The 72,089-nt window shown below is 38.7% G+C and overlaps 1 protein-coding gene across 4 annotated transcripts; it reads right to left on the reverse strand.

Moving 5' to 3' along the window:
* Positions 1–9,854: 9,854 nt before the first annotated feature.
* Positions 9,855–56,999, reverse strand: mip40 (Myb-interacting protein 40). Of its 4 annotated transcripts, none has more exons than XM_067153751.2 (7): positions 56,860–56,999; positions 48,853–48,961; positions 44,686–44,809; positions 41,457–41,678; positions 31,229–31,424; positions 14,386–14,534; positions 9,855–10,876 (listed from the first exon to the last, which is right to left on the reverse strand). In XM_067153751.2, the coding sequence occupies exons 2-7, from the start codon at positions 48,935–48,937 to the stop codon at positions 10,825–10,827; spliced, it is 828 nt and encodes a 275-aa protein (XP_067009852.1). In that variant the 5' UTR covers positions 48,938–48,961; positions 56,860–56,999; the 3' UTR covers positions 9,855–10,824. The 4 variants fall into 4 exon arrangements, with proteins under 4 accessions (XP_067009852.1, XP_067009850.1, XP_067009851.1 ...); XM_067153749.2 differs by lacking the exon at positions 56,860–56,999 and adding an exon at positions 56,705–56,800 and having other exon boundaries at positions 9,858–10,876; positions 44,662–44,809; XM_067153750.2 differs by lacking the exon at positions 56,860–56,999 and adding an exon at positions 55,407–55,425 and having other exon boundaries at positions 9,858–10,876; positions 44,662–44,809.
* Positions 57,000–72,089: the final 15,090 nt, after the last annotated feature.

Raw genomic sequence — 72,089 nt, forward strand, 5'->3', positions numbered from 1 at the left:
GCATTTTGTAATCATTTAAATTTAAAAATAAACTTATCTACATCGAGCTGAAATGTTTCTTTACCAGCAGTGAAAAAATTAGGAAAATAATGAATATAAAATAGGAGTTATGACATGATAAGTTCTATGCAATGAAGATTTTGCATTTGGCAAAACTTTCCATTATATTACCATTTTCACATTAAATTATTTTTTTACATTTTTTTTGTTAACGGCATAAAATGCGCCTTGAAAATCTGTACATAACACGACATACACCCATTTTAACCGATAACATTCTGATTTACGGATATTTGGCAAACCCGCTGCATTAGAGTAGGACAGCGCTACCCGCAAAACATGGGAGAAGGAAAGAGACGGAATTATCCCATTACTGCTGTACTGCAATTTAAGGTTGGAACGCTCTATAGAGGTGAGGATTCTGCAGAAATACCAAGGTTATTGGCATTCAGGCCTGGTGTGCCAGAAAAAATGGGCCTGTTCACAGGAGCAATACCTTGTTTCCATCGTGTTCCCGTGCTTCTCACCTCCCTTTGTTTTTTCGTGACAGGTTCTTCTGGTGATTAATCATCAGATTCATCATCCTGAGGGGCTTGTAGATTTTCATTTTCTTCTTCACCATCACTTTCATATAGATCAGAATCCGAATCGTTTACAAGTTCCGTAATAATCTGTTCACTTATCTGTGGGATGTATGCATGCAGAGGATTTCCTTTACCTGTACTTGTACTAGGTTTGGGATACATATCCATACCTGTCAACTTCCCCGATTTAGGCAGGAGACTCCCGATTTTCTACTGTTCTTCCCGCCTCCTGATTATTCTAATATTTCTCCCGATTTTAGCTTATTTTTCGTGAACTTCAAACATTTGTTATCAAATCCCGTCATTACAGCTTTTTGATGCCAGTGGCCGGAAGTCCTTCGCTCATTGGCTGCTTTCAAACGAAATATCTACGTTTATTAATGTGAGAAATGTGCGCAAATGCGATATTTATTGAAACCCATATATCGTGACGCGTATATCGATTGTCAATCTCTCGTACTCACGTGCTATGTTCGTGTTCGTTCACATCAGTCTAGTCGATTCCATTCTCTTTGATCGATTCTAGAGACTAGTTGCTAGGTATGGAGTCTTTCTTAGTAATTTAGTGACAGAATTTCAATGATAACGACTAGTGACTTTTCTAGAGATTTGATAAGCCATCCGGAGACAATTCTAATTTTAATTCATCTCAATATAAATAAAATAATTTGGATTTTTGTTGCTAAGTCCACATCAGTGCCGAGGTACGAGAAAATGGGTGAACAGAATTTTATGTAAAATCGGGTAATAAGGAACTACAGTCTACACTATAAATAATTTTATTCACCCTGTTTGAAATGGTAGTTTAGGGGAAGGTGCCAAAAATTTAATTTTTAATTACCTATCTTACTGGTCATATCAAAAAGGACTACATAACAAAAGTTACAGGGAATACAATTTCCGATTATTTGTGCCTTATTCAATTTTACCGTACCGACTATAATAATATTGGTAGTAATAGTGAATAAATTTTGAAGATGATTATAAGAATGAGAAAATAGTCATGAAGGAACGATCGCTTGAATAATAACACAAGAGGGAGTCATGAAAAAAAGGACGACTCACTTTACATTAGATGCTCTAATATCACAGAGTCGGAAGAAAACTAAATGTGAAGGCCTCCAATATGGAAGGCTCATAAAATTGATCAACAATAACATAACATTGACCATTGTTTGTTGTGATGTGCTTTGAGTATTCTGCTGCCATTTATCTCAGATAGATGGGATTACTGCTGCGTATCGAGTATGACAGCCTGCCTGAATATTGGCGGCAAGTAGATGGGAAGTTAAATCTCTCTCTTTAGCATGCCATTCCTCTGGTTCATAAATTTTCTGATACTACTGGTACGTAACACACTGGATCATCATAGTATTCCAGGTATTCGATCCCTACTCTGAGGCAGTGATTGGAACGAGCAGTGTGCACATTTAAACGGCATAATTACACAGGAGTGTTTGCAGATGTCTGCAGCCTGGTCATTCTAGTTCTGAAACTTTGAACTGTTAGATCGACACCGTAGTGCTTTACATGTAATAATTGATTAGGTGGTCTAATAAATAACTTAATGTTATTATTTCAACCGTAGTGCTTTTCGCTAAAAGTGAAAAAATGTGCTGTTCATACATTTATTGAATATTTCATATGACAGCATTGCTTTTAACCGCGACATTCATAATGACCTATGTTGACTTCAGTTGGGAAAACTGTAAGCACAGTCTTTCTGAGAATTCCGTAGCGAAGTACGGGTTCATCAGCTAGTTATTTGATCCAAAGAGCATTGCGCTTCGCATAATCCGCATAATTGCGCGGGCGCTTGATGCAATGTATTAATCTATGCATTTGCTAAGTAATGGCATCAAAGTGCATGACTGATTCACACATGTGGAGCACGAGTTCATACTATTTTCGGTAGGCTTATCAGAGACCGATCATCTCACTTGCATACTTCCTGACCGAGCTCGATAGCTGCAGTCGCTTAAGTGCGGCCAGTATCCAGTAATCGGGAGATAGTGGGTTCGAGCCCCACTGTCGGCAGCCCTGAAGATGGTTTTCCGTGCTTTCCCATTTTCACACCAAGCAAATGCCGGGGCTGTACCTTAATTAAGGCCACGGCCGCTTCCTTCCAATTCCTAGGCCTTTCCTATCCCATCGTCGCCATAAGACATATCTGTGTCGGTGCGACGTTAGGCAAAAAAAAAAAAATACACACATACTTCCTGTGATGGAATAGAGATGTGTAATTTTTAGCCTTGCAACCTCGTATAGCAAGTCGGCTTTGAGACAATAAGTGTTATAAATATATCATAGTACTATATTGCGCAGGACATGTAGATTAAGCAGTTTTGACCAATTGTATCTCCTGATTTTTGGTTTTGTAAAGTTGGCAGGTATGCATATCTCAATATACAGTACAAATCGAATACCTGCGACGAATTGCACACTGTTGACCTATCTCAATATACAGTACAAATCGAATACCTGCGACGAATTGCACACTGTTGACCACTACACTTTCATTCTAAATCCGTGAAGTCATATCATCCATCATTAGAACACATGCACGTAAATTTGAGCTTATCTAACCGGAGCACACGAAGAGTACGGTCAGCAATTAAGTAAGATTTAGCCGAGGGCAAATGCCTACGAAACTTTGTCCCTAGGTTGCACCACCAATCACCACCTATCGATAGTAAAGGAAATTGACAACATGTTAAAACAAAAACTAATTTGATAACGTGAATAGCTTTCGAGTCATGGAATTTCAAATTTCGTGGTAGGAATATTACTACCACCGGGCGCATAATGTTAACGCAAGAGATGTCTCGCATATGCAAGTTTGCTGACCCATGGTATCTCTAGCTACAAGAATATACCATTTTCTCTCTGAGAAAGAGATTATAACATTTTGTTTTTCTTTCTGAGATTGACATGCGCTGGCCATGTCCTGCGTCACAAACATTGTGTGGTGAATCTCATAGCATATGGCCTGTGTGTGTTGGATGCGAGGTATTGTTTTGATCATAATTTTTTTTATATTATACTGCAAATTTCTGCAGGATAAGATGGCAAAATAATATTATTCAGAACACTTGTGTGATCCAAGACATTCACGCGACGTTGTTAGGGAGTGACAGTGATATTTCTTCTAGTGAATATATATGCTACCGTACAGTGAACCATCTGGTGACGATTGTGAGTACCACAGTAGAGCATTCCTAAATTCTAACCTTTATTTTTGGAGAAATCCTCCTCATGAACAGTCGAGATTTTCTTCTGAAGATGTGGAGCAAAGTTTTCTGAGATACTTTTCACCTTGTTTGTTTTCTTGACATGGCAAAAGCCCACAAGCTTGCTATCATGTCTAAAATTGTGGATGTTATGCGACTCCGTTGTGAACTATTGTCTGGCCTTTTTTGTGTATCAGGGAGTTAAATCGTGAGAGGACAAGGATGATTTTTTTTTTTTTTAATGGACTGGGCTTCATTGATGTCATTGAACTTCTCAAAATGGGAAATTATCTGAACAAGGAGTTCTATATTTTCATGGTTAATTTCTTTTACCACCATTCCTCTAGCTACATATCTATACCAAAGTTGTACATTTTTAACTGGTACAATTAGGAAAAACTGAAAATTCATTCAGAACACTTGTTTGATCCAAGACATTCACACGATGTTGTTAGGGAGTCAAAATTCAAAGTGGATGAGAAGAAATCTTTAGAAGGGGACCTAGCTTAGCTGCAGGCTATACAGAAAAGCAAACTCAAAAACAAGTACTACTTCAGTCAATGAAGTCTAGAGCACTAGGAAAAAAAAAAAAAAGTAACTGTAAAACCTGAAATTGTTTTGGCATTAAATAACTAATAACTGGCGTTCAAGGGAAACCAGCTGGACCAAATTTAGTTAAATTACATGGAATAAAGGAAAAAGTGTGCTGTGTGTGTTCTAGGAGGGATGGCAAGAGGAAAAGATGTAGGTGTGTGTGCAGAACCTGTGAAAAGGGACTCCGTCAAGGCTGTTTTCCTGATCATAAGTGTTCACTGGAATTTGCCGAAAAAGTGTATAAAATAAAATCATTTGGATAGATCTAAACACAGAAATTTAAAACTTTTAGCATTCTGATACTTCAGTGATCTAAATCTTAATTATGTGAAATAATTTTTACTACGCCAAATATTAATTCAAGATTACAAATTTAATTATAGAAACTGGAAATTAATAATTTACTTTTAAACATAGAAACATAAGTGCCAACAAAGCAAATCACAGGACATATACAAGGATATCATTTTAAAAAATCACACCACTTCATAATTGAGGTGACAAAATTATGTTCAGTAAAACATTACACTTTGACTTAATTTAAGTTGGCAGCTTGAGCAGTACTACAGCATTTTACCTTGGCAGTGAAAGGACTGACTAGGTAAACAACTCGCCACCTGGGCGACAGCCAAAAATGCAGACCAGTGACAACTGATCGGCGACTTGATTAGCTAAAATAAGACATGCAACACATCATTGTCTCTCCTTATGTTCTCCTGTGGATTGAGGCAGTAGAATAACATCCATGATATCCCCTGCCTTTCGGAAGAGGCGACTGAAAGAGGCCTCAGGGGCTCTTTAAGTAGGGAGCATGGGTTGGCAACCATGGCCCTTAGATGAGTCCTGGCATTGCTTCCACCTACTTGTTCCAGGCTCCTCACTTTCATCTATCCTATTTGACCTCCCTTGGTTGACTCTTGTTCTTTCATTGACCTTAAGATATGAGCTTTGAAAAGCCTGGGCAGTCTCATTTTCACGCCCTTCGTGGCTCTTGTCCTTCTCTGGCTGGTACATTCATTTTCTGAAGTGTCTGATCCCTTCCTCTTAAAACAATAATCACCACCACCACTCTCCTTGCGAAGCCCTCGATCGACAGTAGTAGCAACTGGCATGAAAAGCGGGATAAATGCTAAATAGAAAAAGAGTTAAGTGACAGTACCTTATAAACACTTCTTCATTCTTAAAATAGCTCCTACCATTCTCGTAAAAAATCAGAATCCCTGAACACAGATCATGAAATCTACAGACTTGACACAACATGTTGAGGTACTGAGAACAGTCAGTTGTTATAAAGTGGCTGTCAGTAATGTTTTGTTTTGGCAGCGTGGTGTCATTGAATTTCTTGTCAACGACGGATATTATTCACCACAGATTTCAGGTGTATACTGAAATGTTTGCATGGGTATTAATAGTATTCAGAGATGAATGAAACATTTCAAAATTGGAAACACCACCATCCAAGATCAGCCTTAACCCTTACGCCTCAAATTAAACTTCTCTGTGTTGTCTCTACTATTCGTATTTTAAATGTAAATTTTTATCTTATATGACCTGTATTCATCTTTCACGATTTTGGAGATAGCACTTGCTTTTAAATGATGTAGTTAGGCTATACACGTTTACCGCAAGCTATACTGGCTGGAATTTAAGACAAATTATTTTGCATTCTTATTATTATCATTATCATCGTTATCGCATACCGATTGTTTTCGTTAATCATTTCAGTGTACAAATTACCGCTAAAAAGCAATCAAAAAACTCTATTCAGTCTCCGGTTTCATACCTCGCGGTAGTTTGTAGGCTGAAACCACTGTAAATGGCGATTTCTTGAAATCTGGATCTGTTGATTTATAATTGTGCCAGCCGTCAGCATCAGATACATGTTGGGTTATGGTACACAAACCGACCATCGTCAGTTCACTTTTAGGCATCGTGAATCGCTATTAGATATATTCATTAGTAGCAGAGGTGCGAAAATACTGTGGTTTCGTGTGTTGCCTGACATATATATGACTAGAAGAGCACATGGTGACCATACCTTTACTATCACTCGAGCTTGCGTGTGCGTGAGTGGACAGCTGACGGCTACACTGCCATCTAAATAATAGATTTTTGACTGACTGTCAAATAGTATCTGGATTCTACGAAGTTCCACGCAGAACCAAAAGATGGCAGTAGAGTATATCATCGTGTATTTTGTCGGCTAAGAGACGGCAGACGAGCGGTGGGCGATAAAATGTCATGTCGGGTCTCCCTCAACATGCAACCGGAATATCGTAATGTCAGGCCTCACCCAACAGACGAGTGGTAAGCGTTAAACTACTACTGTTGAATGCAACATGGGAATAGTTGACAGCATCAATAAAGAGTTTCGTTACTGTGGATGCAATTGTAGCAAAACTCTCAATAAACTACAGTGGAGTTCAGGAAATGATTGCTATTAAAAAGTTTGTAACTGCTGGGTTCTAAATTTACCAACACCACAAAGTTTAGAGAAAACCATTGCTCAAGATCTCCTTCACAATGTTTCTTCTTGTTTTAACCGAGTATTGTGACAGGTGATGAAAGCTGGTTCCAACATTATGAACAGAACATGGAATTCAGAATTCACGAACAGAAAAGGAAGTAAAGGACTCTTTTCTTTTACGATTTGCTTTACGTCGCACCTACACAGATAGGACTTATGACAACGATGGGACAAGAAAGGCCTAAGAGTGGGAAGCGGACGTGGCATTATTTAAGGTACAACCCCGTGGCATTATTTAAGGTACAACCCCAGCATTTGCCTGATGTGAAAATGGGAAACCACGGAAAACAATCTTCAGGGCTGCCGACAGTGGAGCTCAAACCCACTACCTTCTGGATGCGAGCTCACAGCTACACACCCGTACCCGCACAACCAACTTGCCGGGTAAAGGACAGTGTAGTCTACTGAGAAAGTTATCGGCACAATCTTGTCAGAAGCAGAGAAATTGAGGTTGAATTTCTTGAAACTAGGGAAACCATAAACACCGTTCGATCCAAACCCTTGAAGAGTTCTGTTGCACATTAAGCAGTTAACACTCAGGGAGAGAAGATAATGCGCTCACTCACTCTGCTTAGTTCACCAAGAAGAAAATTAGGGAAAAGGGGGTGGGAAATTAGGCCACACCCTGCCTATATCCCTGATATGGCAGCCTCCGACTAACAGCTTTTCAGTATTAAATAGAAGGAAGGATCCACCTTTCAATACTCCTTCCTTCTATTTAATATTGTATATTTCTCTATTCAATACGGAACAATCATGAAATTTTTAACTTTAAATAACAACTTTTCAGTTTTGAAAAGGAACAGATGCAAGACCAACTCTATGCTACAAAACATCAGTGGACATACAGAAAGCAGCGTGTTGGAGTCTGCTGAAATCCAGTTCTATTAAACCCCACGGCACTTAATGCCCTTGAAAGGGCCTTGGCCTGCCCAGCCCGAAGGCCTGTAGATTACGAGGGGTCGTGTGGTCAGCACGACGCATCCTCTCGGCCATTATTCTGGGCTTTCGAGACCAGGGCCGCCATCTCACCGTCAGATAGCTCCTCAAACCAGCCCTCAGATCGAGAGAAAAATCGCTGACCTGGCTGAGAATCGAACCCGGGGCCTCCAGGTGAGAGGCAGGCACGCTACCCCTACATCGCTGGGCTGGCAATCCAGTTCTATTACAACGGAATTTTCAAGCTTACAGAACAGTGGGGGTATATACAGTGAAGCCTCGATTCTCCGTTTTTCGAGGGACCATGAAAATAAAACGTACAATACGGGAAAACGGAAAATCCGGGAATGGATGAAAACCATCAACAGTTTGGCTAAACATCACAAAAATGAAATATGTATAATTATAATCTTACAAAACTCCTAAACCAAACCAAACTACAGCCCCAGTAGGACTTTGCCTGCCAAACGACCGCTGCTCAGCCCGAAGGACTCCAGATTACGAGGTGCGCATGGTCAGTGCGACGAATCCTCTCGGCCGATATTCCTAGCTCTGTAGATCGGGATCGCCATCTCACCATTAGATAGCTCCACAATTAAAGGTAATCATGTAGGCTGAGTGGACCTGGAAACAGACTTATATCCAGGTAAAATTGTCTGACCTGGTCGCAATCGAACCCGGGCCTCTGGATGAGAGGCGGGCATGTTAGACCACGAAACCGCATTAATTACCAGTACGCGAGGTCAAAATCTCGATACTTTATGTTCAGTTTTAGAGGGGAATCTTCATCAGTTTCTCGTGAAAACTTCTTTCAGTTCAGCGACTTTGATTAGGCTAGCCAAACTCTTCGAAAAATCTAATACCAGTAACGCCAAGCCAAACGACAATCGACCACAAGTAGTTTTTAATTCTCTCATCTAATAAAATAAAGCACATTAGATACGAAAGCACCCAAAATGAATGCGAAATCCGTTCATTTCTTAATCTTTCATTGTAATTTGGTCTCCGGTATACTGTTCGTAGTCAGTTTCCGGAAATCTCGTACCGCGCAAATTAGGCCTACGTCGACTTTTAAAGGTTATGTTGAACTCGAAAACATGGTTTCGAATATAAGTATCGATTCTTAAAAGTTCTCGAATGCATTATATTCAATTCTGCGCGTCACAAATCCAATCAAATTGGAAAGATAAAAGAAATATCAAAACTTCAGAAATTACGGTTATTCGTGACCTTGAGGTCATCTGGAAAGCGCGCTCGCTGCACATGTCAGTACGAGTTTGAAATTATACCAACCATTTAAAATGTAACGTGCGCAAATAAAACGACTGCGGTTTTTGGTATTTTAACACGAAAATGTAAAATTCTAGTCTTGCATTAGGACCTAAACAGTAATAGCCAATTCCAAGACCTCCCATGGCTTTCTTTTTTTAAATTACATTTAGGTGCAACGTGTGTTTTGGTCTCGCTAACATAATCATGTACGATAATATCAAAAATACTGAATTTGTGTTAAGAAGCAGTTTCGATTCCTGCCTGAAAGCCCAGTTACTCTGCATTGCCCTGAGCAAAGTGCCAAAAGCCTTTTCGGCAGTACGATCGAAAAAAGTAAAAATATAAACATTTAACCCTGGACGTAATATGGACGTTTTATAAGTGCGAACATTTGACGAAACTCGTTCCGTCTTCAAGCAGAGCTGTCGAAATGCGCCGTGTCTCCTTGCAATTGTTGTCGCCACTCTCTGCTTTATGATTTTCCGAGATTCTCTAAACAATACCACCCGAATGCGATGCTAAGATGGTCCCTTATGCAAGTTCACCGCCGATCGCTTTTCCAGTACCGGTACAGTACTTGATTTAATTATCGCAGTGACGGGGCGTTAACGCCAAGATCCATAAATATGCCATAGCCGTCCTTTTGTGAGATACAGTTTATTGAAAACCGATTGATCGAGGATTTAGCGTTGATGGGACTGGAATTTCTGGACGGTTGATCGGGGAAATCGTTTCTTCGAGGAACGGATAATGCGGGACTTTTACAACGTGATTTAATTACGATGCTCGCGGGACCACGTAATTTGAACGCATATTCCGGGAAAACGTATTTTCCGGGAACGGATAATCGAGGTTCCACTGTATGTAGATTTTATGTTTATAAAGTCTGTCAATTAGGATGATGTATGTGGCCTTTCAGAAACTAACAAATCCTGGTCCATGGAATTATTCTTACTCATTGGTTTTACTGTGAACTACACTTAAAATAGGTGTCCTCTAACGTTGGTCCCTACGGCAAAAACCTACCATTCCTCCTCCAATGCTATTGAAGCAAACGATTTAACACTGCCAGCCAGAGAAAAGCGTAACACCTGCATATTTTCTAAAGCTAAGAGTTTAGTGAACACAAAATTAAGTTATGAATCTTAACAAATTGTCTTCCACCAGTTTTCCCACACCCTGATGAGGTCACAAGTGTGAACTGTGTAGCACAAGGAGCCTTGGCCCTCAGCTGCAATGCCAGTACAGATGGGGAATGATACAAATAGACCTTCACAAATAACATAATTATGATTTGTATCAGTATATTTTAACGTAAAATCATTGTCTAACATTGTGTTCTATTCAGGCTGATATGGTATTATAATAGTACAATTTTCTTTGTATTTTTGCACAAGCCTGAAGTTATGCCAATTAAACCTCACTCCTAAGAAGGGTACATTAATATCTATACAGAAGAAAAGAAATAAAATCAGCTCCTATCTATCAGCCAGTCTATAATACAAGTTTTATATATGCTTATATGAACAGTTTATAAAATCTAAACAATTATATACTGTAATAGGAATCAATAAATTCCTCTATGAAAACATGCATTATAGTGCATCAAGCAGCTGCTTACTGTAGCAAACAATATTCAACAACTAAAAATATGTACATTTTTAAAAATACTAAAAAATTATGTTAATATTTCTTGCTTCATCATATCTTCATTCAAAGCTATCTGTGCCCTGAAAAGAGAAAGGGGAAAATTATAAAATTATTTAACACTAGAAAGTGACACATGATTAGTACTATGTAATGAAAAAGAAAATATCAGCCACCACAAAGACAGGGAAAAAAGGGCAGACCAATAAAAATAAATCTATATTGATGGCCACACTTTTATTCACCAAAAAGATAAAGATTTACAGTAGATTGAATTTAATAGATGTAAATTAAATATCTAAAGGCCAGTCTCCACTGATTAACATTTAACAACAACATGTTAAGTGTTAAAAATGTTAAATGTTAACTGGTGACACTATCAACATGTTCAATGTTAAATGTTGAATACTGTTTCATTTAACATTGTGTCCACACTTAATAAACATGTTAAACTTGACTTTCTTTGTTTATATATAGGCCCTAAGTAGTTCATCATATCGTCGCTTCACCTGTAAAACGTATCCCACAACACTCTTCCTATCCATTATTTTCCTTAAGACTGGTCACGCCTCCCAGCCACATATGGATACGCAGTCCATCAGAACAATGTCCGTTGTGTTCGTTTTCCTATGTCAACGATTAAACGAAAATGAACCTTACATGCATTGTACACTACTTCTTCTTAATTCTCAATCCTAAGATTGGTTGGCAACAATTCGTCTTCTCCACTCTTCTCTGTAATCTGCTAATCTCTTTATTTCCACATATGAGCCTGTTCCTACATCATCTCTGATCTGTCTTGAATATTGCAGTCTAGGTCTTCCTCTTCCTCTTTTACCTTGAATCTTTCCTTCTATGACATTAACTATGAATCCATTGTGCCTATAGAGATGGCCAATTAACTGGTCTCTTCTTTTTCTTATTGTTGCTAAAAAGGATCTCTTTTCACTTATTCATCGAAGAACTTCTTCATAGGAGTGTGTAAATACGTAATGCAAACATAGGCATACATTCCTACAGTACGGTACTGTAAGGTTAATTTTTCTTCACACATGGTCATAGGAAAATATAACACAACAAAATTTGTTCTGATGGACTGCATATCCATACGTGGCTGGGAGGCGTGACCAGTCTTAAGGAGAATAATTGATTGGAAGAGCTTTGTGGAATACAACCTTTTACCGGTCGAGCGACGATATTAATTTGTGGTAATACATTTAGGTGGTGTCTAGTATTTTCAAATAAGGACAATGGACTCAGATGAAGAGGATTTGGCCCTTTGTTATAGCCACTGTTGCTTCTTGTTATGACTTAGAAATGCAGTTTTATTAGGCACAGTTCTTTCCCTCATCCTGCTCATTGCTTCAAAAGCAAACCACTTTGAAGTATAAACCTCGTCCGCTCCCGCACCCGACTTCTGATTCTTTTGCAATATTCGACTGTAATGGGAGCGGAGGGACGCTAGGTTTTTTCAATGCACTCGCGGGAACAATTATAGATAATTTAGAGTTCCTGGAAACTGTCGGCTTTCTTCGCTTTATCTCTGTATTCCTTTGATGAGACATCCCACAAACAAGGCCTTTCTATTATATCATTAATTAAGTCCAAAGTAATCTTGCTCCACTCCATTTCTGACTATAAATTTTAGTATAGTGCAGAGAGAACGACACACGTGCGCGTACCGATACTGTATTTGTAGCTTATAAGTTATAACAAAGAGAATGAGTGTTGCGGAGTCTTGTAACTATAATCCTACTTCACGAGAAGCACGTCGTTTGCGTCGTTTGCCTATCTGTTGACATGGAAACGGCAAGGAAGTTGCCGAAGCAATGCCAACATCTCACGAACAACGAATTGACTTGACATGTTTTCCACTTGAAGCGGAAAACACACCAACATGTTAAAAGTGTTAACCTCAACATTCTGAGTTAACATGCAAAAGTCAATTGGAAGACAATCACAATATACATGTCAATTGTAACATGTTAAATTTAACATGTTGGTGTTAAATGTTAATCAGTGGAGACCGGCCTTAAGACAACAGAAGAAATCGAGGAGTGATATCTAAGAGGTTAAAACTCCAACATCAAACAGACTGAAATCAAACTGCTTTCATACTGTATATACACTAATAATATGCATACCCTAATTTTAGGAGATAATTTTGAAAAAAAAATCTGGCTTTAATATGTGTTTACAAGAGTTTAACCCTACATAATGATGTACTCCAAAAAGGAATCCAGTAAAAGATCAATTTACATGAAACACACAAATCTTCACATGCTGTTGGGTACGCAACCCATGGATCAGAAATGTCATGCAGTTTTCTTACCTTCCCCTGATATTTTTATTTTGCTACTTTTGCTTGTGTTGTCATAATGAGTGTGCTGTGTGGTATTAGCTGTATAGCAATGTGCAAAAACTTAAGTGACTTTTTTTTTAAACCCATGAGTACAACTTTCTCTGACATAGCACATTCTTCCTGTTGTGCAGTTTCCAATGTTCTCTGCATCTCTAATAACCCTAAGCTTATCTTCAACTGTTAATGAGCAATTATGAGATTTTGTAGCCATACTTAATATGTGGTTCACACTTCACTTCTGATGTGCTACTGACCAACGCCAGAAAGCGTGAAGAGTATAACGGGATACATTGTTGAGACAAAGCAGTACCAACCGTATTTCAAATAATGTGCAAATCCGAGTTTTTCTGAACTAAATTTTGAAAAAAAAATGTGCGGAGTATTCACATATATATTATTTTACTAATTATTCGGCACAACAAGAGTGAAAGCTGGGTGGAATCAGGATACTTTATTTGAAAGTTACAAATAACAGACATGAAAGCAGAGAGAATGATTGCTGGTACAATGGCAGTAGGGTACAGAGAACAAGGAGATAAAAGCTAAGTTAGGAATGAACTCGACAGAAGAAGTAGTTTGCGTAAACCGGAGAAGGATAGGATACCTAAGACAGAGGTGCCAACCTTTGAAGTCGGTTTTCAGTAACGGAGGATAATAGAGACAATGCCATGAGGCAACCACGATAAACGACGCGGATATATATGAAACAGACTATCAAACAATTGTCTGTTCAAATTCTAATTAATTACTGAATGAGGTAAACGAGCTATTATTGAATAGCAAAAATCTTAGAGATATAAATTAAATATTAATCATCATCTATTGGTAGGATGATGAGATATATTTAAGTGGGAATACTGAAAAATCATACGATCAGAGTTCATTCCTACATCTGTAAAATACACCAAAAAGTTGTATGTTTTACAGAAAATGTAACAAAGGTTGGCATCCCAAGTTTTGAATCTGAACAGTAAAGTGCAGAAGGTAAGTACTTAACCAGCACAGTGGATTATAAAAAAGAGAATCCAGCCCATTATTAGGCCGTGAACAGGAGTTTTACTACAGCAGAAGCTTATTTTTTTATATCACCAACAAAACTGATGTTTATATTGAATTTTGGCATTGAACAAACACTTTAAGTACAAAATTCCCTATTCATTTAGTAAGTACTTACCTATCAACTAAAGTAAACCTTCCTCTGTCAAGCCTTCAAAATAACTTCAAACTTACTTTTTGTAGATAGCTCTGAGTATCCGACCACTTTCAGCATATCGTTCTTCATTCGAGCGAGATGCATTATACCACTTCCTCCTGACAGCAGTCCATCGAGTCAGGTGTTTTTGGAGGAGGGCCTCTCGGGAAATAGGCTGCTTCCCCTCCTGAAAAAAACAATAAATATGGTCAGGTCATCCAGCTATGAACTAGGGTGAACCTCTCTTGAGAAGTTTCTCAAATGGAGGAAGAATTTGCTTCTTTTTCTCATTATACAAATATCTGTAACCAAAGAAAGGGTACCTCCACTAAATGTGAAGTTTCATATTATTAACATTTTTAACTATATTACAGACTCTTGGAATCAATGATTAGCTGATTTATTCTGGGACCGAACGAGTTGGTTGTGCAGTTAAAGTTGCACAGCTAGGAACTTGCATTTGGGAGAGAGTGGGTTCGAGGAGACTAACACGGACTGGGACCATCAACTTACTCAGTCTCGCAGGAAAATGTGGAGAACTAGTGGATCTCATGGAAAGGAGGAAATTAATGATACTGGGGGTTATGAAACCAAATGGAGAGGGGGAGAAATGAAAAAATTAAGAAAAAAGTATACACTGTATTGGCATGGAAATAACAAAGAGATGAGGAACGGTGTTTGTTTCATCATGAGTAAAGATCTAGAAGGAGTGAAAGAATAATAAAGGTGACTGTGCATTTAGGAAAAGAAAATATAACTTTGGTACAGATATCATCATCATCATTTCCCTTTGTCCAGCTGTAGCTGGGTAGAGGCAAATATGGTTCCTCTCCACTTTCTTCGGTCCTTCCACCACTCCTCCAACACTGTGTCCCAGTCCAGGTTTCTTTCTATAATACTGCGTTGGATTGTATCCTTCAAAGCTCTTACCTCTCTTTGACGGAAACCTTCACTCTACCAAATGATGGGTCTGGGTCTCTTGGACTTCCCCTATGGTCTGTATTAGGTTATAAGCCCGTTAGAACATCAATTACTACTCGAACCATGCCAAAAATAATCACACTTGTACATTTTCTGTGCTACACGTGGTCGTCCACGGCCTCTCCTTCCTTGCATTTGCATTTCCATCACCTTTTTTGGCATTCTTTCGTTACTCATTCGCTTTACGTGCCCAAACCATCTTAATCGGCTCCTCTCCATTCTGTCATACATTTTTTCCACTACAATTTCTTCCCGGATTTTCCTTATTTTGTCTCTTCTACTCTTCTGTATCATACTTCTCAAGAACTTCATTTCGGATGCCTGTATTCTCTCATCCTTCTTTGTCATTGTCCAAGTTTCTTCTCTGTAAGTTGTTATGGGTACATAATACATCTTGTACATAGAATGCACCTCAAATTGGATGTTGTCAAAAGAGGATAAGAACCAGTTTCTTGATGATCTGGAAAAAGTTATTAGTAAAGAGAGAGTAATCATTATAGGAGATCTCAATGCACAGATTGGGACAGACAGAACAGGATATGAGAACATAATGGGACCTTATGGATATGGTGGAAGAAATATGGAAGGTGAACATCCCCTTGACTTCTGTATGAGGAATGGGTTGGTGGTGAAAAATAGTTGGTTCAAGAAGAGACAGAGCCATAAGATAACATGATACTGTTGGGATGGACTACAAAATAATGTAATTGATTATGTCATCTCAGATGATGAAAGGAGCAGAATGGTAACAGATGTCAGAGTAATACCCAGCAAGGGTCTTGACAGTGACCACCATCTATTACTAGCGGACCTGAGAAATTTCTATGTGCCAAAAGTACAGAGCAGGAAAATGCCAAAAATCAAAGTATGGGAACTCCAGAAAACAGATAAGGAAACTGATTATCAGAACGCTTGTGAGTTGGCAACGATACTTCGATCACAACTGGATAAAAACCTTGTTATCAAGAGATGAAAGGAAAAATGGAGAGGAGGAATGTACCAGACTAAGGGACACATTGGTTAAGGAAGTTTGTGGAAAGATAAGTATGAAAATGAGGGAGAAGGAAACACCTTGGTGGAATGAAAGAGTAAGAGTAGCAATGAGGGAAAGAAATCTCTTGCGGAAAGAAAGGGATTGGGAGAAAAATAAACCAGATCTTACTAGAGATGAGGCAAAGATCAGAAACCCTGAACAATTATACCGAAACAAGAAACTGGACGTTAAAAGAACAGTTGCAGAAGAATAATAATGTTATTTGCTTTACGTCCCACTAACTACTCTTTTACGGTTTTCGGAGATGCCAAGGTGCCGGAATTTAGTCCCACAGGAGTTCTTTTATGTGCCAGTAAATCTACCGACACGAGGCTGACGTATTTGAGCACCTTCAAATACCACCGGACTGAGCCAGGATCGAACCTGCCATGTTGGGGTCAGAAGGCCAGCGTCTCAACCGTTTGAGCCACTCAGCCTGGCGAGTTACCGAAGAAAAGACTAAGGCATGGAATATATTCATTCAGACACTAGAGGAAGACAGCAGAGGCAATAAGAAACTACTGTATAGTGTTATCTGAGGTAAAAGGAAGCCAATGAATACCATAAAGGCACTTGAAGATGAAAATGGAAATCTGGTTAGGATACGAAGTGACATGAGAGAAGTCTGAAGAACCATTTCGACCACCTACTGAATAGATCAGTTCAAGAACAAAATACAGAACTGGAAATCCAAGCCTAGAAAGAGGAACCTCCCATCACCTGAACAGAAACTGAGACAGCCTTAAAATCTATGCCTAAAGGAAAATATTCAGGTGCAGATGAAGTGAATACAGACATGATAAAGGCAGCAGGCATCCAAGGTATACAATAATTGCACAGAGTACTAAATGCCAGATGGACAGACAACGAAATATCTGCAGATTGGAGCAAGGGCATTATAATTCCCCTGTTTAAGAAAGGCAACAGACAGAAACCCACCAACTATAGAGGAATAACACTGCTGTCTCACAGGCTAAAAATTCTAGAGAAGATCATAGAAAGGAGATTGAGAACCATCATTGAGCCACAGTTAGAGGATTCAGAAGCAACAGATCAACAATGGATATCATTTTTAGCACCCGCATGCCGATGGAAAAGTATTGGGAGAAAGACAAGAACCTGGGCATTGTATTCCTGGATATAGAAAAGGCCTATGATAGTGTTATAAGAGATAAGATCTGGGAGTGCCTGAGGAAAAGAAATGTGCCTGAAGGACTGGTAAGGAAAATTCAGATGTTGTACAAAGACTGTACTAGTTGTGTACAAATTGGAGAAGGTCCATCATCAAGATTTGAGACCAAGAGTGGAGTTCAGCAAGGAAGTGCACTGTCCCCACTACTGTTCATCACTGTTAGGGACAATATAATGAAGAACGTCTAGGAAAAGTTAGGTGAACTGAATGCAGTGGCCTTTGCTGATGATATGATTTGGGATGAAACAGAAGAGGAAGTACAGGCCAGACTTAACGTATCCACCTCAACATCTTCGAGACCAAAGACAGTGGTGATGGCAGTCAACAGAGAAGGACATCCAGCAAGTGTGAAACTAGGAGGCCATCTGCTAGAGTGTGTGGATAGTTTTCCTTACCTTGGAAGTGTAATCTCCAGTGGTAATTTGGTCAGAAAGGAAATTACAAACAGAGTGCAAAAGGGATTGGAATTCTGCCAACAAATAAGAACAAATTTTTGGGATGACATGATTCCAAAACTGGCCAAACTGATGATGTTTAACAGCTATTTCATACCAATATTGACCTATGGTATTGAAGCGTGCACCCTCACAAAAAGAGATTCATCAAGACTGCAAGCATCAGAGATGAAATTTCTTAGATCCACCATCCAGAAGACCAAGATGGACAAGTTAAGAAATGAGGTGGTGAGGAAAGAAGCCGGAATAAAGACATCCCTATTAGCCACAATCGGCACATCCAGACCACGGTGGTACGGGCATGTGATGAGGATGGAGCCTACAAGAACAGCCAGAATAAATTTGGAAAGACAGGTGGAGGGAAAAAGACATGCAGGAAGACCTAAAACCCGATGTATAGACATGATCAAGATTGATCTAGTTGCCAGAGGATGGAGAGTGGATGATGTTCTCTATGACAAGTTGTATATGGACAGGAAGAAGTGGAAGAGGCTCATTAACAGTACCCAGGAAACTGGAACTGTACGATAATGATGATGAGGATGAAAGACTGTTCCCAGGTAAATTTATAGTAAAATGGTTATTATCACTCTGCAGAAGGCTTGAAATAGGTTTTCATAAAATATGCATGGTAGAGTTACAGTAGGTTAGGCGATGCTGTTTGAAGTAAGAAAATTGAAAGGTTTGCCACAGATGCCATTACAATTTTTAAGAATGAAATTGAAAATGCACATTTAAAGAGTATTGGAATTAGAAAATACCGTAACTAACAAGTAAGCCGTTGTATGGAAATCATCCGCAAAATGTTTCGAACAAACTGTTTGCAGTTTCTTACCAGTTTTGATGGTTTTTGTATTTTTTTCTGACATTTACAGAAAATTGGACATAATGACAATCTGCTTTAGCGAGTAAATTTATCACCATTATGAAAACTCATTATAATGGACTTCTACTGTATGTTAAAAGTTTTAATATAAGCGGAAATGAGTTTTATTTAACTCTTCCACAATTCCGTAAAACTTCTCATTACTAAGGTTAAGTTATGAGTAGGTTCCCACCTTCCAATACTTATCAATTTCTATATAATAGGTTTATTAATTACATAATATAAACCATTTAACGTTAAGAATTTCATATTTAGGTTCCGTATAGAAACAAGATTTACATCAAAGAAAGGACAATAAGTTCCACCTTTTCAATACTATATATTGTGTGAAAGTTTTACATTACAGTTAAAACATCACAACTTTTGTACATTCGGTACCGGTTTCGACAGATTCCCTGTCATCATCAGCCGAGAATAATTAAACAAAGACAAGTATAGATCATGATTCTTATGGTGTGATTACAATGGTGGATTAAAAATATACATTATATGATTAAAATAGTATATATATATATATAAATAAAAGGTAAGTAAAATGGGAATGGTCATTATTCTATGAGGTGTACACCTTAATATTTCTAATTAAAAGGTTAATTCGTTAAAAGAAATTTTGTTCTTGTAATATATAATTAGGGCCTATAGTGAAATTTGATTGTAGGCTTAAATTTGTAATATTTTAACTTTTTGACCAGTCAATTCATTGAAGTTATGTAGCCATGTTTGACACATTAAAAAGGTAAACAAACATTTAGTCGAATGGTGTTCCACATAAAATATGTACAATAAAATTCGATTGGAGCTTCAACTTGGACTTAAGAATGGAGGAATTATATTAATGTTCAATGTAAGCAGAAATAGATGAGTTTTTTTTTTTTACTATGTATTGATGTTGATGGTTAGAATGTCCATTGAACAGTTCAATATGTTGATTTGTATTCTGGAATGGTTTACATTATTTTGAGAAATAGTAATTGAGGTTCTTGCTAAGGTGGTACTTGAAGATCTTGTGTTGTAAGTTGTGAATACATAAATGATTTGGAAAGATCCTGATCCAAGTCGGAACCTCAGGTGCCAAGTTGGTAGTAGATGTATCGGAGTGGATATAAACCATATAATCTCTAGTACATGTTTCGTTCCGGTTATGGAACATCTTCAGCTAAAATTTGACAAAATGGCAAGACAATTAAAATACATTGATGTTATGATGATACAAAAGCTAAAAGATATGATAAAATGGCACGAAGATTAAAACATATAATTATGATGATGAAATAAAGTTCATTCATGTTGGTTAAAAATTCAACAAGTCAGTGTTCAAATGACGAATTAAAAATGGCGATAAGGTTCTTCTTCATGTTGGAGACGTGTACATTTTGTTAATCTTGAACACTGACTTGTTGAATTTTTAACCAACATGAATGAACTTTATTTCATCATCATAATTATATGTTTTAATCTTCGTTCCATTTTATCGTCTCTTTTAGCTTTTGTATCATCATAACATCAATGTATTTTAATTGTCTTGCCATTTTGACAAATTTTAGCTGAAGATGTTCCATAATCGGAACGAAACATGTACTCGAGTTTATATGGTTTATATTATGTAATTAATAAACCTATTATATAGAAATTGATAAGTATTGGAAGGTGGGAACCTACTCATAACTTAACCTTAGTTGTGCTGAGCCAATACGGAATAAATATGAGATTTATAAGCTGAAACTTCTCATTTTTCGTAACTCAACATTTTCTCAGTCCAACATAGGTTGAGTTTGTGAGCCTCAACAGTACTTCTTCTTCTTCTTTTATGACCACATAGGATCACTTTAGTCAGTCCGTCGTTCAGGTCTCTTTGAAGGGATTGTTCGGGCTTTGCGGTCCTCCCAGTACTTCTTCAGACGCTCCGATCTTCGTGCCCTTTCCTCAGTTGAAAATGTGCGTGTTGTTGGTTTGTTTTGTGTAAGGGTAAAGCGGAGGTTTGTATTCTTGAGTTTTGTATTTAATTTTATCTTATTTTTGGTGTCTTCTGTTGTAAGGCCTATTTCCTTCAGATCCTCTCTTACTTCTCTGATCCATTTACATCCTGTTGTGGTATTTTTTGAGACGAGATTGTGTTGTACTAGTTGTTTCAGAAGTCAACAGTACTATTATGATGAATTTAACAGTAAATATAGCTTTCCTGCATGGTTACATCAGTTTCAAATGAAAGATACTAATAAATAACCCTTTTTACGACTCGTTGCTCTCCATTTTCTGCAGCATTTTGTAATACATTCAACTTGAAGGATGCTGTAAATAATCATGGATTCATATTCTTGCTCATTTACAATCCAGCTTGTGTACTGGACATTTTCTATTTACAAATTACATGCAGCTGTGCAGAACACAGAGCTCAGAAGCTGGACAGGCATTGAGAAATCTAGGGTGGGGGAAAGAGTAGCCAAGCAGAAGCGTGGGTTTTACTGTTAACGGAAATGATGCACTTGCTGCCAGATCACTTGATAGATTTTTTGCGATTATTTCCCTCCCCCCCAACAGTAATCTAAAATTAAGGAGGGGGGCTGGGTCGTTATAGGCGAGTAAATACCTAGGTATTTACATATGCAGATGTAGAATTTTAACGGAATGTTGAGTTTCCGGGATTCTACTGTATTTTTATACCCAGCTTTGCTCAGTCTAACGATTACAAAAGTTCCAAATGTTCTTAAGTCCCTCGTCTTATAAAATACCGCACATCTTGTAAAATTATATTGAATAGACTTCAATATATGTCATGGGGCTATATGGAACTAATTAAAGTAGGAATGATCTAACAGGAAGATCAAGACAGACTGAGGTAATAAATTGCAACAACACAGAATAAAGCTCCTATTCATACATTAATGTGTATGACGAATGAAAGTTAGTTAAATGAGCAGTATGAAGCTGTCTGATACAACACAGGAACACACCTGATTGTATTGCTGTAAAAGAGATAAATTGCCGGCTTCTTTTACAAAGGCAATGAACTGCGACAACACACAATAAAGCTCTTACAGTAAAACCCCTTTTTAACAAATCTCAGGGGGATTTGATATTTCTTCCTTAAAAACGGGTTTTCCTTGAAAGAGGGTTCAAAGAAAATAGGCTATGTATCACAAGAAATAATAATACATTCATATTGTCAAGAAATAATAAATGAACATGTTAAGAAATACTAAAAATTCAACTTAACATAAGAACAACAGAAAATATTTACAAAACAGCAGATGTAACAAATTCTTTAGTGGACCACTGGGAGCACAACCTGCAGCAAGGAAAGGGAAACAGGCTGAATTGCAATTTTAACTTGAAGGAACAGAGGCCTAACACGAGTTTAAAGAGATTTGTGAAAAATGGACCATGATAACTGTGAGAATAAACATATTAACCTCCACTTTCTGAAATAGTCCAGTACAGTAGTTTGTTGCCCAGATGTCTCACTGAAAGAAGTTTTCTCTCAATATGGTTGAGACTGTTGATGAGGACTTCATCAACGCTGAAGGTGGAGAAGTATCGGCGGACAATATTCAGTCCCTCCACTGCTGCTCCGAAAGTTGGTTCTGCTGGATTCTCTTCTTCTTCCTCTTCAAGACCGTCTTTTTGCATCGTCACAAAGGTCTCCAACATCCATCTGTGGTGCTGAGGTTAGGATATCATCACAAGTAACAAATTCTTCTAATGTTGTGGCACTCGAGTTCTTTGATACAACCCCCCCAATCTTCCTCGATGTCATCTGTAGAGCCATCTTCATTAAAAACTTCTGGCACCAAAGCCTGCTTCGCCAAAGTAGTTTTGAATAGTGTACATTGTGACTAGTTGCCATGCTGCTACAAACATATGCATGGCTTGGAATATACAGTAGAAGTCCGCTATAGTGAGTACGGCATATAACGAGAACTCCGTTATAGCGACAACTTTTTTCTGTCCCTTCAAAATTCCTATATTAACCTGTGTATCGTCCTTCGGTTACAGCGAGAGCCCTATCACTGGCGCATCCGTTATTACGAGCGATTAAGCACGGCGATTGTTTCCGTTACCGATATTTATGCACCCCAGCGATGATATTGCATGCGATCGATTACCTTCGGCATCGTTTCCTCGCTATGTGCACTAGCAATTTCTCTCGTCGACATTCGAAGGCGATGTCGGAGTCGATTAGTAATATCCGTCGACAGCTGTTCCGTAAAGAAAATTTGAAATGAAAGAGAACATATTTTCGTAATAAATGCGTAAATATGTCCGATAACGGTTAACACGTTAAAAATTAAGGCTGACTAAATGACCGCTTAATTTTGAGGCTAAATACTGCAATTAAGTAAGAATGGGATACACCTCGAGATATGGCAGAGTGCTTAATTGATTTCATAGGTTAGTTTGTGTTTTGTCGCGTCTGGTTAAATTACGGAAAGGTTATTATGAAAATTTATAGAGAGGAGGGTATAATTTCTCTACCGGCGCTTGAAGTGTGTTTTCATCATACGTATAGTACGGTCAAGATAGGATACGTGACGCTGTTTGAATAAGAAAACTGAAACGTTTGTAACAAAATGCGATCGATCATCTTCGGTATGGTATAGCTCACTTTGTGCATTTGCGAGCTCTCTCGTTGACATTCAAAGGCGATATTGGAGTTGATTAGTAATACCCATCGACTGCTGTTCTCTAAAGAAAATTCAAAATGAAAGAGGATAACATGTTTTTGTAATAAATGCGTAAATAACGTAGCCGATAGCAGTTGTTAACTCGCAAAAATAAAGACTGAATAAACGATACCTTAATTTTAATGTTATATACAGAAATTGCGTAAGAATGTCATACACCTCAAGATATGGCAGTGTGCATCACTGATTTCAGAGGATATTTCATATCTTCTCGCGTCTAGTTACGGCTATTTACATGTACATTTTTTGCGAGGAGGTTATTTCTCTACATGTGTTTCAAATATGTTTTCATCATAGGCTACATATACGGTTAGGTTAGGTGATGCTGTTTGAAGAAGAAAGCTGAGGTGTTTGCCACACAAATCTCTGGACTGATGTCGTATTTCTCTGAATCCAAGACTTTTTTTTCTCCTCAGAATCTCATGCGAAAACTCAACAGGTGTTGCATTCGCGGCCTAACAGTAAGATAATGGATACAACTGGCAACTACCGTGGTAACCACGCTGCTTTTCACACGCGCACAGAACTCATTGACGACCGCTTCTTTACTACACATCGCTACCGGTTGTACAGTGTACAGTGCCTGTGTGTTTCTCAAATCTGCAGAATGGCATCAAAACATGCGACCCTTCGAATTCTTAGAAAAGCCATGGCTACTCAGTGGCAGAGTCATAACGCGTCTATTGTACTTAGTAAAATTAAGGTTTAAAGACAGCAGGAATATTTTTGTGATGGATAGTCGTATTGTAAAGATACGTGGAAAAGGTATTGCCGGCAAATTTTCAACGGGTTCTAGTCGATATTATAATGCCAATTTTAAGTTAATGTTTATTAAACACTCGGAAATGTAGAATAACTGTGCAGCCACAAGTAAAATACGGCATAGGCCTAACTAAAGCCAATATTTGGCGTTAGCGTGAAGACAAAGAACTAAAAAAAATGCGTACTGTACAAACAATGCATTCAGTGGTCCACAACAAGGACGCTTTAAAGAAGGCGATGATGAAATTGTGAGGTATGTGCACAAAAACGCAAGGGCGGTTGGCCATACCGTGGCGCAAAAAACTCGTTCGTTGACTTTCAACGTTCGCGATTAGGCTTATACATCGCTAGCCGTTGAATTTGGCCGCACCTGACAAGCGAGACGTGCGTGTAGCAGTAGCCGGTTATATCTGACGCTGTGTAAAAGTAACAGTTTTATAGACAGCAAGAATAATTTCCTGATGGATCATTGTAATGTAGAGACGTTAAGGAATAGGTATTGCCGGAAAATTTTCAACGAGTTCTCTTCGGTATTATGATGCCAATGTTAATTGCCCTTAAACCCGCGGAAATAAAGAATAATTATGCAGCCGCAAAAAAGAATGAAATACGGCGTGACGAAAGTCAATGTTCGGCGTCTAAAAAGTCTAAAAATGCGTAGGCCTGTACGATTTTACAAACTTCCTTTTGAGCCTGATTTAAATTTTTTGAAGGAAAAAGTGGGGTTCATCTTGGATTTGGAGAAATACAGAACTATATTTTTTTTCAGAATGAAATTAAACATACACTTTCACGTAGTATCGGATTACGAAAAATAACAAACAAGTAAGCCGTAGTGTGGATATCATCTGCGGAAACGCAAGTTTTGAACAAACTGATTGCCGTTTCATACCAATTTTAAAGTGCATGAAGGGTTTTCCGTCTTTTATACACAAATCGGATATAACGACAATCCGTTATAGCGAGTAAATTTTTCGCTGCTATGAATTCTCGCTATAACGGACTTCTACTGTATTTAATTTCATTTCCTCATTTCTTTCAAGGAAAGAAACAGCTCTTTGAACTAGGGCCTTCCTGTATTTCACTTTCACAGAATGAATAATGCCAAGGTGCAGTTAGGAGGAAAGAAAACCACTCTGATATTCCACAGGAAAGATTTATTTGAAGGATGAGCTGGACATCCGTCTATCACCAGCACTGTCTTCCTTCCTGCCAATCCCATCTAGCGTCTAAGCTTTATAAAAATCTTAGAAATATATCCGATGTCATCCATGCATTTTTGTTAAAATCATATTTACATAGGAGTGTACAGGTGTTCTTGAAACATCTTGGCTTCTTAAATTTTCCAATTATTAGTGGGGGTAATTTTTCACTCCTGTCGCTGTTAACACACAACAATGCTGTCAGTCTTTCTTTACTCTTTTTTGCCTCTGTGGCATTTTACTCCGCGAACAAGATATATCTTGGACGGGAGCAAATTGTAAAAAACTCCTGTTTCAACGGCGTTAAAAATATCCTTAGCATCATATCCTTCAACAAGACGAGGCAACGTATTCTTTTCCAGTACACAACTGTATCGTCATTAACTTTCACACTCTCGACGCACGTTTTGGAACGAAAGATTGTTTTTTGAAATGATCAAACCAGCCATTAGAAGTATGGAAATCTACCAAACCCAGCTTAAGTGCGCCTTTTCGAGCTTTTGTTTAAGTATGTTCCTGCCGTCAGTGTGTTCTTACTCCTTTTTTCCTAGAACCATTTAATTAAATAATTTAATAAAATGTTCTCATGTTCCTCGTACGGCAAAGAACAAATATTCTTCTGTAATTTTGCCTCAGAACTGCACTCCACTTTGCGGTCAGAATAGCTTCCTTCTGTTTCATGATGGCAAACAGTGTAGAAGGTGCCAAGTCATATTTTTTTGCCATCTGTGACAAAGGTACTTGGCTATCCATTTGAACATCACTAATGATGATCTTTTGTTGAAGGTCCAGCTTCTTACGTTTAGCAGCTATAATGAACATAGTCCACCGAAACTCGCAGTACAACTCTTATGTCATGTAAACAATAAACTAGCTATAGGAAATTGACAAGTATTGGAAGGTAGGAATCACCTTATAACTTAACCTTAGTTGTGTTGAGCCAATACGGGGCAAAGTATGAGATTTATAAGCTACAACTCTCATCACGGATACAAATGTAACTCGTAGCACAGCTTGCAACACAGGAACAAAATCACTGAATGAGACTGGAGATATTCTTCAGTCTCTGCCCTCCAGTGCTGTGAGACGGAAATACCTAGCCCGTGTAACAGCACTGCGGCTATAGGTTAACCCCTTAACTGGGGAATAGTTTCATAATGTCAACCAGCCAGTGGGTAATTATTCAGCGCAACGTGCACTTTTGGAATGGGTACAGTAGAGTGGACAGATGAAAATACTCAACAGAAAAATATATTTTACTTGATTTATTTAAATTATTAGTGATATAGTAGAAATTCAATAACATATTATTACTGTTTTTCTCGTAAACCCATACACAGTGGGTTCATACAAAAGTGAATATAAAAAGGGTTCCTTTCATTATTATGATGAAATTTTTAAAGTTTTCAGATATGCATCAATAGGTTATACATACTTTCGGGTTCATAAGTCATTCAGAAATTGCGCACAGTGTGGTAAATACGGAAGCACGGGCAAGCACAAAGTTCCATGTCCCATTCCTCACAGCAGTAGACAGTTTACCATCGCCTCTGGTTTGACAGGCACACAACATGTTTTCTTGAGCGATTCCTACTTTCGGTCGGCGGGAATGTCAGTCCATACAGTGTCACTTTCCACCACCACTTCTTCTACTTCAAGATCGTCGTTTTCTGTGTCACTTTGCCCATCAGTGGACGCGTCACTGTCAGTGTCAGTATCTTGTAATAAATGTTCCACTATTTCATCGCCACTGATATAATTCAATGTCTTTCCTAACCAAGCCATGTTCACGTCGCACAGAACAGTTTACCATCATACACAGACCAATTTACTAAAAGTTATCAGAACATGGACAATGGAGTATGCAGAACAACCGTATCATAACGACAACTCGCAAACTGAGTAATTTCAATGTACATATACACAAATTCTTTACGAAGGATTTGGAGCGGACTGCACGAGGCAACACGAGACAGCTGTCGGAGTGCTGCCTAGGTGCAAGCTACCCGAGTGGCATGAGACCGGATAAAAATGAATAGGACAGCAATCACATCTAATATGAATGGAAATTAGTTTTAAATTATGAAAGTAGATGACAGAAGTGATTAAGAATAGCCAGACACTACAGGCAGCTAACCCAGCGTAAGAACACATTTAGAATTACAAGAACGCTTTTTTCAGATAATAACTGGACTTAGGATATTTAATTTCACTATGGGATTTTTTACACATTTTTAAAATGTATAATTATTATTGATTGCTATTATTATGGATGCTGTAAAATATGATGGTACAAATCTCGCACGCTTGATGTACGATATGAAATTAATCATTTTAATGGATAATTTAAGGTTAACTAGCGACCCACCCCGACTAAAACGGTCCTAACTTCCGAACCATCCATGCAAATTATGTACTTTAAAGATTATCTTAATCCTTAATGAGTCCTAGAGGAGGTTAAACATTTCATTTGAACGTAAAATTTGGGGAAATCTCTATTTTATTTATAGAATAGCCAGCTTGAACAGCTCTACATTTCGTATGCTTACACTTGGGGTCTATCGATAATGGTTCAGGCTTCCTACTTATTGCATCATTTTTTCTAGAGTACATTTTCAGTTTGTTCAATATCCATAGTCATAGGATATAAACTTCATGGTTTTGATCTGTACTGAATAGTGATCAAAATAATAATTATCACACTAATGTAATAATGGTCCACCTTTTCAATACTATAATATGCAATCTTTGAATTTCATTTCTAAACTAGGGACTACTTTCGGCCTTGGCTGGCCATTATCAGCCTTAATGCAATTCATCTAAAAACTAAAACAAATGTACGAACACACAATTGACATTAAAATCTGGGATGAAATATCTGTAAAATATGACAAAAATTAAACTAGGCTCTAAATTCTTAGCATCATGTTAAAATGTTCCCGTAGTGCTTGTTATTAAAAGCATGCTGAAATGCTGTTGGACATTGTCAAGACGGCGAACGGCACACGAAGATATGGTTAAAACAGACACATTCTTAATTTGTGGCTGGTATAAATTCCATGAAGTTTACCTGAATAAATGATAGATTAAATTAATAAACTGAAGGAGAGAGTGTGTTAGTCAAATAGCATAGGTTATGTGAGACTTACCTCTCGTTGCGGCATGTGGTGCGTGGCCTATTGTTGTGTGATTCAAAAAAGAGCATGGCTTTAATAACCAGCATTACGGGAACATTTTAACATGATGCTAAGAATATAGAGCCTAATTTAATTTTTGTCATATTTTACACACATTTCACCCCAGATTTTAATCTCAATTGTGTGTTTGTACATTTGTTTCAATGTCAATTGTGTGTTTGGACATTTGTTTTAGTGATTAGATGTATTACATTAAGGCTAATGGCCGAAATTAGTCCTTAGTTTAGAAATATAATTCAAGTACTGAAAAGGTGAACAATTATGACATTAGTTTAATAATTAGAGTAGAACCTCGATTATACGTTCCCGGAAACTACGTTTTCTTGTATTATTCGTTCAAATTACGTGGTCCCATGAGCATCCTAATTAAATCACGTTGTAAAAGTCCCTCATTATCCGTTCCTCGAAGAAACTATTTCCCGGATCAACCGTCCAGAAATTTCAGTCCCATCAATGCTAAATCCTCGATCACGCGTTTTTCAAGAAACTGTACCTCACGAAAGGATGGCTACGTCCTGTCATTGCGGAAATTTGAGGAAGTACTATACTGGAAAAGTGATCAGTGGATGAACTTGCATAAGGGACCATCTTAGCATCGCATATGGGTGGTATTGTTTAGAGAATCCTCGGAAATCGTAAAGCAGAATGTCCGCAACAACTGGAAGGAGTTTCGTAAAACGTCTACATTACGCCCAGGGTTAAATGTTTTTTTTTTTTTTTTTTCAAGTGCATCGCCGAACAGGTTTTCGGCACTTCCCTCAGGACACTGTATAGTCACTGGGCTTTCAGGCAGGAATCGAAACTGCTCCTTCTTAAGTTACACAAATTTAGTATTTTAATATTATCATATACGATTATGTTATTGAGACCAGAACAGATATTGCATCTTACATGCATAAAGCCATAGGAGGTTTTGGGATTGTCTATTACTGTTTTGGTTCTAATATAAGACTGGGAATTTCAAGTTTTTGTGTTAAAATGTTATAAAAACTGCAGTCGTTTTATTTGTGCATGTTACATTTAAAAACTTTGTATCATTTCGCACTCATACTGACTTGTACAGCGAGCACACTTTCCAGCTGAGCTCAAGGTCGCGAATAACCGTAATTTCGGAATTGTTAAATGATATTTTTTCTCTTTCCAATTTGATTGTCACTAGTGACGGGCAGGACTGAATATAATGTATTCGAGAACTTGGGAATCGACACTTACATTCAAAACCATATTATCGAGTTCAACATAACCTTTAAAAGTCGATGTACCGGTAGGCCTAATTTACGCGGTACAAGATATCCGTGAAGCGACTACGAACAGTATACCAGTGACCAAATTACAATGGAAGATAAAAATAAAATGAAAAAGGGATTTCGCCATCATGTTGGGTTCTTTTGTATCTAATGTGCTTTATTTTATTAGATTAGAGAATTAAAAGCTACTCATGGTCAATTGTTGTTTGGATTGGCGTTACGAGTATTAAATTTTTCGAAGAGTTTGGCTGATCAAAGTAACTGAACTGAAAGAAGTCTTCAGAGGAAACTGACAAAGTTTCCCCTTGTAAAACTGACTGTAAAGTTTCGAGATTTTTAAGTTGCATACTGGTAATTGATGTTTGAAGCCGGCCCTGCGGTCTAACTTGCCTGCCTCTCACCCGGAGGGCCCGGATTCGATTCCCGGCCAGGTCAGGCATTTTTACCTAGATATGAGGGCTGGTTCCAGGTTCACTCATTCTACGATTACCTTTAATTGAGAAGCTACTTAATGGTGAGATGGCGACCCCGGTCTAGAGAGCCAGGAATAACGGCCGAGAGGATTCGTCACACTGACCATGTGTCACCTCATAATCTGCAGGTCTTCGGACCGAGCAGCGGTCGCTTGGTAGGTGGAAGGGCCATTGGGGCTGTAGTTTGGTTTGGTTTAGGGAAGTTTGTAAGATTATAAGTATACATATTTCATTTTTGTGATGTTTAGCCAAATTGTTGATGGTACATTCGTTCCCGGATTTTCCATTTTCCCATGTTCGGGGTCCCTCCAAAAACGGAGAATCGAGGTTCCACTGTATTATTGTGTCAATATCCACAGCCATTTTCAGTTTCTAATTGCTTTTAGTCTTCTGAAATATATACTTCACTGTAAATCACGTGAAGTTTGCAAGAGACCTTTCGCCTAAATGTTTATACATTTCATGAAGTCAATCGACTGAGCCACTCAGCCCACCTCCAATTGTAGACAGTGTGCCCTGCAGTGTCCTAAAAGGTAGGTATACAAAATTTGGTTCAGACTGATGAAATGGTATAGATTCGTATAAGGAACAGACAGACATAGAGAGAGACAGACAGACAGACAGTTTCTGCTTTATATCTATAGATAATTTTCTTCACTATCACTGGTTTATCATGAACATTTCACTAAATAAGATTCATATTAAGTTTACTTATAAGAGGTTGAGGTGTGAATTTTAGAACAATCTCTAAATAACTGCATAGAAACTTACATAGTCCAAATTAAATTCTTCCTCCTCACGTGGAATTGGTGAAGGTATCCTCATACTAACATTAGGATCTCGACCCTCTGGTTTAGGAAGAGGAGGTGGCATCTTATAAATGTCTCGTACAATTTCAGAGTCGGAGTCACCACCGCTACCACTTCCCAACTCTTCTGGTGGAGGCTCAGGTGTTGGAGTGCGCATTCTATAGGGGAAAATTTATGCAAGAAATTTATAAACAGGAACTATTTTACACAGGATTCTGCTGTTGAAATTATTATTTTACTCACTTTACAATGGAATCATAATTCATTCTATTCAAGAAAAGTAAGAAAGAAATTAATGACAGAATGGTTGCTTATCTGTATACACTCAAGACATGAGGCTAACAAGAATAGGAATTATTTATCCCATTTAATTTCTATTTATAGTAATTTTAAAATATTAGTTTTTTGTATTGTATGTTTGTAGATATCTTTTAGTTAAGCTTTGTCTATCTGGCAGCCATTTAATACAGGAAGCTTTGATAATAAAATAAATAACAAATTTTAAAAAATCAAGAAAAAGGTACTATTCTTTTCCTCAATTCCTGCCCTTAATGAATACTGTTAAATGAGTAAAGAATGGATTGAGACTGACCACTAGTGAATTTGGTACACCAGGATACTTTCTAGTCTAAAAGGTGTACTGTGAAAAAAAAAAAAAAAGGTACTTTATTATCTTGGAAGTACACCTATGACTAAAGCATGAGAAAGACAACTACAGGATATACAAATTATGATGTAGTGTAGGGCTGTCCAACATTTTCATGTACTGGAGCACACTGACTGTTAGCTGTGGACGCACAGGGGCCATTTTATGATTACAACGATAAAATATAATACCAATATTAATAATATAAAAACATGTAGGCTAATACAGACTGAATATTTATAAATGTATTGTTCTTACGTAATGAGTGTAAAACCTGGCACTGCGAGTTTACTGTATGTTGAGGAAAATCCAATCTGTAGCTGGAACAGTCAGCTCGAAATGCTATATTGTGTACAAGCGGTGACAAGATAGGTCTGAATGAGGTAAGTAACAATGTGACATACATAGAAGGCTTGCAGTGGTGTCTCAACGGTGCACTAGCGCCAGAGTCTTGGAAAGGTGGAGCATTCCAACTGATGAGCCCACTTCTACACTGGGACGAAACGCTGATAATTTCACGAGTGAAAAAGCCTAAAGACTTAATGAGCTTAAATGTTTTTAATGTGACAAATATTCACCAAATAATGTTTTGCATCGCCCTTCTAAGCAATATGATCAATGTGTTATTTTGATTGATCATATGCAGCCTAAAATGCTGATCATCTTAAACGGCGTGCAAATACAACCACATTTGTACATAGTCCTATGTATTGACAGAACATCAAACTCAAATATTAGGCAGCACTTCACTTGAAGTTGCTCCACCATAAAGAAAGCTTTAAAGATGTATTCTTACCAGTGTAGTGAAAGTTCATGATAACATGGAGTGCAGTGTATACTTTTGTCAAGAAGAATTATCAATAAAGAAAGATGATCGATAAGTGTGACCCAATGAAGGTGTTGGTTTTGGACACTGAATTGTTCCAGGCTAACAGGAAGTGTTGATGACACAGCCAACACAGTCATCAACGATCTATAACTCCAGTTGATGGCTGCTATTCCCGACTGTTGACTTGGAGGAACCCTGAACTGCACGATACAGGACTCAATATTGTGTTTATGGTGGTTATAGAACTCTTAGTGTCCAATCAAACAGTTAGGAATCGGTTGCACAATAATGCCAATCTGCATTCTCGATACCCATAACCATATCCATCTCTTACCGACACCATATAGCTTTCACAATTAAGTATTTATTTATTTTCCACCTAGTCGATACAATGATTGCTTAAGGCAATTTAATGGTTAAAAGTGGTACATGTTTCGTATATTATCAACATCTTCAGCCACATAACACTGTTTAGATGAAAAATATATACCGTATTTCACGGCATAATCGTCGCCACCGCGTAATCGTCACATCCTTTATTTTCAATACAAAAATCGGACTTTAAACCTTTAATTACATAATCGTCGCACGTCCAAATTTTGTTCACTAATCTGGTTAAAAGGTATATGGAACTGCAACGTAAGTTGCACATGAATGCGCAATTTAAATACGTGTATGGTTTATGGGCAATTTGGCAACACAGTCACGTTTGCGACATGTTGCACAACGTATAAATAAATAATACCGGTATATGTACGACGCATGGCTTACCGGTAGACTATCGGCAGTTTGACAACGTGGTCGCGAGACAGTGTACTATTTATTCACCACCTACATATTATGCTTACCGGTAGGCTATCGGCAGTTTGACAACGTGGTCGCGAGACAGTGTACTATTTATTCACCACCTACATATTATGCTTACCGGTAGGCTATCGGCAGTTTGACAACGTGGTCGCGAGACAGTGTACTATTTATTCACCACCTACATATTATGCTTACCGGTAGGCTATCGGCAGTTTGACAACGTGGTCGCGAGACAGTATACTATTTATTCACCACCTACATATTATGCTTACCGGTAGGCTATCGGCAGTTTGACAACGTGGTCGCGAGACAGTGTACTATTTATTCACCACCTACATATTATGCTTACTGGTAGGCTATCGGCAGTTTGACAACGTGGTCGCGAGACAGTGTACTATTCATTCACCACCTACATATTATGAGTTCCCATTTGAAATACGTAAGGCTGTAAGTTATCGCTTATCGGCAACGTCGCCAGGAAATACCGGCTAGGTAGGTTGAATGGACCTCGAACCAGCCCTCAGATACAGGTAAAATTCCCTGACCCGGCCGTGAATTGAACCCGAGGCCTCCGTGTAAGAGGCAAGCACACTACCCCTACACCATGGGGCCGGCTCCTGTGTTATTGCGCACGAAGTGAAATCCAAGACGATAACGCAGATTTTCACGGAATTATTCAGCCGAATTATTTACGATGTCTCAGTTGTCATCGCTAGACTCTTATCTTACTACTATGTCATAAGTGTCCGGGCATGGGATGAAAACTTTTATCCAAGCAGTCAAGATAATTATTATCCAATGCTATTAAAGTTTTATTTTATAAACTCGTCAGTAATGTAATGTAAAATCATCAATAACTGGGAAGAAATATTAACCTAATTACCGTATGTTTAAAAGAAATTGAAAAAAATGAATGTTTGTTACTGACGTCTCGGAATACAGTCAACTACACAGTAGATCTACACCGCGTTAGCTAGAGCTCCGGTTTGCGAGCTTTGCGAAAGCGCAGTAGTGTCTCGCAACCAACGAGCTAAACTGATAAATTGTTGCATGCTTCCTTGCTGCCTAACAGTATTGGCTGCTCTGGAATGGACAGATCACAGATGCATTTATTTGTTTCAGATTTACGTGATTCCTGTAGACATGTGTGCGTGAGAATTTAAGTTTTTAATTTGTGTTTTGGGTGTTTGCAGAAATAATTTGTTTTAATAGTGAACAATTACGGAAAGTCATTTATATCGCAAAACATTAACGTGTGAAGCATTTATAAGCGATTATGGGTAAATATAGAAACTATTCTGCGGGCTTCAAGCTAAGCGTAATTGCCTTCGCTGAACAGCACGGGAACAGAGCTGCAGAAAGAAAATTTTCTGTGAGTGAAAAGTTGGTGCGTGACTGGCGGAAAGTAAAAAACAAACTAAAAAGCACAAACCCTTCTAGACGCGCGTTTAGAGGTCCTAAAACAGGGAAGTTTCCTATAATTGACGAAGAAGTGTTTAGGTACGTCAGTGAAATACGTAACAATGGCTGCAGTGTATCATATGAAATGTTACAAATTAAGGGACAGGAGGTAGCGCGCAAACACAACATACCGGTAACTCAGTTTAAGGCGACTCGTGGGTGGATTAAGGGGTTCATGCGACGACACAATCTGTCAGTGCGAAGAAGAACAACACTAAGCCAAAAGTTGCCTGCTGATTACACGGACAAGATTGTAAATTTTCACAGATTTGTCATACGTTTGCGCAAGGAAACTTCATACTTGCTTTCTCAAATTGGTAATGCCGATCAGACTCCAATCTTTTTTGATATGCCTCGCAACAGCACTATTGCGCTAAAAGGATCACGGAGTGTATTAATGAAAACCAGCGGTAGTGAGAAGTTGCGATGCACGGCAATGCTAGCCATTACAGCTGACGGGAGAAAGTTGCCGCCTTACATCATACACGACAGATAGTCATTCCTGGTGGCCTAACATCTGCTTTGCAGCCACTAGACGTATGTGTTAATAAACCCTTTAAAGACCACTTACGTCGATTTTACAACGAGTGGATGATGAGCGGCGATCAGCAATTGACACCCGCCGGAAATATCAGGCGTCCACCCTTGGACTTGTTATGCTCGTGGGTGAAGAAGAGTTGGGATCTTATACCACCTGAACTAGTCTCCAAGAGCTTCAAAAGGACTAGGATTTCGAATGCACTAGACGGTTCCGAAGATGACGCAGTGTGGCAGGGAGACGAAGAATCTGATACTGGTATTAACAGAGGCGAGGACGGCGCATCAGATAGCGAAACCTGCGATAGCGACACCGAAGATTTGGAATAAATTGCGTACCGGTAAGTCCGCATTTCACAACAAAGCGATAATTTTTTGCAAGTGTAATATTTTAACTTTAATACTCAAATTAATGACAAATTAACGTAATACGTTCATTTTTATTTTCAGGTTGGAAAAACGTTCGCCGAATTGTTGCGAAAAATTATGAATTTTGTTTTAGACTATTTTAATTATTTTGATGTATAAACACGAGTATTGCGTGCATCTAAAATTTGTATCAAATACAATTTAGTTATAAATACATTTTTTGAGTAATACAAATATTGGTATTAAATATTCATCGTATAATGGTCGCACCCTACAATTTTTTTTTCGAAAATTTTTGTATAAAAAGTGCGACGATTATGCCGTGAAATACGGTAAATTGACAAAGTAATTTTAAGGACACTTCCTCTAAAGCATTACTTTGTCAATTTATATATTTTTCATCTAAACAGTGTTATGTGGCTGAAGATATTGATAATACACGAAACATGTACCAGTTTTAACCATTAAATTGCCTTAAGCAATCATTGTATCGACTAGGTGGAAAATAAATAAATACTTAATTGTGAATCTATTGAAGTGCGATATGGACCATGAAGCTGATTTTATGTAACCATACAGCCTGTTACAGCTGAGCAAGAAATATGCTGAATGAACCAAGGTCTGGCCAGTGACTCTGCTATGTTAATGGAGAAGATCACACAGCCAGCAACTCAATGCCAAGTGTTGGCTGTTAGGAAATAACCTGACCCCTCAGAGGGCCAACAGCTTTGGGTGGAAGAGCAACAGTACACAAAGCTGTATCAACAACAGTGAGGCTGCTCTAAGGCCAGCAATAATTTGAGACTCCTTATTAACAGGATTACTGCTGCAATCTATCAACTTTACAATGGTCATTCAACCACAGGATGTCCCTTGTTAACAGCATTAAGAATTTAATTTTATGTTACATAAAGAAACACCACAAGTCACTCATTTTAAGGATTTATTCAAGAGATTCTCAACAACACAGTGCAGCAAGAATATATAAAGCTTCGATCTGTAATAATAACGGAACATAAGTTTCCGATGAACACAATGACAAACCATCAGTTTTTATAAAAAAATCATATAAAGTCGGTATATACTAACAGACCCAGACAGAAAATATCTGGGTAGATCCAGAGGAAAAGGGACTGATCAGGTGAAGAAAAATGTCGAGGAGAGAGGACAAGATTGGGAGAAGATTACGTGAGAACAGTGGTTCTTGGTCAAAGATGGAGGGGTCTTCCACACTACACCCGGGCAAATGGAAATGGTCAATGATGATGATGATGATGAAGATGATGATATACGAACACGATTAATTCTCCCATAACCAACCACCTTCCCCCTCTTTAGCTCATTACATAATTATCTGAATAACCGGTAGTTTTAAAGTTTTTACATGTGTTTTAGACAATTAGACAATTTTATTAGAAAAACTATGTCTTAGTACATTTTCATTGTTTTCACCTAAGCAAGGACACTGTAGCTGATGATGTTTGTACAAAACGAAACATGTACTACTAGCTGAAGAAATTGCTTAAGGCAATAAATATATAGTATCGATAAGATGGAATAAATATTTAATTTTAATTTATCAAATAATTTACAATAAGATACAAAAGTTGAAAACTAGAAAAGCAGTAGGAATTGACAACATTTCTAGGGATATACTGAAGACAGTAGGTTGGGATATATTACCATATATGAAGTACTTATTTCATTACTGTTTACATGGAGGAGCTATACCAAATAAACAGAGTTACTATACAGTAGTTGCTCCTGTGTATAAAGGAAAGGGTGATAAATGGTAAGCCAAAATTTACAGGCCCATCAGTTTGACATGTGTTGCATGAAGCTCTGGGAAAGCATTCCTTCTGATTATATTAGACATGTTTGCAAAATTAATCATTGGTTTGATAGAAGGCAGTTCAGATTTAGGAAAGGTTATTTCACTGAAGCTAAACCTATAAGATTCCAGCAAGATACTGCAGATATCTTAGATTCAGGTCAAATTGACTGTATCACGATTGACCTACCTAAGACATTTGATAGCGTAGATAATGGAAGACTAATGGAAAAAATGAGTGCAATTTTCCGTTACCGATATTTATGCACCCAGCGATTATATTGCATGCGATCGATCACCTTCGGTATCGTTTCCTCGCTATGTCCACTAGCAAGCTCACTTGTCGACATTCAAAGGCGATATCAGAGCAAAATTAGTAATACCTGTAGACTGCTGTTCCGTAAAGGAAAATGGAAATGAAAGAGAACATGTTTTCGTAATAAATGCATAAATAACGTGTCCAATAGCAGTTGTTGACTCGTTAAAAAAAAAAAAAAGGTTGAATTAAACAACTGCTTAATTTTAATGCCAAATACTCCAATTAAGTAAAAATGGGATACACTTCAAGATATGGCAGAGTGCATCTTTGATTTGAAAGGTTAGTTTGTATTTTTTCACATCTGGTTAAATTATGGAGAGGCTATTCCCATGTAAATTTATAGCGAGAAATGTTATAATTTTTCCACTGGCACTTGGAATATGTTTTCATGAAACATTTAGAATGGTTAAGTTAGGTTAGGTGACGCTGCTGAATAAGAAAACTGAAACATTTGCTACAAAATGCGATTGATCATCTTCGGTACGGAATCGTTTTCTCGCTATGTGCACTTGCAAGCTCTCTTGTCGACATTCGAAAGCGATGTTGAAGTCGATTAATAATACCATTCGACTGCTGTTTCATAAAGAAAATCAGAAATGAAAGAGGAGAACATGTTTTCATAACAAACACATAAATAACGCGGTCGATATCAGTAGTTAACTCGTTAGAAATTAAGGCTAAGTAAAGGATCGTTTAATTTAATACTCTATACTGAAATTACGGAAGAATGCAATACACCTCAAGATGTGCCAGAGCGCATCACTGATTTCTGAGGTTAGATTATATTTTCTTGCGTCTGGTTAAATTTCGGTCAGGATATTCCCATTTAAATTTATAGTGAGAAGGTTATCACTTTCTTACTGGTGCTTGATATATGTATGTTTTCATTGGTACAAATGTGGTTAAGTTAGGCGACGCTGTCTGGATAAGAAAACTGAAGCGTTTGCCACAAAATGCGACATTCGGTATTGTTTTCTTGTTATGTGCCCTTGCAAGCTCTCTCGTTAACATTCAAAGGGGATGTTGGAGTCGATTAATAATACCCCTCAACTACTGTTCCGTAAAGAAAATAAAAAATGAAAGAGAACATGTTTTCGTAACAAATACATAAATAACGTGGTCGATAGCAGTTATTAACTCATTGGAAATAAAGACGAAGTAAACGATTGCTTAATTTTAATACTCTACTCTGAAATTAAGTAAGAATGCAGTACAACTCAAGATATGGCAGAGCGAATCACTGATTTCAGAGGTTAGATTATGTTTTTTCACGTCTGGTTAAATTTCGGAGAGGCTATTCCCATGTAAATTTATAGCGAGAATGTTATAAATTCTCCACTGGTGCTTGGAATATGTTTTCAGGAAACATATAGTACGGTTAAGTTAGGTTAGGTGACGCAGTTTGAATAAAAAAAACTAAAATGTTTGCCACAAAATGATATTGGTCATCTTCCGTACCATATGTACGCTTGCGAGCTCTCTCATCGAAATTCGAAGGTGATGTCGGAGTCGATTAGTAACACCCGTCGACTACTGATCTCTTAACACAAAATTCAAAATGAAAGAGAATTAACACGTTTTCATAATAAATGCGTAAATAATGTGGCCGACAGCTGTTAACTCGTTAGAAATAAAGGCTGAAGTAAAACAATCGCTTAATTTTAATGTTATGTACTAAAATTAATTTAATTGTTCTTTCTCAACCACATATTTTCCAAAATTAGACTATTTCTCATTCAAAAGTCAATTGGAAGATCTCCTTCCACATCTATCTTTCCATATCCAAAGGGACCAATCATCTCCTCTTTACCTAGTCTGTCTGTTTCTACATGGCCATTCATGTCTCCCATTATTACCACTTCATTGTCTTGTACTCACTGCTCTATTTCCTCAAGAAACTATTCTAGACACTCTTCTGCATAACCCATCTGAGTTGCATACACCTGTATATCTGGTCTCTTGACAAATAACCATCCAATAAGTCCACCTCTGTAGTGTAACAGTTAGTGGTATTAACCGCCATCCTTGGAAGCCCAGGTTTGAATTCCAGTACTACCAGCAATTTAAGAATGGTAGTAGGGCTGGTATGTGGCTAAAATGGAACATGCAACTCACTTCCACTGGGGGTGTGCCTGAAAAGAGCAGCACCACCTCAGGATAAGTTTACATTTCTTTTACCATCCGATGTTGCTGCAGCTATAACTCGGTTACCAACTTTATCAGGATGCAAAAGTCTCCCCACAACAGGAAAGTTCCATGGTTCAGAGGGAATATATATTAGAATACTATCTTAGAATGGTAATACTAATTTGAATGTTAGTCACATTTTCACCATATTGTATTACAGCTGAGATTGGTTATACATCTCTCAGTTCTGCGTAATTCTGTTTTATACGTAAATTTTGGTAGGTCCCAGCAAAATATAACTTAAAAACAAGTTAATTAAACCTCATTTGTGCATAATTCAGTGTTATACGTATTAATTTTCGTTAAATACAGTTTGGTTGTACATAACAAAGTTTAAATAATGTCGCCAAAGTATGCATCTCCTCTGATCAAAACACAGGCAAGTCAGAAATGTAATGCTTTAGTCAGCTTTTTGGCGGTGGACTTTAGCAGCAGATGTCGGAGGGATGCAGTGCGGTAGTGTAATGAAGGATATGGGAAGTGAACACATGGCATAAAGATAAAGTAGAAAGATTACAAGACACATGTTAGAGATATAGAACACACTTCCATTTTATTTGTAAGCAGGTTATATAAATGAGAAACATTAAAATAATGCCAACAGCTGACATTTGCCGTAATGAGTAATAAAAACTGATGTTCATCTGTAGAAATTGTATGTTGCTGTCAGCCAGCCATGGAAAACAAAGAGGAAAGGTTACATGCTAGACAAGAAAGTAAAATTTATATGAGAAGAGGCAATAATTCAGAAAAAACTAAAAGTGAAATTACTAGAGATTTAGGAACTACTTATACCACACTTTGCAGTGAATAGTAAAATAAATGCTATTTTAGACGATTCTTTTTTTAAATTAGGTGCAAAATCAACAATGCTGATTAATAATGTTGCAAACCTGATATATTAAAAATCATCGGTACAAATTATGTTGTGAACTTATATATCAAAATAACCTGCCTTTACTCTTATTCCTGAAAATAGAGAAAATTATTTCAATAAATATATGACATAATATGTATGCAACTGATTTGTAAGCAATTTTTAGTTATACTTAAAATCTGTTCTTCGCCTTCATATACGTATAACTCTGGTTCAGCTGTAAATATAGTGCTTCAAACAAAGCTACTTTAACAACTATGAACAAGATTTTGTTTTTGCTTTAGCCATACACACGCCAATTACAAGGTGAAGCAAAATGATACTTACTTTGGCACAAGGTTTTTGTTGTGAGGTTGGTTAGCCATCCAAGCTCGGCAGACAGGGTAGAGAGGGGTGTCTTCTTGAAACTGGGCCAAGTCCACACTGCGGTCAAACAGTTTCATGACATACGTGTGATGAAAGGCTCCTTCAGTTACTGCCTCACGCCGACGACGTTTCCTCTGCTGACGTAAATTCTTTGTTACGTGAGAGGAAGTTGAACCGGAGTCCCTTTATTAAACAAAAAACAAACTGAAAATAAGTGATCTCAGCAGTTTTGATATAATAGGTCTACAAGATAATAAAGTTACAACAGTGAGTCATCAACAGATGGCTTATTTTGTGTTGTGGTTTCCTTCCAAATATCTCCCTGTCTACACTGCAACCAAGTTATGTCTGAATGTATACAAAGAAAATGGTGAATACAACTGAAGATGTAGACAGTGATTCTTGTGATTAAAGTGAAGATCAGAGAGAACATATGTGTAATGAAAGTAGTGCTTTGTCTTCTGAAAATGAGGCAAGGTTGCAAAAGGTCTGCATAAAAACAACTTTATCCTTCACATTTTTGATCACAATGATGTCCTCAATACCAAACTATACTGGGATAAAACTGTTTTAAGTGAAAGATGTCACAATTAAAATATGCACAAAAGGATGAACATGAATGGTATCTCCCTACCCCCCATAGTGGTGATTATTGTTTTCAGAGGAACTACAACTGGGCATCCATCCTCTATTAAAACTAACTAAACGGAAAATTGGAAGAGGTCCAAAACTTTGAAAAGTGACGGTATCATCAAAAGAAAGGCAAGGCCCACGAAGGACATGAAAATGAGACTCCCTAGGCCTCGGAAAGCTAATACTGTTGGGGTTCCCCTTGTCAGTGAGGGTGCTAGAATACATCCACAGTATCCACTACCTGGTGTAAAAGGCAACGAAAAGAGGACCTGGGGCTTTCATCCTTTGAGTTGTTTGGTGACAACAAGTCCCCTAGCTGAGCCTCGCATTGCTTCCACTTATTTGTGTCGGGCTCCTCGCTTTCATCTTTTTCTACGACCTCCCTTGGTCAACTCTTGTTCTCTTGAGACCCCACTACCAATAACAGGTTTACGAGACAACGGATTCGTATTTGCGCCATACGTAGCCCTTTCTTTTCTTTTGCCGATACCTTCATTCTTTGAAGTGTCAGGCTTCTTCCATTTTCCTTCTTGTTAGTGTTAATAGAAGAGGGTTGTGCAGTTGTATTTCCTGGTATTTCTTCTTAAAACAATAATCACCACCAAAATGATGCATGTGTTTGATATATTCTTCTCAAATTAAAATGTCCACCATGACTGGTATATTAGCATATTAAGAGAAATCCAGACTGCCAAGACAAAAGTAGATGAAACAGACTTGGAAGATGACCGACGTGGTCTGTACGTCCCATGTGTGACCGATATATTCCTCTCGAATTAAAACGTATTTTTTCTTTGCAATTTGCTTTACGTTGCACCAACATAGATAGTTCTTACGGTGACAATGGGATAGGAAAGGGCTAGGAGTGTAGGAAGCAGCCGTGGCCTTAAGGTACAGCCTCAGCATTTGCCTGGTGTGAATATGGGCCTTCTTCAATGGAACACAGACATGATAGTTGCAGGGGGGGGGGGGGGGGAGGGGGAATGGGCTCTAGGGTAGGTGATCCACAAGATCCCAGCAGTAATAACGCAGAAGGCCAGTGTTCTGTTGGCAGTGTGTGGGCATGCACTATCATGCAGCACAAGCATACCACATCATATTTTCCCTGGCTACCTGTTTTTATGGCCCTTTGGAGTTTCTATCACAGTTAACATTGATCAATGATTGTGGCATTCGAACAGCAAAGGCCCCTCGACATCAAGTAACACTGTCGATGTTATCCTGCCTTGCTGCAGTAGATGAATTTACCTTCTTTGGTCTTGGTGACAAAGGATGTCTCCATTCCAGACTCATCCTCTTTATTGCTGGCTTTGAAGGATGACTCAAGGTTTCATCACATGTCAAAAATTGCTCCAAGAAACACTGACTGTTGTATGGTATCGGCCCCGCGGTGTAGGGGGGAACGCGTCTGCCTGTCACCCGGCGGCCCCGGGTTTGATTCCCAGCCGGGTCAGGGGTTTTAAATTGTAATGATTAATATCCCTGGCCTGGGGACTGGGTGTTTGTAACGTCCTTAATCTTCCTTTCCTCACACACAACATTCCACACCAGCGCCATTCCAATTACATGCAGGTTCATACAATATATTACTAGTAGGGGCAAAAGATCCACATGGGTCGACACCCCAAACAAATAGCTTTTTTTTTTTTAAATGGTATCAGCTGGAATGTTCAGGGCGTTATCTTCATCTGTTCAGTTTTCTGTTCGTTGGTGGGTGCCTGGGTACCACTTGGAACACACTTTCCAATGCCCCAGTACTTGACCACACAGCGCTCTGCTTGAAAAATGCGTCGCTATACAAGGTCTTATATTTGACCAAATATTTCCAATTACGTTACACTCAGCTGAATGTATCCATTACTCACTACTGTTGCCTCAGTCACCTGCCTAGTGGACACATGACTCGGACTGACCACATTCCGTGCTGTTACAACAAACATTAAGGCATGCAGTACGCCTGGCAACTTTTGTCCGCAGGAATTAACCTGGTACTCACTTTTGGTGTAGGCTAAGAAAACCTCAGAGCCATGTGCACCTCCAGAAGTGAAATCACAACATGCAACTGGAAAGGGAAAATCGTATCGTACCCTGCTGGCCTGCATTCAGATGATGAAAATGTTTCTCACCAACGGGATTCCAACTGACTAACCACAATGTCAAACCGTAAAGATTTGATGCTTTAACGATCAAGGCCACCAGGTAGGCTTTGAGGGTAAGGGATAATAAAATGGCATTATCTCTCTTCACTCTCAAACACAATTCCAACTGGATACAGTTACTTCTGAAGCAATGAACATTACTTTCCAAGTAACAACTAAAGCAGCAATCAAACTTAAGCATTAAATAACTTACTAACTCCAAAGCAACTTGTTGCTAGTGATCTAACTCAGAGAATGGTAGACTGAGAACATTTACTGAACGTGACTGAATCCAGTTAGAAATAGCTTTATGCAATAGCTTGTTTTAAAATGGCTGTTATTCCTTCTTGGAATTAATAGCACCAAATCCTTTCATCCAAATAAACCATACTAACAATGGTTTCTTGATCTGCACTTGCCGAAGTAAAGCCTCTGATTGTAAAGCGTCTTCATTACTGGATAAGGATGAGTCATCACTCTGGATCAATAGATCTTGCAGTGCTCCAGTAAGACGGTCACGAGCATTAAGAACATCATCATTACCTAAAAATCAAGCAGGAGATCATTATTTTACATAAAACCACAAAGCAAATATAGAACAGAAGAAAGGAGTAGGATTCCTATACATCGCTGCATATATCACTGATGGGACAATATTGCAGTTTAAGTTGTGCAATGTGAATGAAGCTACTGAAAAGAAGTTTAGATTAGACAACATGCATTGTGTGAGAAACATAAACATAGTCTGGAACAGCTTACAGAAAAGAGAATTACTCAACATCTGCACCTAGAAGAAACCTACTCAAAGTTTTCACCTTTCTATGAGGAAGTATGTATGATGCTTTTCTGTGCTGATGTACAGGATTAATCAAAAAGATTTCCCTGGTGTTTTCATTTTATTGCAAGAAACATATGGGATATACCATCTACAGCAAAAGTCAGAAACAATGCTACACATTTGATGTCAATATTATGACTGCAGGAAATGAGATATTACTGTTGGAAACGCTTGGAAAGGCAATTCTTTAAACCACTGATCAATCACTTTATAGCCTTAAACTGCTGTTCACATCCAAGCATAATCGGTATATAATCTCCTCCAAGATTCATAATGGAAATATTCCTTCGATTCCAGTCATTACCCAAATTATGACTGATCTACATTTTGAACCTATGTGATCAAGAACTCGAGGATTTCCTCCAGTATAATATTGGCAATTTTGTCGATTAATACACTGGTTCATGTGGAACACAACTCCTCCGGTAAAATTTAAGCCTGTTACTTCCAACCGTAGTAACATTAATAAGAATTTATGGAAATCTTGCTTGGAAATCCTTTTAGAAGAGAGATGTGCTCATTGTGATGTCCTGAAACCCACCATCCCACCCCCAGAAGTACATTTACTTATATAACCAAATAAAGAGCAACACTTGCCATTGCATATGGCTGAAGTACAAACTTGCATTCCTATTGGTCACCGTAAAGTTGCATGTGGCGCGATCACCATTAATTGTAATAATCAGATTTTATTACCAACCCACGCAAAATAAAAACACAAACAATGCTGAATACAGGATTCAATTCTTATCGGCATAAAACAAATCTGTGTTTTAAAAGAGTTAAACCGTCCCTAACCAGTTGTTATCAGCCTGGAGCAATCTTTATTTTGAAAAAAGAAATGAAAAGAGTTGTAATTAGGCTTTGAGCCACTGGACCTTATGAAATGTGTTCTAATTGCCCCTCGTCAATATGAAGTATAAAAAATTTGTAATTCAACTTTCCTCCATTAACCCATATAGAATGTGCTGCTAACGCCCAAACTGTACCCTAACCAGCGCACACCAATGGTGTTTGCACAGGAGAAACTAGACGCCTAAGGCCGCTTTGCGACGACTCTTACCTGGGGAGGTGATTATTGTTATAAAAAGAAATATAAGTAGGCAATCAAACACTAAGCAGAGAGGAAAAAATAAAAGAGATCCGACGCTTCAAAAAATGAAGACATCGGCCAAAGAAAGACAAGGGCCACGTATAGGACAGATGAAAGCGAGGAACCTCGCACAAGCAAGTGGAAGCAATATCAAGACTCAGCCAGGGGCCCTGTGGTCACCAATCACACTCCTAAGTTGAGAGCCCTTGGGCCCCCCTTTTAGTCGCCTCGTATGACAGGCATGGGATACTGTGGGTGTTATTCAAACCAGCACAGGGCAAACCACGGTAGAGGCCTAAAGCCGCTTCGCAGTTCTAACCTGGGGACTTACGCCCCCAGACTCCCTTTACTTGTCCCCTAACCAATCCCAACCAATGATCTTGTGCACCCTTACCTTAACCAGTACAGACCACTGGTGTTTGCACAGGGGAAACTAGAGTCCTAAGGCCGCTTTGCGGCACTAGCCTGGGGGCTTGTCCCATCTTAGTACTTAACTAGAGAGGTTGGCATCCTTGTCTACCACACCAACCATGTCCTCCATGAAAAGGCCGCGAGAAGAAAAGAAAAGGTGTCTCTCTACATAGGCTAATATTGGAAGTCACGGGCTTAAGTTTTAATGCTCCTACCACAAGTGGAACCAAGGTCTGCCATTTTCACATTCCTTTGAAACGAATTATCACAGTTCCAATTGTCTGTCAGGGTCATCCTCGATCGGTTCGCACACACAAAATGGTTCAAAGCAACAGTACATCTCAAAGCATGATATAGACTGGACAGATTGATACTAAGCTCACATACACCTTGGTGGGTCAATATCAGTATTTTTTATATTCAGTGCCATTTTGGCGAATGACATAAGCTAATGCATGCAATTCTTACCTAAAATTAATGAGCAGATGAAGTTACAAGTTTTATATGCCATTCATCATTTTGCTCTGCAACGTACGGTAATATACGACATTTACCTTAAACATGTAGCCATATTACTGATACACTCTGTAAATATGGGTGCACATCTGTGCCTGATATTCACAAACTGTTAAGCATCCTGAGAGGAGAAGGTGTTCTAAGTCCCAAAGTTTCATGAAACAAAGTCTGTTAGTCTTACAATCATAAGATGCCAGTGGAGATTAATTTTCATAAAGAGCCACAAACAGAGAAAAGCATTTGGAAGTGGTACAGACAGTTTGTGGTTACAGGGTTATCGTACAAGGGGAAATCGAGTAGTCAACCATCAGTGCCAGATGAGACTGTAAATTGAGTGAAAAGCTTCCAACAAATCCCACAGAAATCAACAAATTGTGTAAGTTGAGAGCTTTATCTTCCACAAGCAACTGTTTAGAAAATAAACTGTTCGAAAGCATCTACGAGTAAAACCATACCACCTGGAATAGCTGCTGCACAACCCAACTCTGACGATCACATCCAAAAGATTGCATTTTGCTACAATTTCCACAAACAAATGGAACAAGGCAACTTTATGGACAAACTAGTGTTTAGTGACAAGTGCAGCTTTCACCTCAGGGTACAGTCAATCAATATAATGTAAGAACTTGATACACCAAAAATGCGCACAAGGTCCTTCAATACGTGCGTAACTCATTGAAACCAATTGTTTCATGTGCAGTATCACAAGTTCAAGTGTATGGTCCCTTATTCTTCATGGAAGCTACTGACACAGGCATCATGTATCTTGATATACTTACATTTTGGCTAAGCGTTGACTAATGACTTCACTTACCCCCAGGACGAAGCCCCTCTCGCTACAATCACCCGGTATGAGCATATCTCAACAAAATCCTCCTGCAAAGATGATCCGGCATGAGGCGGTAGTGGTGGTGATTACTGTTTTAAAAAGTACAACTAACAACCTTCCCTCTTAATATTTTATTTTTTTACAAGTTGTTTTATGTCACACCGACACAGATAGGTCTTATGGCGACGATGGGATAGGAATGAGCTAGGAGTGGGAAGGAAGCGGCCGTGGCCTTAATTAAGGTACAGCTTGGTGTGAAAATGGGAAACCACGGAAAACCATCTTCAGGGCTGCCAACAATGGGGTACCCTTCTTTTGTGGGGCTGTGAAAGATAAGGTCTAGGCCTATGCGCCTAATTTACCAGCCACTTTGAATGAATGATGGAACCGCATTAACACTGCAATAGCCGCCATCAATAGGAACATGTTACACCGTGTTTGAGGTGATATTGGACTAACATCTGTCAAGTGATGCAAGGAAGTTGCATAGAGCACCTCTAACTGTATCAAAAACAGTTTTTTTTTCTATGCATGTACCTTACTATTAGTCTGTAATAAAGAGAACAATTTCTTGAAATCAGGAAGATTGTTTTGATTAACCCTGCACACTTGCCAATTTAAACCAACCTAAATTATGCAAATTAGCTAGACAAATCAATGCCTGATCACATCACATGACTGATAAAATTGCTAACGTCAACTCAAATTATTGTCACAAAACTGTTATAAGTTATAACACTACCCTTTAAGACTCGCAGACTTGTCAGCTTGTCACAAATTATGAACCTGGACCACTGTGATTGCGGTAATCATTGCATTACAGGACAAAACAACATGGAAAAGGAAGCATCATGAAAGGCGAGTGAAAGAAAACTGTAAGCACATTATTTAGCACCTACCTGCTGGAATCAGGATCCGTTCTTCTTTTACCTCACACTTTATGCGAATGGGAGAAGTCGAGATTTTTCTTTTCTTGCCCATCATTCACGCCTCAGTAAACCTGCCTCTCTGGATTGGGAATGAACAAAATAAAACCAGGATTATTTTCTCAATATACAATTTATAATTCAGCATGAATGCACAAAATTTATTTCACTCATCCCAGGGAAAAAGCAGATAAGTAATTTTTTTCAGATTTTATTTTTGCAGTAACTTATTAAGGTCATACCAGGCAAAGTATTCACTGGCATCTTGGAAGGGAGGGTGCGATCAGTCGTTGAGAGGAAGTTGGATGAAAACCAGTGTGGTTTCAGACCACAGAGAGGCTGTCAGGATCAGATTTTCAGTATGCGCCAGGTAAATGAAAAATGCTACGAGAGGAATAGGCAGTTGTGTTTATGTTTCGTAGATCTAGAGAAAGCATATGACAGGGTAAAAGTAAAGCAAAAAAGTAAAAAAGCAAAGTCACCTCCGTACAGGCCATGAAGGCCCTTGGAGGAGTGGAAGGTAAAGGCTTCCACCAACCGTAACCTCGGCACATGATGGGGTAGAGTGGTTAGCTCTACGCCCGGCCGCCTTTGCCCCCAGGAATTAACCTGGTACTCATTTTTGGTGTAGGCTGAGTGAACCTCAGGGCCATATGCACCTCCGGAAGTGGAAATCTCGTTTCTTAAATTTTACGACTTCCTGACGGGGATTCGAACCCACGTCCTTCCGGGCGAACCGAGCACGCCTTTACCGCCTCGGCCAGGCAGCCCCTATATGACAGGGTACCGAGGGAAAAGATGTTCGCCATACTGGGAGACTATGGAATTAAAAGTAGATTATTAAAAGCAAACAAAGGCATTTATGTTGACAATTGGGCTTCAGTGAGAATTGATGGTAGAATGAGTTCTTGGTTCAGGGTACTTACAGGGGTTAGACAAGGCTGTAATCTTTCACCTTTGCTGTTCGTAGTTTACATGGATCATCTGCTGAAAGGTATAAAATGGCAGGGAGGGATTCAGTTAGGTGGAAATGTAGTAAGCAGTCTGGCCTATGCTGACGACTTGGTCTTAATGGAAGATTGTGCCAAAAGCCTGCAGTCTAATATCTTGGAACTTGAAAATAGGTGCAATGAGTATGGTATGAAAATTAGTCTCTCGAAGACTAAATTGATGTCAGTGGGTAAGAAATTCAACAGAATTGAATGTCAGATTGGTGATACAAAGAACAGGTCGATAATATCAAGTATTTAGGCTGTGTGTTCTCCCAGGATAGTAATATAGTAAGTGAGATTGAATAAAGCTAATGCAGTGAGCTCACAGTTGCGATGAACAGTATTCTGTAAGAAACTAGCTTTACATCGGTCTGTTTTCAGACCAACTTTGCTTTACAGGAGCGAAAGCTAGGTGGACTCAGGATATCTTATTCATAAGTTAGAAGTAACAGACATGAAAGTAGCAAGAATGATTGCTGGTACAAACAGGTGGGAACAATGGCAGGAGGGTACTCGGAATGAGGAGATAAAGGCTAATTTAGGAATGAACTAGATGGATGAAGCTGTACGCATAAACCGGCTTCGGTGGTGGGTCATGTGAGGCGAATGGAGGAGGTTAGGTTACCTAGGAGAATAATGGACTCTACTATGGAGGGTAAGAGAAGTAGAGGTAGACCAAGACGATGATGGTTAGACTCGGTTTCTAACGATTTAAAGATAGGAGGTATAGAACTAAATGAGGCCACAACACTAGATGCAAATCAAGGATTGTGGCGACGTCTAGTAAATTCACAGAGGCTTGCAGACTTCACACTGAAAGGCATAACAGTCGATAATGTATGTATGTATGTATGTATGTATGTATGTATGTATTATTAAGATCAATGCTTTCTGTCGTTTGACACTAACAAAAGAAGTCATTTCATCATAATACTGAAGAAATATCCAAATTTTACTTCTAGATTATTCAAGAATACAAAACAACTAAATAAGTTGAGTTAGGTGGTGGTTGTGGTGATATTATTGTTTTAAGAGAAAGTACAACTAGGCAACCATCCTCTGTATAACACTAATCAGAGGGAAAAAATGGAAGGGATCTGACACTTCAAAAAATGAAGATATCGGCCAAAGGTAGACAAGGGCCATGAAGGGCATGAAAATGAAAGATGTCTAGCCCTCGCAAACCTAATAGTGCCGGGGTCGGAAAAGAGCAAGAGTTGACCAAGAAAGGTCGGATAGGATAGATGAAAGTGAGCAGGTACAAGTGGAAGCAATGCCATGACTCAGCTAAGGGCCCTGTGGTCTCCAACCCACGCTCCAAAGTTCAGGGCCCCTGGGGCCTCTTTCAACAGGTAGGGAATACCGTGCGTGTTATTCTACTGCCTCCACGCACAAGGGGAAAAGTTAATAATAATGTTATTTGCTTTACGTCCCACTAACTACGTTTTAAGGTCTTCGGAGACGCCGAGGTGCCGGAATTTAGTCCCACAGAAGTTCTTTTACATGCCAGTAAATCTACCGACACGGGGCTGTCGTATTTGAGCACCTTCAAATACCACCGGACTGAGCCAGGATCGAACCTGCCAAGTTGGGGTTAGAAGGCCAGCGCCTTAACCGTCTGAGCCACTCAGCCCGGCGGGGGATAAGTTGAGTTACCTTGTTGTAATATTCTGAATACTGTTAATAAAAGTGGCTTCAATCATATGAGTCAGTTTATCTTGTGTGTAATATACTGTACTTTCTGTTGTTACTATGGACGTGGAGATTATCTTGTAAATGAATAATTTGTAGTGAAGGTACACAGCTGCCTTTGTTAAGAGAATTGTTAAATTCTTACTAGTCAACAATACACAAATGTGACTTACACCACTTTGGTTTTGACTGGTCCACATAAAAAAATAAAGCTGTAGAGGGCAAGTCACTTTCATTCACGATCCAAAGCAGATACTTCATTAATATCTTGAATTAAACAAAATCAAACCAAAACCATTATTTAGAAACTGTTTTATTTAATGCAGAATGGTTTGACAACATTTGGTTAATCAGTGATATCATATGGTTTAAAAAACAAAAAATGCTTCCCCTGAGAACTTTTAATTTTTTGACTTGTCTTGTTATTCCGTGGGATGAGTGATTTATTTATTTATTTGTTGTATTGCATTCATGAAATTTATTTATAACTGTACATCGAGATTAGAGATTTATGTGGTGTCCCAAGGAAAAAGTCTCTTAGTTTGCCATTGTAAAATCTTCGTGGGCATTCTTGAACCTCGTATCTGACATTTCTCGGTTATGCATGGTATTTCTGAACTCTCTAGAGGGCAAACAATTTCCATTGAAAAGACCATCACTAGGCCAGGTTGAATTCATTAGCTTCAAGATTCTCTGCCGTACAAATAGGTGGACGTGAGTTATTTTATGAGCGTTTTGGGAGAAACATTCTTAAAAATAACTTTCTTAAAAAAACATAACATGAAAATATCTTTCAGAACCAATAACAGAAATCTTGACGTATTATTTCTAAATCTGGAGTATACAGATTCCAATGCAATAACTGTAACTCTTCGTATATTGGACAGACTTTAATATCAGATACTCTGAACACATCAATGCCATAAAATAAACAGATTCTCTGCAATAGGACAACACATACAAGATTCTAATCACAATTTCACCAGTATTGATAAAAACTTAAAAATACTTCAAGTTATTAACAAAGGCCCCCTTCTAAACACCACTGAAAATTGTTTTATCCATCTTGACCAATACTTCAACCCCAATTAAAATTTAAATGACATTTCTGAAAAACCTAATATCTTATTCGACTTCCTTATCCGCTTCATCAAAAATGCGATTTTTACAAACTCAAATTCAATATTCCAGACTTTATATAGTTCCTGCCAACAATTTCCACTTCCTATAACCCGTCCTCCTAATCCACCTTAAACTACTCCACTTCCTCATTTACCTCCCTTTATTTTTCTACCTCAAGTTTTTCTTTCCTTATTACATTCTTTTTTCCACTCTCCTAATTGATTAACATTTTCTAACATCTCTAATGATTTTGACCACTGTGTAACTTTCAAATTTATACTTTACACTACTCTACGATCGACCTTCAAGTTATATCACGCTACGTCATTTACACTCCTAACTGTTCCAATAAAGCACTTTTTAGGATTTTTCTCTTCACAATTGCTTTTTTTCTACGTCATATGTTTCAACAACTTCATTAATCTAACTTACGTAACTTTTGGAAGCACAGTGCCAATCTACTCTTCAAGAACATATTTGATCTACGACTTTTACATGATTTTTGGATTTATCAACAAGCAGTGCAAATTTCTAAAATTACACAGTGCCTCATTAACTTCAACTGAACTCTTCAAGAACTTACTCTGTAATTTTAAATACATATTTGACGTATGTGATCTATGACTTCTTCATTATATTTGGATCTGTTGATACGCAGTGCTAATCTCTAAACTTATACAGTGCCTCATTAACTTCAACTGAACTCTTGAAGTACTTACTCCGTACTACATTTATGTGCGTATTTGATTCTTCTTCACGCACAGTGCTCTCTAACATAGGCCTATATGTCTTAATAAGGTATTTGATCTACGACTTCTTCATAGACATGCATTACTGATACTTAAAATTATACAGTGCCTCATAAACTACAAATAAAAATACTATTTGACTTTAGACTTCTACATAACTTTGAAATCTCAACGCACAGTGATCCCTTATGTGTTATAGTGCTCCATAAACTACATGACAGCATCATCTAAACTTCATTTTTACCTGGGTATCTTATTTGTGTTTTTTGGCTATATTTCAACACACAGTGCTCCTTAAAGATTTTAGTGCTTCACTAGCAGAAACCAAACAGAAGGATCTCTCTTCTCATATACTTTAGGTATTGTTTTGGTTTTTCTAATTTCTAACTTCAGCTTTTTGAATTTTCAGGAATTCAAACTAACACTCATTCCTGTCTTGCCTCATTTCTCCAGAATTGAATTTCTTTTTCATTTACTACCTACAGTCCTGATGTCATTGCTTGGTGATGGAATATTTCCAGTTATTTCACCAACAACTGAGGAATGTGGCAATAATTCCACATTGAACTTTTTCTTAGAAATAGGAATAGGCTACTCTTTTGCAAATTAGAAGGCAACAACAATACACTGTAGAGGGTTATTTCTCTTATTCCTAAAAATGTTGTTCATTTGTTCTTCATATTTATAACTCTTCACTCTACTATTAGGACTGTTGATATTGCCTGCAAAACTTCTAGCCCAGTCATTTTATTTTAACTTTGTTTTGTTTCCACAATTAGTAGAAAATGCTTTGCCTGATTCATTAATCTCAAAAGAAATAATTTCCCTTTTCTTTTCCAAATAATAACATGTTTACTAACCATAAAAGTTATCTGTATAGTTTATAGTACATAGATTGATAACTCTGCAAATAGTGCTAGTGGCTTTTCGTTGCACCGACACAGATAGGTCTTATGGCGACGATGGGAGAGAAAAGGGCTAGGAGTTGGAAGGAAGCAGCCATGACCTTAATTAAGGTACAGCCCGAGCATTTGCCTGGTGTGAAAATGGGAAACCACGGAAAACCATCATCAGGGCTGCCGACAGTGGGATTCGAACCAACTATCTCCCGGATGCAAGCTCACAGCTAACCGCATGGCCAACTAACTGGTACTCTGCAAATAGAAAGTTCACCGAATAAGTTGGCAGTGTGGTACAAATGTGAATAAGCTTGTATTTGGGAGATAGTATATTCAAATACCACGATCAACAGGTCTGAAGATGGATTTCCATGGTTTCGTTATCTCATCGGGCAAATGTAGTGTGGTTCATTTCTTGCAGTAAAAGCAGTGTATTATTGAAAATTCATTCAACTCTGTGTACATAGTGTAGAATAGATTTTAAAATATTTACTTTTTATGCCTGGCCGAGGCGGTAAAGGCGTGCTCGGTTCGCCCGGAAGGACGTGGGTTCGAATCCCCGTCAGGAAGTCGTAAAATTTAAGAAACGAGATTTCCACTTCCGGAGGTGCATATGGCCCTGAGGTTCACTCAGCCTACACCAAAAATGAGTACCAGGTTAATTCCTGGGGGCAAAGGCGGCCGAGCGTAGAGCTAAACACTCTACCTCATCACGTGCCGAGGTTAACAATGGTGGAAGCCTTTACCTTCCACTCCTCCAAGGGCCTTCATGGCCTGCACGGAGGTGACTTTGCTTTCTTCCTTCAGGCTAGCAACCCGTCGGAAGGACATTTGATTGCTTTCAAGTCTTGCAAAAAGAAAAATGCAAGACCGTAACGGGTCACATGGCCCAATACTTGGAAGGAAGATGATGATGATGATCAATGAATGATTGTAGTTATATGAAAGTTAAGATTGTTTATGAAAGAGTGTACAATTTCAATGAACAGAGATTTAAGATCAATGTAGCAGACTATACACATTTTTTAAAAAAAATCCTCTAAAAATCACGTACAATCTTATCACTTACAGACCTTCAATCACAAAGTCTTCCAATATCTCTTGTGATAACAGAACTTGAATTCCAGCAGAATGAGTGACAGCTGATAACCAGGGTTTCAACCTTCGATATGCATGTGTCCCAATGTATCTGTGGCGACATAAGTTACTGATACAGTCGTTCAAGATTATGAAGATAAGAACGATACGTTACAGACAGGTTTGTGCAATGCAGTATATGTCGAATGATTGGCACTAGCACAGGCAACACATGCACAGTATGAAGAGTTTAGAAACCACCATGATCATGAACATCCTGCAAAAACAACCATGTGGTTTATGCAAGTCTTGAAAATAATAATAATTTAATCTGACACTAAAATGCGCTTGCCTGAGTCAATAATACACAAGTGATTTATATGCATTTGTAATACTGTAAAGTTCCGGGCCATGACTGCTACTGGAAACTTTATTATGGTTGTTACAATCTCATTTAGAGTATTGGGGTACCACCATCTACAGTACTAATCTCCAGTTCTGAATCAAATAACCAACCTCCTTGCATCCTCACCACGCATCTGAGATCATCTCTCTAAATACCTTTAACATTTGAGATAGATGTGTCAAGTTCAAAATGTGGTAGACCTATCAAAGTTTACACATAATATCCCTCATCATGAATTGTATCATTCCACAATCACGTGCAGCTCTTTTCTCTACAACCATTGTTAAGATCTGCTGCCTGCATGCCCTATGCACATTTATCTTCATCAAGAACACCACTACATCTGAATACCTACATGGGCACCATAAATGCACTACAATCAATGTTCTCTATCAACTCAATGCACTCTGTCCAACCTCCATCAGTAACTACTAACATTCTAGTCAAACAACTCGCCTATATAAGGCGTAATGCCCTAGAAATTGCAATTCAGAAAGAAAGCAATGATGAAGACAGAATAAACGTTGAACTATGCAATAACGTTTACATTTATTTTTTGAAGGCGAGAAAACTCTTGGTCATCAGGCATATGGGTGTGTAGAATCTTTCAGATAATCTTCGATATGGTGTCTGTTGTATAAATTTGGAGCTAAAGTTTGAGATAGGCCTAGATGTGTAAAGATGGTATGAGGTACGCATCCCATCCTCCTTTTACAGTATTCGCTGATTAAGTGAGAAATGCTACGAGAGAATAATGGAATTGCCGTAGAAAGGAGACAATCGAGTTTCGACGGTTACGAGGTAATGTGCTAATAGATGACCTCGTTCTAAAATAAATTACAGTACAGTATAAAAAACACTGTTACGCATAATAACTACAACACTTACAGAAACATCCTTAAATTAGGTAATTTCAATTGCAGATTGTGTATGTTTGCAAGTAGCGCCTGTTAAATCAGATAAATTAGGCCTATATCTTCAAGTCTCCCAAAAAAATGTCACACTGGAAGCAAGACACTAAAAGTACACGTTTATGTCCTCACCTTTACGAAGACAGCATCAATATTATGTAAACGTATTTAATAAATATCTTAATCATTACAACTATTATACTTAAAAACTGTCAAAAGCAAAAACTCATGATATCAATATTTCCGCGCTGACTAATATTTTGAAGCCCATGTTCACAGAATGTCCAGTGCGAGAATAATAGCACGGAGATCACAATTGAAATTGATGGAAGACTTCGTTCCTACTAATAGTCAATTAGTCAATTAGGATTTTCTCTAATGTTCACAGGTAGCGAATTCCATGACCTAGACACAGAGATTATGAAGGAGCGGTTGTACACAGCAGTACGGTTTATAGGTATGGCAAGAGAGGAACCAGATCTTGTATTGTATTCATGATAGGACGAGAGGTAAGAAAAAGATGAAGACAGATAGTCGGGAGTATTAGTGGAAAGAACTTTGTGCAGAAGCGATAGCATGTGAAGTTCACGGCGCTGGTGCACTCGAAGCCACGACAGCTCCTTATAATAAGGTGATATATGAGCATCATACCGCAGATTAAAGATATATCTTATGCAGCTGTTGAGGCTCCGGTCCAGTTTCTTGTTACTGTCTCAGGTTATTCCAGTCAACACACTGTCACAGTAGTCAAATATAGGTAGTATAAGAGAGCGAATTATTTGTACTTTAAGTCGAACAGAGAATATATTAGCGAACCGTTTCAGGGGATATAAGCTTTTATGTACTTTATTGCATGTGCTTATCACCTGTTGAGTCCAGTTTAGAGTCTCAGTCATGATAATTCCTAAGTTGGTCACTGAAGTAGAGTAGGGTATGATTTTATTGTTTAAAATTATTGGGGGGATGTTCTGTTGCTTGAGGGAATAAAGGTTTTTACTGGTACCGATAATAATAACTTGAGTCTTATTTGGATTCATTAATAAACTGTTTTTATTTGCATAGTCACTAAGATGTTGAAGGTCAGAATTTATTTTAGTAATTGCAGTATCAATATCACTCGGTTTTGAATGATAGTAAATCTGTATATCATCCGCGTACACTTGCAATTTGCAGAATTTAAGAGCTTTTGATATATCATTAATTTGGATGATAAATAGCAGTGGTCCAAGAACCGACCCCTGAGGGACGCCGAGGGTCTTCCTTTGCCATCCTGAACTCAAATTTCCAACTGTTACACGTTGCCGGCGATTTTCAAGATAAGATAAAAAGAAACGAAGTGATACACTGTTAAAATTTAGCTCTCGAAGTTTCTGCAGTAGTAACTGAGGATTAACAGTGTCGAAGGCACTACTGAGATCTAATAATGTCAATACAGTCACGTCCCATTGGTCCATTGCACGTCTGATATCATCTGTCACTCGTAGTAAAGCTGTCGCAGTGCTATGTCCTTTCCTGAAGCCGGATTGAAAGGGATTCAAGAGGGAATGCTTGGTAAGGTATTCAGTAACTTGTGTATGAACTAGACGTTCAAGCACCTTGGATAAGGGTGGTAGAATGGATACTGGACGATAATCTGAAGGAGAATCCAACTTGGAGCTCTTCGGGATGGGTCTAATTAGTGCATCTTTCCAAACATCTGGGAAAACTCCGTTTGTCAGGCAGTAGTTAAATATATGAGTTAGTATTGGCAGAACAGCTCCTAAAATATCCTTAATAAGCGATATAGGAATGTCATCATTACCTGTGGCATTAGATGTTATAGCGTATATCACACGTTTAACTTCATTCGAGCTGACATTTCTAAAAGAGAATTGCTCATACACAGGCTGCTCTTGTAACAAGGGTAGTGAATTTTCTGGGAAGGAGGTAGAGGTTATTCTTGGCCGTGCGAAATGATCATTTAAAACATCTAGCGATATGCCTGGCACATGTTGCTCTACGGCTTTACCTATACCTAACGTGCGTAATTTATTCCATTTTTGTCTCGGGCTGTTATTGTTCATCAGTTCCTGAAAGTATTTATATTTAGCATTCCTAATTAACTGCTTTGTTCTGTTTCTCAGAATCTTGTATTGCTGGAAATCATCTGTGTCATGCGTCTGTCTGTATTGTCTGTACAGTTTGTCACGACTGGTCATAGCAGATCTTATCTCGGCCGTTAGCCAAGCGGAAGAATGGCGGGTGATTCTTACCTGTTTCTTTGGTGCGTGCTTGTCAAATATTTCCAGTACCTGTGAATTGAATTTGTTTACTTTAGAGTTAATGTTCTGAAAATTACGTATACTATCCCAAGGCAAGTTATATGCATCGTAGCGTAGTTTATTCCGGTCCATATGTCGTAAGTCCATATGTAATGTAGCGTGGTTTGTACTTAGGTATTCGAGTAGAATAACACACGTACAGTAGGTCATGTGAAGAGATGCCAGGAGCAGGGATCTGTCCGTGCTTAATTACTTTTTGAGGTTGATTTGTCACAAGAAGATCAATTAAGGTATGACTTGTGCGGTCAGAGTAATGAACATGATTAGTAGCGTTGAGGGGTAAAATTGTCATAAATAAATAAATTCAGTAGATTGTTCGCGTCACTAGTCTGCTTCAAAAGGTCAGTGTTAAAGTCGCCCATGATTATAATGTCATCGTATGCCGAGATAAGATTTGCTAATGCCTCTTCAAAATCATCAGTCTGTCTTATTTTAGGCGGCTTGTATACAATCCCTATTAATATCTTTTTATGGCAGTCTAATTCTACAAACATAAATTTCGGTCGCAGTGTAAGTCGTGGGTCAGAAGTGGAAATTATCTTACATTTCAGGTCATTTCTGTAATAAAGTAGAAGTCCACCGCCTATTTTGTCAATGCGGTCATGGCGTAATATTGAGTATCTGTCAAGGTTAGCTGCCGATGACGGCATGTCTGTACGCATCCAGCTTTCACTGATTCCAATAATATGTACATTGTTCACTTCAAAAATAGCCTGTACCTCCTCCATATGAGCTAATAATGACTGGCCATTTAGGTGGCAACAATGTAACGATCGCGGGTGGCTACTGAGCTGCTCTTGCAATACAAGTCCTGTTGAAGGTGGTAGGGACGAAAGAGAAGGGGAGGGTGAGGGCTGTGGAGAGGAATGCAGGTCAATAGTATTACCGTTATACTGGTCAACAATCATATGAAAGTAAGCAGTATGAAAAACAAAAGTTAAGTAAGATGTAAAATAAGCTTACCCCAGCAACCTGGTGAGTAGATTCACTGACTTTCACAAGCACACACATACACACACACAAATATAAATTAATTATCGGTACTACACACATAATTTCTTTCTTTTAATTTCACGAGTTCATCCTACTCCCTGCAATGTTTTTTAACTGTGCCATCTTGGATATCTGAGATTTGGTTCCATCTTCTCTTAATACACAAATGCGTCCATCTTGAGTCCAGCATTTCTGCAGTCCCCATAAATCCCTTGCCTGATTAAGTATATGTTTTCTCGCACTTGTGAGGGACTCAGTTAGCATGAGCCCACTGCCCTTCAAAGCTCGCTTTGCACGCCACACTCGATCACGATCATGGTATCGTAGGAACTTTATAATGATATGCCGATTTCCCTGTGAGACCACTTCAGCAGACGTTCTATTTCGGCGGCCTAGCCTGTGGCAGCGATCCACATCAAGAATTGAAAGTTCAACCGAAAGTTTATTTTTCAGTGTGTCCAGCATTTTAATGTAGACGTCCTCGGACGGCTGTTCCGGGACACCATGCAATAATAGGCAGTTCCGGCGACTGTACTGTTCGGCCTCGTCCAACGCGTCGTCTTGTTTCTGGAGCCGATCTTCAAGAGCCTTCAACTCCCCTTTAAGCATGGAGATGTCCTCGCTGGCCTGTTTCTTGAATTCCTGGAACTCGGCACCAAGCGCTTGAAGCACGTTCGGTGGGTTAGCGGCACTGACTGCTGAGTCTAGGCGAGCTTGAAAGTCTTTCATGCTATCTTCGAAAGCCGATATCTTCTTAGCTACTTCCTTTACCGACATGATTATTTTTATAGAAGAAGGCACTTAAATATATCACTTTTTTAACACGGATTAGCACTTTCAGCTGATTAACTTGCAATTTAAACAGGGTATAGCAAGAGCAACTTTACTCTACCGTCTCATTCGGCGCCATCTTGCCAGCAGCTCTTCTTCTTTCTCCTAATTCTTCCCAGCCCAAACTTTGCAACGTTTTTGTAACGCTACTCTTTTGTCGGAAATCACCCAGAACAAATCGGGCTGCTCTTCTTTGGATTTTCCAGTTCTTGGATTGGTAATTGCGCAGTTAGAAAATATGAACAAAGTTAACGAACCAGTATCAATAAATCACAATAAGTTTTAAAAATATCAAACTGTAGAAAAACAAATGTAATTGAATTTCTATTTGTGATGTATTTTAAGTGTTGTTGATAGAATGTTACATTCTATCACCACGAGAGTATGTGTATTATTTCATTACTGTACCTCGAAACTTTGCAAGTATATTCGTGGGGATATCAACGAACATGTTGCACTGCGGGCACAGCCCGCGGGAAACGGCTAGTACGGTATATAAAATCGCCTGTCTGTCTGTACTTTTTGAATATTAACCTGATAGGTACTTGCATTTTACACCGAGCAGGACAAAAACAGCCTACGTCTGGTTCAGTTTAATTTTTGTCTGTCTGTTTAGTGTTTGTTGCAGCGTTACGGGAGAATGGAACGGTGGATTTTCATAAAACTTGGCATTTAAGTTTAGGATAGGGGCGAGCTAGTGGGGGTCTCAAACATAAAACTCCATGTATCTCTTTTACTTACGGTTGGATTTACAGGAATATTGCTCTTGACAAATTTAGAATATTATTTATAAACATTCTGTTCGACCCTTTTACCGATAGAGTGAAAAAAACGCGTGTTTTTCAGTGCTGGTCGTGTAAAAGTATATGTTCGAGTGCCGGTAAATAACTCTATGGAGATTTGCTATGAAAATATTTCTGATAACCTTTAAAGGATCTGTAAATCTGTCTGTATTCAATTTTTTTAAAAAAATATTAACCTGATACTTGGTCTCTATATAAGAAGGAAGAGATCAAATTAAGCGCAGCAATAGGCCTTATGCAAAAGCGACGAAACTGCGAAAGGTCACAGAGAGCAGAGATAGAGGGAGAGAGAGAGAGAGAGAGAAAGAGGGGGAGGAGTACGTCAGAACAAGCCACTGACAGCCGCAGGTTCACCTACGTGCCTCAGAATCTGAGGAGAAACTTGAGAGGTCGACAAAAATGTAGAAAATTGCTGAGCGATTGTCCGTCAAGGACGGGTAAAACAGCTACTTATAAGACGTAAAGTAAGCTATAAAGAGTACTTGTCTGTTGAGTCCTTAGCCCGAAGCCTGGTTGAATCTTCTGCAGCTGTCATAAACAGCCAAGGCATCATTGAAGAGGCGTACTAAGAATAAGGCATAACCGTAAGACTGCGGGTATTTTAAATTTTCAGTTTTCAGAAGCTTCCGATGAATATAACTATAAGGTTACGTTCGTCCAGGGGAAAGGGTTTATTGGGGTGTTAGAACGACCCCCCTCCCCCATAGAATTTTTACAAAAATAAAATAAACAGAAACGGACAATAAACTTAATACACATTCAGAGACATAATTGTAGAACCAACAGATCTGTATTTCACTTATATCAGTGCCCTTGTAATGACAAGTCATGCATGCACCTTCGTTGTGTTCTACCATCATTTTGTAACTATAACCCCCCTGCCCCCATCGGCCGATACTGACTACGCTACTGCGTTCGTCCTTAACGATTTCTCTGAACATGATTTAATTGCTATGTGTAAGGTCTTTTGTTGGGGATGAGGGCGGTAATTAACAACTGACGAACCGCTTTTTGCAGCACCTCATCAAATTTGGTAAAACTTTCAGCCTAACCTTTCACCCCGTACACCGTCATACCATTGTCTGCTGTACATCTCAAACATTGTCGGGGTCTTTTTGCAATTACTCATAATCCCACAACATTTTTTTTTACTCTGTGCTGTGTTACGTCATCTGCTAAAAGCCTTGTCTATGATTCCAGGCTCGTATTATTTATATATAGGAAAATATAAAGGTTCAATAATACTGCCTTGAGGAGCGCCTCTCTTAATCATTACAGGATCAGATAATGCTTCGCCTACTCTAATTCTCTGAGATCACGTTTTCTAGAAATTTAGCCTCCCATTCAACCACCCTTTTGACTGCTCCTCATTTTCGCCAATAGCCTCCCATGATCCACATTATCGAAAGCCTTGAATATGTCAATAGCGCTACAATCCATTTGACATCCTAAATCTAAAATACTTGCTATATCTTGCTGCAATCCTACAAGTTGAGTCTCACTGGAATAACATTTCCTAAACCTGAAATGCTTTCTATCAAACCAGTTAGTAATTTATCAAACATGACTAGTATAAATAGAAAGAACGCTTTTCCAGACCGTACATGCAACGAATGTCAATCAGACTGGCCTGTAATTATCTGTTTTATATTTATCAACCTTCCCTTTGTACACGTGGGCTACTACAGCAACTCTCCATTCATCTACTATAGCTCCTTCATGCAAATAAATGCGTCAGACATAGTACTATACCCCAATCCATTTCCCTGTGTATATCCACAGAATTCTTATCAATTCCAGCTGCTTTTCTAGTTTTCAACTTTTGTATCCTTTTGTACATATCTTTATCATAATAAATTTCAATACTTCGTTTCCTCTACCCGGACATTATCCTTATATACACCGGGAGTGAGCTGCATGTACCATTGTAACAATATACCAGCCCTCCTGCCATTCTTAAATTTCTGGTAGGACCGAGAATCGAACCCAGGCCCTCGAGGACGAAAACTAAACTAACCCTGCTAACCCCGTTACGGTACGGAGGCGGATCTTGAAAAGATGCAAGTGCAAGACATATCAGCGGTAGGTGGCGCTATAATAACGTATGATTCATGGCAACATAATACATTCCAGATGTCGGAAAGTGACTTAGATCTTGGTATTTGATTTCATTCTAAAAGAAGTGATGATGTTAGTCTATGAATACACTCATTCACTCCGTAGGCTTCTGAAAGACGTGAAGTTCCCCTGCCGATCTCACAATCCTCTTCCATCCTTTTCGACCTTTAGCCCGCTCTTCCCAGTTATCAATTTGGAGTGTCCGGCATATCTTGTTGATCTCCTTTTCCAGGTGCTTTGGGATTTTCCTGAAGGTCTTTTTCCATTAAGAGATCCCTTGTCTGGATCTACTGGTGCTCTGTTATTTTGCATCCTCAGTACATATCCAGCCCAGCGCAGTCTGTTGGATTATATCACACCCATTTATAGTGTGATGTTGAGAGAGAGTGTAAATCTCATAATTATATCCTTTCTGCCAGCTTTGAGAGACAGGATCGAACCATGGGCCAAACATATTTCTATAAACTTTATTCTCAAATTTAAATTGCTGCTGCTCTTTCTTGGTTATACTCAATATTTCCCAATCTTCAAAGGCAATACGTCAATCTCCTCATGATTCGGTCTCTGTACAACCATGTAAAGTGTATTTTTATCATTTACCCGTAAGCCAGTTTTTGCTGCCATTTCCTCTAGTTTCACAAATAACTGCCTAAATTTTAATTCATTGTGGCCAATAGGAACAACACCATCCGCATATGCAAGGACTTTATGTTGTCACCTGCAGTACGATGCCAGCAGGTACAAGAGCTAATTTCCTGATAATCTTCTCCAGTGCAATGTTGAATAGAAGAGCAGTCCAGTTTTATTCGGGAAGGAACTTGATTTTCTGTCCTTGAGCAAAACACAGCTAACATTACCATCCATACAGAGTTTGCACATGTTAATTAATTTTATGGGAAAGCCATACTCCACCATGATGTTCCACAGCCCTTCTCTGTGGATTGAATGACCCACTAAACCTTAGGTAATAATAATAATTGTACCGGGCGGTACACCTCCACGCCGCTAATTTAAAAATTGCGCCAGGTGAAACTCCTCTGTTGGAGGAAGTCTGAACTTTATCTACGCTGTTAATTCTTTACCTTCTCAGAAGATGTCACCACGTGGAAAATTTTGAGTTTTTGAACTGTGTCATTTTTGATGTGTTTTTGTTTCGCTTGAAGTAAGAAGTGTAAACTTTCTCTCCTAGAGGACACTACTGAAGATCAACAATAGTGCAACCTAGTGCGGAGTCAAAGAACTATTTTGTTGGAGAAAATTTAATTTCAAGAGTTTGTTCTTTGTTAAATTTCTTTCAGTCATTGTTTAAGTTGGCAATATTCACCCCTTCTTTCCCCTTGTGTTGAACCTAACCAATCCCGAATTTCTTAAATTAATTTCTATCCAATCAGATGTATCTTCCCCCAACTTGAATATGTTGCTGTGTCCTACCCAATAAAGTGTTTGTGGGAGGGTGTTTTCATTCCCCTAACGCCTAGAAACTTCCGCGAGAGTATTTAAACTGCTGATTTTTGGGTCTCTCGGCCACTTCTGTTCCATCTTTCAGTGTATTAAGTACATAGCAGGAGGCGGGAAGCGCCTCTTTCCTCGGCAGCGGTCAGCAACAAGGTAATGGCCGATTAATAAATTCTTTCTTTGCTAGCTCAGCAGTTTAACTTTCGGGGCGGGTTCTAAGCGTTCCACTATGTAACCTTTTCCTAAAATGTAACTTCTCTTTTCATCTATTCTCTTGTAAAGCTACATACTGGGATAGAGAGTGCTAACCCTCTCGAGCTCCCACTCACATTGTCTGGAGGTGAACTTATTTTCTCAACCAATTCTTCCGTAATGTAATGTAAATTGTTATTTTCTTAAGTCACCTCTGTAGTATGGGATTAGCCCTTGCACTAACGGCCTAAGGCCAAGTAGGTCTTGAACAAAGTGTATTAGGAGTGCAAGTTCGCCTCCCCTCAAATCGTATTTTAGAGGTCATGTATTAACCTTCTTGTCATTTAATAGACCTCAGTAGGTTGGGTATTTTACCCCTGTGTATATGTCCTTTGAGGACAGCTTAAAAGTGGAGTTTGGTGTGGCCTGGGAGAGGCTTAAAATTGAGAGCGAGTGGCTCTTTTGAAAATGGTATATTGTATGCCTCGAGGAGGCTTTTCAGTGTAATTTGGAGCAAGGGCTCCTAGGTATGAATGGGGTTTTCTGCCCCTCTGTTAAAATTGTGTTTGAGGTAAAACTGAGCTGATTGCCCAAGAATTATGTTTCTGACTTTTGAAGCCCCAAATGGGGTACCTATGTAAATGTATTTTTCAATTGTGTTTCGGCTACTAAGTACCTGTTCTATTTGTTGTTACCTAATTTTGAAAAGAAAATATAACCTTGTTAAATTTTTAAAATTAATTTCACTTTAGTAGCTTGAGACCTATTCACCACCCAGCACCTTCTTTCATGCATAACTACCACCAAAACACGGTAATAATAATAATAATAATAATAATAATAATAATAATAATAATAATAATAATAATAATAATAATAATAATAATAATAATAATAATAATAATAATAATAATAATAATAATAATTTGGGCTGTGATTAGCTCAGAGGCTTACCTGCTGGGTTACCACCCAGAAGGCTGAGGTTAGAATTTTCATGTCAAGAATCACGTGGCGTCAGGAAGGGCATCCCGCCTGAAACCACTGGCCAAAACCAAAATGAGCCTGGGTGCCTCCAGCGACCTCAGAAAAAATCTGGGATTCGTCGATGTGGTGGCGGGGACTATTATTTTAAGAGGAAGTACAACTAGGCAACCATCCTCTATATAACCCTAATCAGAGAGAAAAAATGGAAGGAATCCGACACTTCGAAATATCAAGGTATCGGCCAAAGAAAGACAAGGGCCATGAAGGGCGTGAAAATGAAAGACTCCCTGGCCGTCGCAAATCTAATAGCGTCGGGGTCGGAAAGGAACAAGAGTTGACCAAGGAAGGTCGGATAGGATAGAAAAACAAAGAAAACAGAACAATAATAGAGCACAAGTAAGTGGAAGAAATGCCAGGACTCAGCTTAGGGCCTCGTGATTGCCAACCCACGCTCCAAAGTTCAGAGCCCCTGAGGCCCCTTTTAGTCGCCTCTTACGACAGGCAGGGGATACCGTGTGCGTTATTCTACCGCCCCCACCCACAGGGGTGATACGCCGTTATCCGACCTCGTATTTAAAAAAATGGGGCTAAGGGGGGTGGAAATACACATATGAGAGTTGTTTTTAACACATCGAAAGCCAATAGCACGGAAATTTCTCATTTAAATTCAGTATCGCAGGCGCGCCGACTTCGGGTAATTATTGGGGTGACATGATTAACATGAACACAGGCATGTGAAATGTGGAACAACTATTAATGCAAATATTCCGATAAAACAACAATATTCACCAAAAAAACGAAAAACAAAGAAAACAGAACAATAATAGAGCTTGTTTCTCAAACATATTTTGAACGGGTCTTATATAAGGAGTTTTCAATAATATTCACAAGAATACAGAAAAATAGAACTTGAGTCATAAATACATATTTTGAAGGAATGTTTTATGCACGAAGCTATCAAAAATAATCACAAGTTAAAAAAATAGATCTTGTTTCATAAATACATTAATATACAGTATGTCCTACCTCTCCAGCAATTTTCGTCACCTTGGTTCTTTACATCTCCATGATACTCGCTCAGTGCCCCTCAGTGTCCACCGAACAACCACATACCATCGATCATTTACTATCACCGCTTCGGGATGGTGGATTGCTCTTCCCCAAAGACATCAAGGATGCTGCATCAAAAAGTATATTTAAAACCTCTTACCAGCAGTTCCTCGTTAAGTGCTTCCAGCAAGGTACCAGTATCGATGGAACGAGTGATTGTGTGTGAAAATGATATGAGATTATTGCACAATAAAATAAAATATTGGGTTAATATGATAATTTTAATTTAATTAAAAACATCCATATTTATTTACGAAGTAGAAGTAGCCTAAAAATAGCTAGTAGTAAGTAGGCTACAGTATTTAACTTAGATTAGTAGTGCAAGGATACAATTAGTTAAATTTCATTTAATATTTTTATTAAGCTTACTAGTATTTTTACGTTCGTATTTCTTTCGTTGTGTATTGAATGTTTTTTTTTTCAAACCTGTATTATGTAGGCAGTTCCTTTTTCTTTCTTCATTGCGTGTACATATTCATATTTTTGTCTTAAAAATTAGTGTTATTTGTAGTTCTTGGCATTTTAAGTTAATCAATGTCGTTGTAGAAAATAATAATACTATGTGTGTGGTTAAGTGTAAGAAAGGGCCAAGAGCCCTAACTTCGCCACAGAAAATAAAGGCTTTATCTGTCTATCTATCTATCTATCTATCTATCTATCTATTACTGTACATTATTCATTTTATTATACGAAATGTGAAAAGCTCTTCCACCAGATGTGTCGCTTGAACAGTCTCCATTGGAAAATGAACTTCTCTGAAGGAACGCCCGTTTTCTAATCTCATTTCTTGATATAAAATCATATACCGCTTTCTTCATACGTAACGCCTTAGGAGCCTCCGAAGACAACCACACTCCACGTAATAAGGGGACTTAACATCTGGGAGGAGAATTTTTTGGGGCGGGGAGGCAGAAAACGCATGCCCTACCCCCCAAAATCGGCGCCTCTGCCAGCACCTCCTGCCTCTGCTCCCTCGTACTAAGATAGAATCAACATCTTTCTTGGACCAGTGGTGGAAGGAGAAGTGTGAGGTGGTGGTGGTGATTACTGTGTTAAGAGGAAGTACGATTAGGCAACCATTCTCTGTATAACACTAATCAGAGAGAAAAACTGGAAAGGGTCCGACAATTCCCAAAATGAAGGTATCGAACAAAGAAAGACAAGGGCCACGAAGGGTATGAAAATGAAAGACTCCCTAGGCCTCCATACGTAATACCGTCGGAGTCGGAAAAGAACAAGAGTTGACCAAGAGAGGTCGGATATGATAGATGAAAGTGAGGAGGTGGTGATGGTGGTGGTGATTATTGTTTTAAGAGGAAGTACAACTAGGCAACCATCCTCCAATTAACACTAATCAGAGAGAAAAAAATGGAAGGGATCCGACACTTCGAAAAATGAAGGTATCGGCCAAAGTAATACAAGGGCTACGAAGGGCGTGAAAATTAAAGACTTCCTAGGCACGTCGGGGTCGGAAAAGAACGAGTTGACCAAGGACGGTCAGATAGGATAGATGAAAATGAGGAGCCAGGCACAAGTAAGTGGAAGCAATGCCAGGACTCAGCTAAGGGCCCCTTGGTCACCAAACCACGCTCCAAAGTTCAGAGCCCTTGGGCGCCTTTTAGTCTCCTCTTATGACAGCCAGGGGATACCGTGGGTGTTGTTCTACCACCCTCACCCACAGGGGGGAGAAAGTGAGGAGCCTGGCGTAAGTGGAAGCAATGCCAGGACTCAGTTACGGACCCCGTGGGCGCCAACCGACGCTCCAAATTTCAGAGCCTCTGGGGCCCCTTTTAGTCGCCTCTTACGACAGGCCGAGGATACCGTGAGTGTTATTCTACCGCCCCTGTCCGTAGGGGGAACAGAGGGAAGAAAATGAAGGGATCCGACACTTCGAAAAATGAAAGTATCGGCCAAAGGAAGATAAGGGCCACAAAGGGTGTGAAAATGAAAGACTCCCTAGGCCTCGATTGCTCTAATACCGTCGGTGTCGGAAAAGAACAAGAGTTGATCAAGAGAGGTCGGGTACGATAGGTGGAAGTGAGGATCTTGGCACGAGTAAGTGGAAGCAATGTCAGGACTCAGCTAAGGGCCCCGTGGTCACCAACCCTCGCTCCCAAGTTTAGAGTCCCTGGGGGTCCTTTTAGTTGCCTCTTACGACAGGCAGGGAATACCGTGGGTGTTATTCTACCGCCCGCACCTACAAGCGGTCGCTAGATGGGGCTTCATTCATTCCATTCCTGATCCGATAAAATGACCGGAAACAGGCTGTAGATTTTCCATTTCGGGTGAGCCGATATGCTTGTGTAACTAATGTTGTTATGGGAAGCAGAAACCAGCTCATCGGGATCTGAGAACAACTGGGATAGAATAGGAGAAATAATAATGTTATTGGTTTTTACGCCCCACTAACTACCTTTTTTGATGGTTTCCGGAGATGCGGAGGTGCCGGAATTTTGTCCCACAGGAGTTTTTACGTGCCAGTAAATCTACTGACACGAATCTGACGCATTTGAGCACCTTCACATATCACCGGACTGAGACAAGATCGAACCTGCCAAGTTGGGATCAGAAGGCCAGCGCGTTAACCGTCTGAGCCACTCAGTCTGGCGATGAAGAGAGAGCTCATCTATTTAAAGATGTGGAGACAATCTCAGTGTTATATTTTCACATTTAAAGGGTATAGGAATAGAAGGGTCTCACTGCAATTTTTTTTTTTTTTTTTTTTTTTTTTTGCTATTTGCTTTACGTCGACACAGATATGTCTTACGGCGAGGATGGGATAGGAAAGGCCTACGAATTGGAAGGAAGTGGCCGTGGCCTTAATTAAGGTATAGCCCTGGCATTTGCCTGGTGTGAAAATGGGAAACCACGGAAAACCATCTTCAGGGCTGCCGACAGTGGGGCTCGAACCCACTATCTCCCGATAACTGGATACTGGCCGCACTTAAGCGACTGCAGCTTTCGAGCTCGGTGCATTTTTTTTAAATAGCTATCTTCATTCCGTTTGTTAGGGAGCGGATTTTTATGTAATTACATATTTTTTTGCGTAAGTTTTAACGCAAGTTACGAACATTATTCCTAGTGTGCATCCCCAAGTGTAAAAACTGAATCTTATTTCACATAAAAACACATATTTTCACATTTTAAAAATATAAATACATATTTTAAGAAAATCTATAATAAGCACATAAATCGGCAATATTTGTTGATCAATAAAATTGAAAATGCTTCTGCGTTATAAAATAATGCTCGTATTTTCATTTTAAGATTACGGTATTGTTTTCAACAGTGTATTTAACATAATGTATCTGAATGTTTCGGCTATTTATGGATTTCCCTCCATAAGTTCTAAAACTTGCTGGTCACTGGCTACGTCGTTACATTTAGACAGCGATTTGATTAGCTGCACAAGATGTTTCCTTGCATGATGTCATTCCAACTCTTTATGAGTCAGCCCTCTCGGGTTTTGTTTATAGAATATCAGCGAAAGGCAATCACGGAGAGATAGGGTGACGTAATTCCGTTACGACATGGGAGACTCGGAAGAATATTGCCCCACCATTAGGTAGTGGAATTTCATCACTCCTAAGAGTAAGGTTAGCTGTTCGGGTCCATATATCATTCCCGTGGTCGTGTGATTTTGTATGGATTTATAAGAAATATTTCCTTCAGTGTCCGCTGCTATTCTTTTTATTGAAACAGTGATTCACCGTAAATGCGTGTGTCGTAACCTGCAAAATAATGCCAAAAGAGAAGTCGAGTAGCCTAGAAGATTGCGTCTTCAACAATATGTAGTGGAATTTAAAAGCATTTTCACTACCGATGGAAAAGTATTATTTTGACAACCGTGTGGTAAAACAGTACGTGCAGATCAACGTTCTCAAGTAACCCAGCATTTGTCTGGAAATAAGCATACTGCGGCTGCTTCCCGTGTGCGTTCGCGACAATTACTAATAGCTGAACCAGCTACTTCAAATGCAGGCCCATCTAAATATTCCCAGTATTATTTATATGTGTGCAGAGCATTTGTTTGCGCCGACATTCCTCTTGGTAAAATAAATAATCCGGGACTGAGAAATTTCCTAACAAAGTACATTAATTTTGAGCCTCCAGACGAATCCACATTAAGGAAAAACTATCTCCCAAAATGTTACGAAGAAACTTTACAAAGAATTCGGGCAGTATGTGATAGCGAAAAACTGTGGGTGAGCATTGACGAAACCACTGATTCAAGTGGCAGAAAAGTAGGAAATGTTGTAGTTGGTGTGTTGAAGAATGACAGAACTGCTTGCGAACATTCTCATTTGCTAGCGTGTAAAGAAATGCTTGCTGCAAACCATGTCACTGTAGCTAGGTTATTCAATGAGGCCATGCACTTACTTTGGCCGAAAAGTATAAAATACGACCATGTATTGCTTTTCCTTACTGACAGTGCAGCTTACATGAAAAAGGCAGCCGAAGACCTTTCTGTGAGCTTTCCGAAAATGATACACGTAACTTGCGTTGTTCATGCTCTACACAGGTTATGTGAAACTGTGCGGGCTCAGTATCCTCA

The sequence above is a fragment of the Anabrus simplex genome, chromosome 9, assembly GCF_040414725.1.
Source record: "Anabrus simplex isolate iqAnaSimp1 chromosome 9, ASM4041472v1, whole genome shotgun sequence".
Lineage (NCBI taxonomy): Eukaryota > Metazoa > Arthropoda > Insecta > Orthoptera > Tettigoniidae > Anabrus > Anabrus simplex.

What these genes read in the sequence shown, in the direction of transcription:
- mip40 (XM_067153749.2), bottom strand. Translation starts at nt 48,937, where the DNA reads ATGATGGGCAAGAAAAGAAAAATCTCGACTTCTCCCATTCGCATAAAG. An exon ending in GTGCAGATCAAGAAACCATT is followed by an intron (nt 41,679 to 44,661) that starts GTTAGTATGGTT and finishes TGTTTAATAAAG; the next exon opens with GGACTCCGGTTCAACTTCCT. An exon ending in AACAAAAACCTTGTGCCAAA is followed by an intron (nt 31,425 to 41,456) that starts GTAAGTATCATT and finishes TTTCCCCTATAG; the next exon opens with AATGCGCACTCCAACACCTG.